The following is a 72,089-nucleotide window of genomic DNA, read 5'->3' as shown; positions in this document are numbered from 1 at the left end:
TTGTATAGTATGTTGTCTATTGTCACCATACTGTACTTGTGAAACAGATTTTTTTTTTTAGCAAAAGTATAATTAGGGGGCAGCTAGGTGTCGCAGTGGATAAAGCACCAGCCCTGGATTTAGGAGTACCTGAGTTCAAATCCGGCCTCAGACACTTGAAACTTACTAGCTCTGTGACCCTGGGCAAGTCACTTAACCCCATTGCCCTGCCCCCCCAAAAAAGTATAATTAGACATACCTGTATTAAATTCCATCTTACTAGATGCAGCCTAGATTTCTAAACTATTGAGGACTTTTGAGAGCCTTGACTCTGTCATTCAGTATGTTAACTATCCTCAGCTAGGAGATACAGTGAATAGAGCACTGGCCCTGAAGTTGGGAGGACCTGAGTTCAAATCTCACCTCAGACACTCACTAACTGTGTGACCCTGGGCAAGTCACTTAGCCCTAATTGCCTTAAAAAAAAATCTGGGGTCACCTCCAGTTGTCCCAATGTACATCTTGCTACTGGACCCAGATGACTGTGGAAGAAAGAGTGAGGTTGGTGACCTTTGCACAGTCCTCCCTCATTTAAATCCAATTCAGTGCAAGTCATGACATCACCCTGATGTCATTCATGGTCCTCTTAGGAAATGAAGGACAAACAACAACAACAACATCGTCAGTGACAGCGGATTACAGATCTCATGCAGATTTGACAAATGTGTTTAGTTAAATAGCCCAGGACCAAAGAGAGATTCATTGGGCACTCCACTGGAGAGCTTCTTATACGATGATGTCAAACCATTAGTTAATAATCTTTGGATCTGCTCATTCAACCAGTTCTAAGTCCATCTAAGATTTTCCTTATCTAATCCACCTCTCTCCACCTTCTCCACAAGAAGAATATGAGCTACTTTATCAAATACTTTGCAAAATCTAGGCAAACTCTATCTACTTTATTATTACTGTCAATAATGTAGATTAAAGTTAATCTGGCATCACCTATATTTTTAAAAAACTTTTTCCCCCCATTATGAACTTAACATCAATGAACACAAATATTTTCATTGTCAAAGAAGAACAGAAAATGAGTTGTATATGAAACCATGAATCTCTATTTTTAAAATATATATTAAATTTAGAGTGAAACACTGTCCACTTTGTCTGTGTCCCCCAGCGAAACTCCTGCTCTCTTCTTTGTATTTTCTGAACATTTTTGGGTTGCTTTTTCCTTCCTTCCTTCCTTCCTTCCTTCCTTCCTTCCTTCCTTCCTTCCTTCCTTCCTTCCTTCCTCCCTTCCTGCCTACCTTCCTCCTTCCTTCCTTCCTTCCTTCCTTCCTTCCTTCCTTCCCTCCCTCCCTCCCTCCCTTCTTCCTTCCTTCCTTCCTTCCTTCCTTCCTTCCTTCCTTCCTTCCTTCCTTCCTTCCTTCCTTCCTTCCTTCCTTCCTTCCCTTCCTTCCTTCCTTCCTTCCTTCCTTCCTTCCTTCCTTCCTTCCTTCCCTCCCTCCCTCCCTCCCTCCCTCCTTCCTTCCTTCCTTCCTTCCTTCCTTCCTTCCTTCCTTCCTTCCTTCCTCCCTTCCTTCCTTCCTTCCCTCCCTCCTTTCTTCCTTCCTTCCTTCCCTCCCTCCCTCCTTCATTCCTTTTTTCCCTCCCTCCTTCCTTCTTTCCTTTTTTCCCTCCCTCCCTCCTTCTTTCCTTCTTTCATTTTTTGCATCATTATCACTACGTACCAGTTCTTCCCCCTCCCAAAATAAAAGCTCTCTCTTGTATAGTCAGACAAAACAAATTCATACACTGGTCATGTGTGAAAATGTGTGTCTCAATCAGTACCTCTAGTCTATGACTTCTTAGCCAAGAGCTGGGAAACATGCACCATTATCAGTCATCTGGACCTGCAATTGGTCCTTATGCTGATTAAGAGTTTTTCAGTCTTTAAGAGTTGTTTTCCCTTGTGTTATTATAATTTTTGTTTTCCTGGTTCTACTCTTGCCCCTCTGCATCAGCTTGTTCAAGTCTTCCCAGGTTCCAGTGAAATCATCTCTTTTGTCATTTTTTAAGGCCCCATGATATTTCATTATATTCATATGCCATAATTTGTTCAGTCATTCCCGAATTGATGGGCACCCCTTAGTTTCCACATTTTTGTTACCAGAAAAAGAACGGCTATAAATATTTGCATACACGGGGCAGCTAGGTGGTGCAGTGGATAAGGTACCAGCTCTGGATTCAGGAGGACCTGAGTTCAAATCTGGCCTCAAACACTTGACACTTACTAGCTGTGTGACCCTGGGCAAGTCACAACCCTCATTGCCCTGCAAAAAACAAAGAAACAAACAAACAATAAATATTTGCATACATATAAGTCCTTTCCCTCTGTCCCTGACCTAATTGGAGCTATGTGCTTAGTAATATTAGTAATATTTGTAAATATTAGTAATATTTGTAAAAGTGCTTACCTGGCACCTTGTAGGCACATATATAAATGCTTATTCTCTCCCCTTTCCCCCAAGGGCATCATTGGATCAAAAGTATTTATACAGTTTAATGACTTGGCTGTATGAAGTTCTATATTGCTTTCAGGAATGGTGGGACTCCACAACTGAGCTTTGGGAAGTTTTTCCTTCTATCAAGCCTCAGTTTGTGTCTTCACAACATTCACCTATTGCTCCTAGTTCCACCCTCTGGGGCCAAACGGGAGGACACTGAGTTATCAGCCAAGGCCTCTTGAAAACTAGTCCACGCTGAACCAAAAGATCCTTATTTCTTCTGTTATATTTTGCTTTCTCTTTCCAACATCTCACTATAATTAACCCATTACATTCCCTGAAGACACAGCAAATCAGGAAAAAATAGTGATTATCTGCCATTCAAAGCCTCCACCTGTCTCCACCCCTGGCTAAATTTAACTTCTCTCTGGACTCCCTGCCAAGCCCTGAAGCCTCTTGCATACTTCTTGGCTCACCTCCTCTTGCCTAACTTGATTCTTCCCGATCAGGTAATTAACCTGCCATTCCTTAAAATTGGAACGCCCCTTTCTGCACCTCCCCTTGAGCCTTCCCATCCATCCAAAGGCTTCTGTCGTTGTCAGTTCATTTTCTTCACCACTTGCAAAATCTGCTTCTAAATTTTCCTTCTTCAGGAAGTTCTCCTGGATCGGTCCTACCTGACTCTCATTTTTCTTTATTCCATACCCTCTGGACGTCTAGGTCCTTGACTTGTTCTGTCAGAAACACTGAGGCTACTTTTCTCCAGTGATTTCCTCTTTCATTTCCCCAGGAGCAGGAACTGTGCTTTTTCATAAATTTGTAGACTGTCGAGAGTTGGGATGTGCCCTAGAGGTGAATTAGTCCAACCATGACCTATTTTTAAAAAGAGGAAACTGAGGTCCAGGGAGGGAAGTGATTTGATCCAAGTCACAAAGCTAGTGAAAGAGACAAGATTTAAAAAAAAATTTTTTTAAACATTTTTATTTATTTTGGACATTCCTTTATTTTTAAATTTTGAGTTCTAAATTCTCTCCCTCTTTCCCACCCCTCCCCCACCCACTGAGAAGGCAAGCAATATGATACATGTGAAATTATGCAAAACATTTCCATATTAGCCATATTTTTTTTTTTTTAGTGAGGCAATTGGGGTGAAGTTACTTGCCCAGGGTCACACAGCTAGTAAGTGTTAAGTGTCTGATGCCGGATTTGAACTCAGGTACTCCTGACTCCAGGGCTGGTGCTCTATCCACTGTGCCACCTAGCTGCCCATAGTCATATTTTTTGAAAAGCAAGAGAAACAAAGCGAGAAAATTAAAGATTCAATTTGCACCCAGAGTTCTCTCTCTGGAGGTAGCTAGCATTTTTTCATCATAAGTCCTTTGGAATTAAAGAGACAAGATTTAAACTCAGGTTTTTTCCCATTATATCAAACTGCCTTCAACCTCCTTTCCAGGTGCCTAGTACAGTGTTCTGTTAGTAGTAAACTCTGACTTGCTGATGAATGAATGAAACAGTAAAGGAATGAGTGAATGAGAATGGGAATGGATTCTTGTAGGAAAGAATAAATGAGGGAATGGGGCAGCTAGGTGGCACAGTGGATAGAGCACCGGCCCTGAAGTCAGGAGTACCTGAGTTCAAATCCAGCCTCAGACACTTAACACTTATTAGCTGTGTGCCCCTGGGCAAGTCACTTAACCCCAATTGCCTCACTAAAAAAAAGGGGGGGGGCAGCTAGATGGTGCAGTGGTAAAGCACCAGCCCTGGATTCAGGAGTACCTGAGTTCAAATCCGGCCTCAGACACTTGACACTTACTAGCTGTGTGACCCTGGGCAAGTCACTTAACCCTCATTGCCCTGCAAAAAAACCCAAACAAAAACAAACAAACAAAAAAGAATAAATGAGGGAGTTAATGAATAAATCAAGTTAACAAGCATTTAGTAAGCACTTACTAAGTCTAGGCACTGTACTAAGTGCTGGGGATGCAAAACAGAACAAGCATAAAAACAATCCCTGCCTTCAAGGAGCTCACAGTCTAATGGGGAGAGACTACTTGCAAACAGCTCTGGACAAACCAGCTAAAGAGGGATAAACTGGAGATAATCTCAGAGGGAAGACTCAGAGATTAAGGAAAGCTGAGATGGGCTTTTTGCAAAGGGTAGCACTTTAGCCTGGAGGTGACAGGAGACAGAGAAATGGAGAAAGAGAATTCCAGACATGGGGGACAGCCAGTGAAAATGCCCAGAGTGGAGAGATGGAATATGGGAGGAATGGCAAAGGAGGCCAGTGTCCCTGGCTTGCAGAACATGTTCAGGCCATAAGGTATAAGAAGATTGGAAAGGTAGGAAAGGGCTGGACTTTGCAACACCTCCAAAGCCCAAGAGAAGATTTGATATTTAATTATGATGGGAATGGACAGTTGGGGTTTGGGGGGGGGGAGCGGGATGACTGCTGTTTATTGAGTAGAGAGATCACATGGTCAGACCTGCTCTTTAGGAAAACCATTTGGACAGCTGAGTGGAAGATGGACTGGAGGAGGGAGACAATTGAGGCAGGGAATCCATCCGGCAGGATCTAAAGCAGCAGATGAACGAAAAGATAAATGAATGATTGAAAGAATGAATGAGTATGGGGCAGCTAGGTGGCACAGTGGATAAAGCACCAGCTCTGGATTCAGGAGGACCCCAGTTCAAAGCCAGCCTCAGACACTTGACATTTACTAGCTGTGTGACCCTGGGCAAGTCACTTAACCCTCATTGCCCCACAAAAAAAAAAAAAAAGAATGAATGAATGAGTAGATAGAAGGATAAATTAAATTTGGAATGGAGGGATAGATGGATGATATCCCTTTCTGGTAAATGAGGAAGTTCTTTGGGGATTGTTTGTACCACCAAGAGAAAAGATTGAGTTGGGCATCTGAGCTCCCCAGCCTCTCTGGGGCCATCAGACCCAGATAACCACCATAAGGATGCTTTTGCAGGTGCGGTGGAACTGTCCCGGCGGAGCCCTGTGGCCTCATGGATCTGTGCCATGCTCTATTGCTTTGGGAGCTACATCCTGGCTGATCTTCTGCTCGGGGAAGCACCGATCGATTATTTCAGCAATAACTCCAGTGTACTCTTGGCCTCAGCAGTCTGGTAAGCCTTCCTTGGGAAACAGACCCTGCCTTTTGTTTGTATAATGGGAAAGGCTGGTCATACAGGCCATGTGGCTCCTCCCAGGGCTATTACCCAGAAGGTCCTTGAAAGTTAACTAACAAAGGATGGCAGAGATAGGAGAGGCCTCACACCATACATGATAAGCAGAGAGTGGTAAGGTACAGAGAGTCAAGAGGTGCTCCTTGGAAGAGGAGATGTTTGATCTGGGCCCTGGAGGAAGGCTTTGTTGTAGTTGTTCAGTCATTTTTCAGTTGTGTCTGATTCTTTGTGACCCCATTTGGGGTTTTCTTGGCAAAGACATTGAAGTGGTTTGCCATTTCCTTCTTCAGCTCATTTTAGAGATGAGGAAACTGAGGCAAACAGAGGTAAGTAAATTGCCCAGGGTCTCCTAGCTAATAAGCATCTGAATCCAGATTTGAATTTATGAAGATGAGTTTTCAGGTCAGGCACTCTACCCACTGCATCACCTAGCTAAAGAAGGGCTAGGTTTTGGATAAGTGAGGAAACCGATAGGAGGCATTACAGTTGGAAGAAGCAGAATGAGCAAAGGTATGGAAGTAGGAAAACACGAGGGGCATCTATGCAAGTTGACCAGTTCACCCAGAGAAGGGTTCGTGTTGAATAATAATGAGAGAAAAGGTTAGAAATGATGACAGGGGCAGCTAGGTGGCACAGTGGATAAAGCACCAGCCCTGGATTCAGGAGGACCTGAGTTCAAATCTGGCCTTAGACACTTGTCACTTATTAACTGTGTGATCCTGGGCAAGTCACTTAACCCACATTGCCCTGCAAAAAAATAATAGTAAAAGAAGAAAGAAAGAAAAGAAAGGATGACAAAGGGCTATGCTTGGATGGTGGGGAATTGTCCAGTCTGGTCAGAGTGGAAGGTGAGTTGTAGGGAAGAAGAGAAGACAGCTGAACAAGGACATCGGGACTAGATTGGACCTTGACTGTTAGGCTAAAAAAACTGGACATGATAGAAGGCATTGAACACCTATTGTAAGCTCTTGCACAAAGGAGTAGCTTTATCAGGAAGATGAATTTGTTTGTGGGGAGCGTGCAAGGTGGGTTGAAGGGAAAGATGTTGGAAACAAGAGGATGTCTTCTCTTTCTCTTTTAGCTCTCATATTACTTTAATAAACTGACCTAGTCAGACTTAAAGCTAATCATATTCTTTACTGTTCAGGCCACCACTGGAGTGAGGGGCTGGGGGATGAGGGGGGATGGCTTGGTTTCTCCTAAATGTTGGATATTGGCTTCCTTGCAGGTACATGATTTTCTTCTGTCCCATGAACCTCTTTTATAAGTGTGTCAGTTTCCTGCCCGTGAAGCTCATTTTTGTGGCAATGAAGGAGGTAGTGAGAGTTCGAAAGATTGCCGTTGGGATCCATCATGCCCATCACCACTACCACCATGGGTGGTTCATCATGATTGCCACAGGCTGGGTCAAAGGTAAGTCATGCCATGGAGCTCCTGCCTACCAGACTTAAAACTATAAGTGGGGAACTGCAAGGAGGACCATCACACTCAGAACAGCCAATCATTCCATAGAATGATAAAAGGATGCTCTTACCTTTTAAAAAATGAAGTAGATGCTTTATTGATACTTTTAAAAAAATGGGGGCAGCTAGGTGGTGCAGTGGATAGAGCACCGTCCCTGGAGTCAGGAGTACCTGAGTTCAAATCCGGCCTCAGACACTTAACACTTACTAGCTGTGTGACCCTGGGCAAGTCACTTAACCCCAATTGCCTCACTAAAAAAAAAAAAATGGTAGCCAAGTCACTTTCTGGTGATTCTCCCTATCATAGAACCCTCTCTTATGACAAACAAGTACAACTAGGCAAATAGGCAAAACAAATTGGCACCTCAGTGGCCATATCTGATTGTGTGTGCCTCATTCAGTGCCTATAGTTCACCACCTCTCTGCTGAGAGAAAGAAGGTATGCTTCTCCATTAGTCTTCTGAAGTCCTGATTGATCACTAACTGCATCAGTCAGAATTCTCATGTCTTTCAGTGTTGTTTTTCTTTTACATTATTATAGTTATTGTATAAATAATATTCTTCAAAAAGATGCATGATTCTGTTGGTGTGTTTTCTTTCCACTAATGTAGAGGGCAAACCCTTCCACACTGGAAAGTTTTATGAGTTCCTTAAAAAAACTGCCTCATCAAAAAACCAAAACCAAAACCAAACAAAAAAACCAAACAAAAAAAACCCTGCCTCACTTTGTAGCCAACGTTCTGGTGATTCATTCATTCACCAACCACTTAAGCACCTACTGTGTACCAGGTGTTATGCTAGGTACTGGGGATACAATGATAGAAATTAAACAATCCCTGTCTTCAAGGAGCTTATATTCTGCTGGGACAAAGCAAACTACATACAAAATATATACAATGTGACAAGCTTCTTTGTACTGATTTAGGTTGGGTGACAGACATATTGTTCATGGCTATATATGAAACCTCTCCCATCATGGAGGTCTTTCCACAGCTTTGGTTTCATCAATATAGTCTTTTTAAAAATTTGTGTTTTTTTTCAATTAACAAAAATAAATTATCTACCTTCAATCTATTCCAATTCCTCCCTACCGTACATATACATTAGGAAAAAAAAAAAGAAAAGCAAAACTCTTGTCACAAATATGCATAGTTGAGCAAAATATGTCTTATTCTGCACCCTGAGTCCATCACCTCTCTTTCAGGAGGTTGGTAGCATGATTCATCATCAGTCCTTTGGAATTGTGGCTGGTCCTTGCTTTTATCAAAGTTTTAAAGTCTTTCAAAGTGGTCATCTGTCTTGACAGTTATTGTTATCATCTAAATTGTTTCCCTGATTCTTCTCTCTTTATTCTGCATCAGTTCATATAAGTCTTCCCAAGTTTCTCGGAAATTATCCCTTTCCTTATCTCCCTGGAATAATATTGAAGAACTTTGGGTAACCCCCAGGAAATGATGAAGCATTGAAGAAGAGCCTTGATAAAGGAACAATATCCAAATGCCTCACGTTTGTATTGTGGTGGCTAGGGAGAGGAGGGGATTTTGGTTTGGGAAGTCCCCAAGATGGTGACTGGAACAATAGAACGGTTGATTATTCATCTATTTCCCCCAAAATGCACGAATTGAGATGCTCAGATTTAGAGACATCTCTCCATTCCAAATGCTCCTGTGGACTAATTGTGCCTGTTCTATAGAGCCTTCCAAGCTCATATTGGTCTGATCATTCACAGTTGAACGCACTGTACATTGACAGTACATTGACAGGATGTGGTCTCACTGTCTTACTGGTACACAGGTTCAGGGGTGGCACTGATGTCCAACTTCGAGCAGCTGCTCCGTGGAGTCTGGAAGCCTGAGACAAATGAGATTCTCCACATGTCCTTGTAAGTCATTGTTATTGTTTGGAAAGGAACTTCCTCTTTCACAGTCAGAGTGTTAGGAAATCAAAATTATTAACATTTTGATGAATGAAGAAACCAAATTCAAATAAATCAGCCACTTGGCCTGAGGCCATCCTCAGAGTCTTGGGGTCTCCGAGTCTTTAAGCCACAGTCAGGGTCTCTCTCTGCCTAAATTAGACATCTGTGTATGGAAATGGAGAGAGATTCTGAAATGAAGTAGGGACCAGTTCTTAGCACAGTTACTGACACATCTTAGGCACTTACTAAATGCTTATTGAATTGAATTGGGGGAAAGGGCTGGCCCAGGTACAGCCCTGTATACTATTTATTTATTTATTTATTTATTTACTTATTTACTCACTTATTGATTGATTGATTTATTCATTCATTCATTTATCCATTTATTTATTCATTCATTCATTCATTCATTCATTCATTCATTTATTGATTGATTGAGTGAGGCAATTGGGGTTAAGTGACTTGCCCAGGGTCTCAGAGCTAGTAAGTGTTAAGTGTCTGAGGCCGGATTTGAACTCAGGTCCTCCTGACTCCAGGGCCGGTGCTCTATCCACTGCACCACCTAGCTGCCCCCAGCCCTGTATACTGACACACTGACCTCAGGACCATAGGTAGCTGGCTGGCACTGTGCATAGAGTTCTGGATTTGGAGTCAGAAAGACCTGAATTTGAATCCTGCCTCTGACACTAGCTGTATGACCCCAGGTGCAAGTCACTTAACCTTCTGTGTCTCAGTTTTTCTCCCTGTAAAATGGGGGTGATAATAATAGTACCTACCTCCCAGGGTCTTTGTAAGGGTCAACTGAGATAACATCTATGAAGCTTTGCAAACTTTTAAGTGCTGCATAAATACTAGTTAGCCATTAGAATTGGAGGCTGTCCCAGGTGAAAGAAATCCGAGAATTCTAGTATCTTCATTTTAGAGAGTGATGAAATGACTTGTTTATGTTGGTGATAAAGCCTAGACCAGAGAGTGTCATCTGGTTACACAGAAAGTGCCAAAGGGAATGTGATTTGACTAAGTGTAATTCTATCAGCTTACTATCCAGGGCCCAACTCCAAGTACATAAGATGAAATGCAGTCATTTCCAATTGCATCCCAGCTGAAGGAGGACACAGGGGGCACTCATCTATCTCCAAGGCTGGAAAGGAACTTAGAAAATAGAACACAGAATGTCAGAGCTGAGAGGGACCTTAGGGGAAATATGCCTACTATTTGCCAGGCATTGTGCCAAGGGCTTTACAGAGATCTCATTCGATCTCCACAACAACTCTAGGAGGTAGGTACTATTATTATCCCTATTTTGCAGTTGAGGAAACTGAGGCAGACAGAAGTTAAGTGGCTTCTCCAGGGTCACAGAACTAGAAAGTGTTTGAGGCTGGATTTTAAATCGGGTTTTGCTGACTCTAGGCCCAGCATTCTATTTACTGTGCTACCTAGCTGTCTAGAGCACAGTGTATCAGAGCTAGGGAGGGCCCTTAGCACATGGAATATCAGAGCTTGGCAGGTTCTTAGGACACAGGATATATAGAGGGTTCTTAGAACAGAATATTAGAGCTAGGATAGACCCTGGGGAACATCTGGTACAGCCCTTTCATTTTACCAATGTAGCACTGATATTCTATGTTCTAAGTTACCTTCTACTTCCAACTTTCAATGCTCTATGTCTTCTGTGTTCTAGCTCCAACGTTCTTTTTGTCTTACCTTGAAGTGGTCTAGATGGCTGGGGGCAAAGGTCATGATGGGCAGGCAGGGGAAGGGGTGCATCAGCACACTGGGACCTTCCTGAATGACACTGTGGGTGTTGGGATGCTATCCTGTCCTCACTACAGCTGGACTCTCATTTCCTTTCCAGTCCAACCAAAGCCAGTTTATATGGAGCCATTCTCTTTACACTTCAGCAGACCCGCTGGCTTCCCATTTCTAAAGCCAACCTCATCTTCTTCTGTACCCTGTTCATGGTGTCTTGTAAGGTAAGAGGCTGGTGGGGATGCTAGAAGGTGACTGTGATGGGACTACACAAATCCTTCCCCACCATTAGCAAGAGTCCTAATCTGAACAGCAAATAGGAATTCTGGAGGAGATTCAATCTCCTTCAGAGCACTGAGCACTGAGAACCAGAGGCAGGACCTTTTGTCCTATTGGGAAGGCAGCTTAGCAGACAGAATACTGGGGCTGAGGGGCAGCTTAGGTGGCGCAGTGGATAAAGCACTGTCCCTGGATTCAGGAGGACCTGAGTTCAAATGCGGCCTCAGACACTTAACAATTACTAGCTGTGTGACCCTGGGCAAGTCACTTAACCCCAATTGCCTCACTAAAAATTAAAAAATAAATTTAAAAATATGTGTTTGGGGCAGCTAGATGGTGCAGTGGATAGATCACCAGCCCTGGATTCAGGAGTTCAAATCCAGCCTCAGACACTTGACACTTACTAGCTGTGTGACCCTGGGCAAGTCACTTAACCCCAATTGCCTCACAAAAAAAAAAAAAAAAAGAATACCGGGTCCGGAATCAAGAAGACCTGAGTTCAAAGCTGCCTCATGCACTTAATAGCTGTGTGACTTTGGGCAAGTGACATAACCTCTGCTGGCCCCAGTTTCCTCATCTATAAAATGAGGATAATCATAGCACCTACCTCCAAGGGTTGTTGGGAGGATAAAATGAGATAAAACTTGCTTTGTAAATCTTAAGGCACTATATAATTCACACAAGCTGTTATTATTATTGTTGTTGTCATTGTCATCGTCATCATCAGACATGTCTTTGCCTTCAAGGAACCAATATTTTAGCAGATGACACAACACACATGTGAAATTGATTCTACAAATAGGGATATATTACATAAGTGTTTAGAAATGCTTTTCGATTGGTAAACTATGGCAGGAAGCCAAAAAGAGGGAGCAATCACTCAGTAACTTATTTAGTATTATTTTAGTATTAATTAGTCAATTAATATTAATATTATTTAAAGTGAATGCATATGGGGGCGGCTAGGTGGCACAGTGGATAAAGCACTGGCCCTGGATTCAGGAGTTCCTGAGTTCAAATCTGGCCTCAGACACTTGACACTTACTAGCTGTGTGACCCTGGGCAAGTCACTTAACCCCCATTGCCCCACAAAAAAACAAAAACAAACAAAAATAAAGTGAATGCATAAACCATTGAAACAATTTTTTAGCCCTTCCTATCCGGATCAAGATTCTTTGTTCTTCAGGGGGCAGCTAGGTGGCACAGTGAATAAAGCACCATCCCTGGATTCAGGAGTACTTGAGTTCAAATCCGGCCTCAGACACTTGACACTTACTAGCTGTGTGACCCTGGGCAAGTCACTTAACCCCCACTGCCCCGCAAAAAACCCAAAAAACCCCACTCCCCCCAAAACAAACAAACAAACAAAAGATTGTTCTTCATTTTCATTCACATTTCCTTTTATGTAGTCAGTCAGAGTGTGCCAGGCACTGTTATAGGCATGGCATGGGGACTACAAAGACAAAAATGAAATAGTCTCTGCCCTCAAGGAACAGAAATGATGATGACGACGACAGAAGTTAAACAATAAGCATTTAGATCCACCAATCCCTTAACTAAGCTTGATAGTTCGGTATGGATGACTGCTCTGCTCAGAGGAAGGTGTTTTTGTTTTAAATCTTCAAAGCATACAGCAAAAAGAGGCTCCATTTCTTTCATTGTAACCCTTCTATTCCTTTCCTTGTTTGCAAATCACAAAAAAGGATACAATTTTGCCCCTTTCTTTTTTTCCCCTGTGTTTCGTATTATTCCTCTGTCGTAGATTCAGACATCTTAACCTCTGAGTTACCATGACCAAGTTCATGCTGATCAATTCCTTCAAATTTCTGTTCTAATGTAATTAGACGTCTCTTCTTTTGGGGGCTGTCAGTGTTTCCATCTGAAGTATTTTTCCTTTTGCCCATTTTGTTAAGGGCTCATCAAGAAAATGAACAGAATTGTAGGTATTATGATATATAACAGTTTATCACATCCACACTTGATGTGGCAAGGTAATATCATGTTAAAGTTCTCATATGTTGCGTTATTTGAATTTAGAGGCACATCTAACGTCCCCTGGTATTATTTTATAATTTACACTAAATTGAATTTTGCGTTATTCAAACCTGCATTTATTGTAATCTGGTTTTATTTATTTACATATATTCATATTATATATTTATATGTCTATGTATATGTGTGATAAATGTTGGGGGTTGGCAGCTTTAGCTTGGGGAACGTGTTGGGGATTAGGATAAACTTCATCTACAAGGTGGTACCAGAACAGATCTTTGAAGGAATTGAGGAACCTTGTGAAGGGCAGGGATGAGGAAGAGCTTTGAAGGCATGGAGGACAGCCAGGCATGGAGACAGTGTCATGTGTGAAGAACAGTGATAAGGCCAGTTTGGATGAATCATAGGGTTAGTCAGTGTGTTCTTCAATCTTCTCTTTCTGCTTTTTCTTCTTCTTCATACAGCTCTTCTCAGATTTCTTTTTCTACTTCACATCCATAAGTCTTTTTTTTTTCTTTTTTTTTTTTTGAGGGGGGAAGGGGGGAGGCAATGAGGGTTAAGTGACTTGCCCAGGATCACACAGCTAGTAAGTGTCAGGTCCTCCTGACTCCAGGGCTGGTGCTCTATCCACTGCGCAACCTAGCTGCCCCCACATCCATAAGTCTTAATTGCTTTACAGCATTTCATGACATCAGGGATTCTGAACCTTTTGGGGAGGGTCCTAGACCTCTTCTGGCAGTCAGTCTTTTGAAGCCTATGGCTTTCTTCTAAGAACTGTATCTTTAAATACATACAGTAAGGTACAGAGGATCACAAAGGAAACCCATAATGTTGAAATACAGTTATGAAAATATATATTTTTAAAACTTCTTGGGCTCCAGGTTAAGAATCCCTACATTACATTAATGGACCACAATTTATTTTATTTTATTCTATTGTTGGATATTTAGAATATTTCTTTTTTTTTGCAGTTGCCTATAATGCTGATATGAAAATCTTTGTGTGGACAGAAAACTTTTTTTTTGCGGGGGTGATGAGGGTTAAGTGACTTGCCGAGGGCCACACAACTACTAAGTGTCAAGTGTCTGAGGTCACATTTGATTTTTTTTGTTGGTTTTTTGGTTTTTTTGCAGGGCAATGAGGGTTAACTGACTTGCCTAGGGTCACATAGCTAGTAAGTGTCAAGTGTCTGAGGCTGGATTTGAACTCAGGTCCTCTTGAATCCAGGGCCAGTGCTTTATCCACTGCACCATCTAGCTGCCCCTAAGAAAACTTTTTTTTTTTTTTAAATAAAGGGGAAGGGAGTATGTGTCAGGGGAAGGGGTTATGAGGAGAAGAGGGTTCTTGTGGATCCCATTCAATAGAGGATTCTGGGGCAGGGAATGTGATATTAACTAGGGGCAGGGCTCTGAATTCTAAACAGTAAGAGAAAAGCATGGAAGGATGTCCCATGTGATTGGCTGCCTAGAGATTTCCTGTTATGGCTTATTCCACAGTTGCTGTAACCTAGAATGACCTCCAAATCATATTCCCCTCTCTCTTTGTCTCTCCTTCTCTTCCTCCTCCTCCTCCTCCTCCTCCTCCTCCTCTTCCCTTTCCTATCACAGGTTTTCTTGACAGCTACCCACTCCCATGCGTCTCCATTTGACACTATCGAGGGCTTCATCTGTCCTGTGCTCTTTGGTTCCGCCTCAGGGGGCCATGGGGACCATCACCATGATGACCACGGATCTTCCCACCATGATGGCCACGGGGGGCCATCTTCTCTTCATGCCCCGCAGCATCCAGTCAAATCGAAGGAGGAGCTGAATGAAGGCTCAAGAAAGAGAAAGGCCAAGAAGGCAGAGTAAATGAAAAATCTGACCCAGTAACTGGTGGCCAAAGAGAGAGTCACTTCTGAGCTGCATGAGAACTATACCCACGTCACCCGAGCCCTCACAGGCTCCACCCTAAGACTTGTACAAGGGGGAGGGAATCTAGGCGACTGCCCAGTGTGCCTCTATTATTTCCATCAGGGACCCCTATTTTCAGGGGCTTACAGTTGAGGTATGGAAATCCCTAAAGGCCCAAAGGGCGAGTTCTAGCCCAAAGCCTGGCATCTTGGTGGTAGGTTTTCTCCTTTTGTTTTTTTTCTCCCTTTAAACAAAAGCTATTTTGGGAAACAGTTTTAAGTTGCTGTGGGAGTCCAGGAACATTGGTTCTGCCTGTCTCTTTAGGATTCCTACTATCTGAAAACTACTTTGTATTTTAGACTAGTTTATTTTGAATCCAAGAATGAAAGTGCAAGTGGGGAAGGAACCCCTCCCCAAAATAATTGGGCTCTTAATAGTGTCTTTTTGAATTGGCTTATGAGAAAGAAAAATAACTTGAATTTTGAGAAGGGACCTCAATGGCTTAAGTAACCCACCCAAGCTGGGGGGATGGATACCTGTGGCCTGTTACCTCTGAGCCAGACCTGGAGCTGCCCATTCACTTCAGACCCTGGTCAGTTTTCAGAGAATTCATCTTTTTGGAATATCTGGGGGACTCTGAGTTTTCCCAGAGGGCCATTGGTAATGCTAGTGACTTTTGATGACTTCCCTGAATCCTTAGGATCAGAATGGAAATTGAACCAATGTTTAATTGAAATTTTAAATTGAGCTTTTTGATTAACCAAGAAGCTTGGCATCCACTCAGCTCAAAGATACTCAATGTCTCTTGGGTCACTAGCATAGGTGAGAGGAAAGGCACAACCAGGGAGGTGGGATCTTAGCACATCATGTCTCTCTGGTCCCCCTCACTAACCTTTGGCTAGCTTGGCTAGATCTGCACTTAAGTTCTGATATTGGCTTTGACGACCTAGGGGGGCTTTTTCAAGTTGGGATCTAAAGCTGTGTGGATAATGTTAAAATCCAAACTCCCTGAGCCACCTGAAACTGAGAACCAAAGGGATAATAGGCAAGCAGAGGCTGCGGGGGCCTTTGGCTGCTCACCTGGAACTGGAACCTGGAACTGAGGGGGATACACTATGCCTTCCTCTGCCATTTAAACTGAAGGTTTTCGGGCTCAACACCATGGATGTTATTACAAGACCCAACATTGGGAGAAATCCTAGGATTTATCCCACCAAGGAAGTGGGTCAGTTGCACTGAGTTTGGGAAGTGCCTTATCCCAGGTGAATTGCCTCCCCCTATTCCCCACCACAAAATCAGGCAGCAGGGTCTGATGTTGCCTCTTTTAATAGCATCTTGTTTTGACAAACCTGTTCCTGGATGACTATAAAGGGCTCCATGTAAGGGGGTGATGTTTTATAGATGAGCCACAGAATAAAAGCATTGTGAGGTGAATTTAGAGGCCTCCCCCCCTTCTTCCCAGCTCTTTTCACATTTCAGATCCAAGGAAGTCAGAAGACAAGAAGATGACATCACCTTGGGCTTATTTTTATTTCTTTTCTCGGGGGTGTGTGTGTGTGTGTGTGTGTGTGTGTGTATAACAAACCTTACAGATTTCCCACTAACTTCCATCACCACTGAACCTGGGAACTATCTGACCATTCAAGAGGAATCTGAAGAGTCTTTGACATCCCCTATTAAGGCTCTCACTGTGTCTTATCTGTCTAAAGCCCCCCACCCTGCCCCCCCAAGAACAAAGCATGCACTCTCAGTTTCATTTGTTTAAAAAAAAAATTTGAGGGGGTTGGACTGTATGACCTCCACAGTCTCTTGCGGAACTCTCTGTAAATCTGCAGATCTTGTGATCCCAGCGTTTGCCCACCCCTGCAAATACTGATGTGCCAGGGTAGTTTTTTTTCTATAGTCATGGACTCTTAGAATTAAAAATTACCTTAGAGGGGGCAGCTAGGTGGCGCAGTGAATAGAGCACCGGCCCTGGATTTAGGAGGACCGGAATTCAAATTTGGCCTCAGACACTTAAACACTTACTAGCTGTGTGACCCTGGGTAAGTCACTTAACCCTAATTGCCTCACCAAAAAAAAAAAAAAATTACCTTAGGAAGCTCCCAAGAGCAATCCCCTTATCCTGGTTGCATGAGTCCCTTAAGTAAAGGACCAGAGAAAAATGTCAACACTGGAATCCCATCAAATCCAATCCAGTGAGCAGTTATTAAGTGCCTACTAGGTTCCAGGCCTTCTGTTAGGTGCTGGGCAGAGACAAAAAGAGAAAAAGGCCTTGCCCACAGACCTTACATTCCTCAGGGAGCATTAATGAGCCAGTACTATCTATCAAGCTTTTATTACCTTCTTACTATATGCAAGGTCCTGGAGATGTAAATGAAAAACAGTCCCTGACCTCCAAGAGCTTACATTCTATAATCAATTCAGACATTTTCAATTTAGCTAGCTTTCCTTAAGTACCTACTATGCTCCAGGCACAGTGCTGGGCTCTTGGATGAAAGAAACTTTGGCTGCCCCTAAGGATCAAGAATTTACACTTTACCATAAATTCTATTGGGAGGCCTGGGCCAACCTGTAATCAGATTTTGATAAGGACGGAATGCTGACAACACCCACTGCGGGTGGAGCTGAGGGAGGTATATATTCCTGGCCTAGGAGATAAAGGGTATATAGCCCTGGAGACCAAGGATCAGATATCTTTTTTGTTTTCCTTTTTTTAGTGAGGCAATTGGGGTTAAGTGACTTGCCCAAGGTCACACAGCTAGTAAGTGTTAAGTGTCTGAGGCCGGATTTGAACTCAGGTACTCCTGACTCCAGGGCTGGTGCTCTATCCACTGCGCCACCTAGCTGCCCCTGGATCAGATATCTTTTTGAGGGGAACTGCAAAGTCCTGGTTGGTCTGGCCTCTTCCCACCTTTCCAGTCTTCTGCTCCAATACCCTCCCACATACTCTTCAATTCAGTGACATTGGCCCCCTTGTCATTCCTAGAACTAGACCCTTCCCTCCCAACTCCAGGCATTTTCTGTTATCTTGCCAACTTGAAACATTCTTCCTCTTCATCTTGGCCTCCCAACTTCCTTCAAGTCTTAGCTAAAGTCCTACCTTTTGTAAGAAGCCTTTCCAGGTTCCCCTTAGTGTTAATTCCTTTCCTCTGTTTATTGTCTTCAACTTATCCTCTGTGTGTGTGTGTATGTATTTGTATGTTGCCTCCCTTTTCCTGAGAACTTGTTCACTCATTTTAGTCCTATCCAACTCTTCATGACCCTACTTGGGGTTTTCTTGGCAAAGATACTGGAGTGGTTTGTCACTTCCTTCTCCAGCTCATTTGACAGACGAGGAAACGGAGGCAAACAGAGCAAAGTGACTTGCCCAGGGTCACACAGCTAGCAAGTGTGTGAGGCTGGATTTGAACCAGTCTTCCTGACTCCAAGCCCAGCTCTCTATCCACTGCACCACCAAGCTTTCCGGTTCTTGGTTGGCAGAAACCGTCTTTTGCCTTTCTTTGCATCCCTAATAGTTAGCACAGTAACTGGCACTGTGGAGAGAAATGTACAGAGACCCTAAAAAGGTGGGCTGGAGCATAGTAGGTGCCTAATAAAGGCCTGTCTGGAGAGTTTTTAAATGCCAAAATGGTTCGATAGTTTATCATAAAAAAACCAGAATCTAAAGAAGGCACCTTAGAGATTGAGTTCAGCTTCTCCATTTTGCAGACGAGGAAACCAAGGCCTGGCTAGGGAAGGGAAGTGATCTGCTCAAGGTTATGGAGAGCGGAATCATTACTCAACATGGGCTCAAACACTGACTCGGGATTTTGTATAGTTTCAACTAGTTTCCGGCCCCTCTTGGACCTTGGAAGGTGGAACTGGTCTAATGATTGATGCTGACATTTACTTGGGGCTTTTTGCAGGAGCATAGAATGTTGAGAGAAGCCTGGTATAGTGGATATAGGGCCAGCTTTGGAGGCTTGGGCCCTCCCTCTGGCTTGGTTCCATTCTAGCTGTGTGACTATAGGTCATTTACTTAACCTCTCCTTACCTTACATGACTTTAAAACTCCTAATTTCAAGGGGCAGCACCGGCCCTGGAGTCAGGAGAACCTGAGTTCAAATGCGGCCTCAGACACTCAACACTTACTAGCTGTGTGACCCTGGGCAAGTCACTCAACCCCAATTGCCTCACTAAAAACAAACAAACAAAAAACCAAACAAAACCTCCTAATTTCAAGTTGCTGTGGAATCTGGGGAGGGCGTCTCCACACTAGGATTCCCCGCACTGAGTTCCGGACTCCTTTTCCTCCCCACAAAAATCTAAACTGAAACAGTCTAGAATGGACATTGGAGTTTATCTCCATTTGACAGTTGAGACAGATTCAGGGAAAGAAAAGGACTTGGCCAAGATTGTCTTCTTTTAATTGGTCCTATATTTACCTTAAGTTTTCAGGGACCGGGCTGGTTATGATAATTTAAATGTACAAGAAACAGACAAATGAGTGTTGAAATCTGACCCCTGGCTCAAACAGAATTAGAAGCCCATGAGATCAGACTGTAGAGAGTACTCAGAGCCCACAAAGTCTAACCCCCTCGTTTTGCAGATGAACCAACCCAGGCGAATCCATGCCTTTAACATGGTCTGAAAAGCCTTCCTTGCTGCGGGTGTTGTTGTTTAAAATGAGCACTCAGTCCCAGAATAGTTTCCTAGTGTGCTCTGGGGTCAGTCACCTTGTGCAACCTAGCTGACATACATGCCTGCCGTGTTCTGGGTCTTGCTGTACTGAGAATGTTCCCAGTCTTCAGCCACGGAGGATGAGGAGAGGACAGGGAGGGGGAGGAGAAGCCAGCACAGCTTTGAGATCCCCTGCTTATGTGTGAGAAATCTGAAGGCAGTTCTGGGTCTAATTTTAGCCCAAGGCTTAATCTCCAGGGGGCCCCTCAGGGCTCCTGGAATCAAGGAATGTGACTATGGCAGAGAGATAGTCAGCCTAATTCTTAGTGGCTGCTACTATATGGGAAAGAGCTGGGCAGGAGATCTGGGTTCGAATTCTGGGCCTGGGTACTGACCTTAGGCAAGTTTGTTTTCTTTATTATCATCTCTTCGAGTTCCAATTAAATCCCACCTTCTACAGGAATCCTTTCCCAACTCCTCTTAATTATGTTGACTTCCTTCTGTTAATTATTTCCTATTTATCCTGTATATAACTTGCTTTTTACAAATATATGAGTGTATATATGTATGTGTGCATTTTGTGAGTTAACATTCATATGAAACCATATTTCTTGAGCCCCCACTAATGTGTTTACTTTTATTAGGTCAGTGGTTTGTTTGTTTGTTTTTGAGGCAATTGGGGTTAAGTGACTTACCCAGGGTCACACAGCTAGTAAGTGTGTAAAGTGTCTGAGGTCAGATTTGAACTCAGGTCCTCCCGAATCCAGGGCCAGTGCTCTATCCACTGTGTCACCTAGCTGCCCCCTAGGTCAGTGGTTTTAAAGCAAAAGATATTTAATCAAATAATTAAGCAAAATGTGACAAGATTTCTCCCATACACAATATGGGTATACTTTCCCGCAGGTTATCACTCTACCAATGTGTATGTGACATATGAAGGGAATACACTTCACTAGAAACATGTGGAAGGCACATTTGGCCACACATATATGTAGAGAACATTATGACTAGGGCAATTCCTGCTTCTAAATGCTGCTGATATACTTTGAGATGTCATTGTGATGGTCATCTGCTGTGGTGTGGCTGCTTTCTATTGCCATCTACTGGTCTTCTTTGGAGTTGTATCTTTCCATTAGGGCAGGGGTTCTCAAATCTTTTTGTATTGTGAACCCATTCAGCACTCTGATGAAGTCTTTTTCAGAGAATGTTTTTAAATTCAGAAAATAGAATACATGGAATTTCAGAGGGAATCAATTCTTTTGGCACGCAGTTATCAAAACATTTTTAAAAAGTTAATAAGGGCGACACAGCTAGGTGGCACAATGGATAAAGCACTGGCCTTGGATTCAGGAAGACCTGAGTTCAGATCCAGCCTCAGACACTTAACACTAGCTGTGTGACCCTAGGCAAGTCACTTAACCCTCATTGTCCCATGCAAAAAAAAAGAAATAAAGTTAATAAGGGGCTTACTACTTGTATGACCCTGGGCAAGTCACTTAACCCTCATTGCCCTGCCAAAAAAAAAACCAAGTTAATGAACCCCAGGTTAAGAACCCTTGCCTTCAGGCACCAGGTAGGCCACAAGCTCTCACTGTGTGCCAGGCATTGTGCCAAGAGTTGGGAATACAAAAAAAAGCAAAAAGAAAGAGAATCTGCCCTCAGAGAACTTACATTCTATTGGGGGAAGACAATACATAAAAAGGGATGGTGTGCGAGAAAGGAAGATACTGGTTTGGGGGCCCTGGCTGTAAAGTCAGAAGAGTCAGAGGAACAGTCTAGAGGGGAATGAAGCATGTCTGGCCTGGGCCCAACCCGAAAATGGAGGCTCTGGAAGGAACTCACCAATGAGAGAAAGGAGCCATCATGATGAAAAGATGTTGGGGTGAGAGTGGGGAAAGGCCTGAAAATTTGATAGCAATCAATATAGGAGAAAGAAATAAGGCCTTTAATTGGGGCAGAGGAACCATAACTAGTGGTATCACAAACCTCAGAAGCTAGGAATACCCAAAGATGGGAACGGAGGACAGGGTTTTTATGGGGTAACAGAACAGAAAGGAACCAAAAGATTGCTCCAGAGTCACATACAACTACACAGTGAATCTTTAACAAAAGAAACAATAGAACTCCTCCTGAGTTAAGCATAGACACAACTAACTCTAAATAGAAACTACTTAATGTAGGTGGACCCTTTTTACATAATAACATAAAGTCCAGGGATGCTAAGTTCTCTTACCCACAGAAATCAGTACCCATAATGGGAACAGAGGGAGCTAGGCTATGAAGACCTTAAATAAAATGACAGGCTATAGAAATTCAGACTAGAAATAAATGATAAATGAAGATGTTTTGAAAGTAAGCATGGAACCAGAGACATGTGCAGAAAAGGCCAAATTTGTCCCCAGATTCACCTTAAATAAAATGACAGGCTATAGAAATTCAGACTAGAAATAAATGATAAATGAAGATGTTTTGAAAGTAAGCATGGAACCAGAGACATGTGCAGAAAAGGCCAAATTTGTCCCCAGATTCACCTTATGACCTGTAAACCCCCAAAATACACCTCCACAGAAAAAGGTACCTGCCTCAGGGGTTGGCTTAGGACCCCAGGAACCCCAAATTAGGATAGGCCCTCCCCCATACCTCCCTTACATTGAGATTATTATAATGAGACTGATAATCAATTTATCCATACTATAAATATAACTATCTTTTCTTTCCCTATTCGAGAGACACCTTCCACTATCCTGGTTCTCTCCCTGTGGTCATAGTATTGCAATAAAACTTGGGAAACTGAGTCACTGAGTCTTGTAATTCTTTTGGGACGACTCATGATCAATTTGACCCCTAATTCCATCCCACATCAGATGGATCCAGACAGCTAGGTGGAAGAGTGGATAGAGCTCCTAGCAACCTAGAGTCAGGAAGACCTGAGCTCAAATCTGGCCTCAGACACATACTAGCTGTGTGACCCTGGGCAAGTCACTTCACCCTTTTTGCCTTGGTTTCCTCATTTGTCAAATGAGCTAGAGAAAGAAATGGCATCTTTGCCAAGAAAATGCCAATGAAGAGTCAGACACAACTGAACAACAACAGGTCCTTTGCCCAGAACGTTTAATTATAAACTATCTTACATCTTTCTCCAATTGTTTTAATCAGCCAGTCAATATGCATATATCAGGTATTAGAGCTGTATCAATATGACCTCATTTCATCCTTACAACAACCTTATGAGATAGGTGCTGTTGTTATCCCCATTTTACAGATGAGGAAACTGAGATGACAGAGGTTAAATGACTTGCCCACGGTCACACAGCTAGTAAGTATCACATGTATGAGGTCAAATTTGAACTCAGGTACTCCTGAATCTAGGGCTGGTGCTTTATCCACTGCGCCACCTAGCTGCCCCTGAGGTTGGATTTTAACTCAAGTTAACTCTAGGACCAACGTATCCACCCAAACCACCAGCTGCCTGGTTTGGAGAGAGATAACAAGCAAACAAATATGGGACTTGAAGGAAGTTAGGAAATCATGAAGCAGAGATGAGATGGTTGAGAATTCCAGGCATTAATCAATCAATCAACAAGCATTTCTTTTTTAAAAAATTATTATTTTAATGGTATTTTGTTTTTCCCCCAATTACATGTCAAGACAATTTTTAGCATTCATTTTTACTCCTTTTTTTTTTTTAGGGAAATGGGGGTTAAGTGACTTGCCCATAGTCACACAGGTAGTAAGTGTCAAGTGTCTGAGGTTGGATTTGAACTCAGGTACTCCTGAATCCAGGGCCAGTGCTCTATCTACTATACCACCTAGCTGCCCCGCCAGCATTCATTTTTAATAGATTTTGAGCTGCCCCAGCATTCATTTTTTTTTTTTTTGGTGAGGCAGTTGGAGTTAAGTGACTTGCCCAGGGTCACACAGCTGGTAACTAACTGTTAAGTGTCTGAGGCTGGATTTGAACTGCGCCACCTAGCTGCCCCCAGCATTCTTTTTTTTTTTTTTTTTTTTAGTGAGGCAATTGGGGTTAAGTGACTTGCCCAGGGTCACACAGCTGGTAACTAACTGTTAAGTGTCTGAGGCTGGATTTGAACTGCGCCACCTAGCTGCCCCCAGCATTCTTTTTTTTTTTTTTTTTAGTGAGGCAATTGGGGTTAAGTGACTTGCCCAGGGTCACACAGCTAGTAAGTGTTAAGTGTCTGAGGCTGGATTTGAACTCAGGTACTCCTGACTCCAGGGCCGGTGCTCTATCCACTGCGCCACCTAGCTGCCCCAGCATTCATTTTTAATAGATTTTGAGTTCCAAATTTTTCTTCCTCCCTCCCTCCCTCCCCTTCCCTTTTCCTAAGATGGTAGGCAATTTGATATTGGTTATATATACATGTGCTATATTGTTGATGGAGTTGTGAACTGATCTAACCATTCTGGAGAGCAGTTTGAAACTATGCCCTAAGGACTATAAAGCTGTGCATACCCTTTGACCCAGCAATACCACTATTAGGTCTTTTTCCCAAAGAGATCATAAAAAAGGGAAAAAGACCCACATGTACAAATATATTTAAAGCTGCTCTTTTTGTGGTGGCAAGTAATTGGAAATGGAGGAGTTGCCTACCAACTGGGGAATGACTGAACAAGTTGTGGTGTATGAATGTAATGGAATACTATTGTGTTGTAAGAAACGATGAGCAGGCAGATGTCAGAGAAACCTGGAAGGACTGGCTGAGAGGAGCAGAACCAGGAGAACATTGTACACAGTATCAACAACATTATGTGTTGATTAACTGTGATAGACTTAATTTTTCTCAGCAATACAATGGTCCAAGATAGTTCAAGATAGTTTCAAAGGACTCATGATGGAAAATGCTCTCCAAATCCAGGAAAAAAATAAGAACTGTGGAATCTAGATGCAGATCGAACCATACTGATGTAGGAGGCAAAAAGGGGTTAATAGAAAAATATAAGATCCAAGTTTTAATTTGGTTATGAGCTCTAAAAGGGAGTTAGACCCCAGTTAATGGATAACTTATTCTAGGTTCTTATACCCACAGAAATCAGTACCCATAACAGGAACAGAGGGAGAGAGGCCATGATGACCTCAGACTAAATGACAAAGGTATAGAAATTCTAATGAAAAATGGAGATATTTTGAAACTAGTCATGGGAACCAGAAAGAGACATGTGCAGAAAAGGCCAAATTTGTCCCCAGATTCACCTTATGACATGTAAACCCCCAAAACACACCTCCACTGAAAAAGGTACCCACCTTGGGGGTTGGCTTAGGACCCTAGGAACTCCAAATTAGGATAAGCCCTCCCCTGAAATACCCCTATGTGGAGAATATTATAATGAGGACAGGCCCTCTCCTGTACCTCCCCAAGGTGGAGATTATTATAATGAGACTGATAATCAATTTATCCAGACTATAAATATAACTGTTTTTCCTTTCACTATTTGAGAGATACCTTTCCACTATTCTGGTTCTCTCCCTGTGGTCACCCACAGTATTGAAGTAAAACTTGGGAAACTGAGTCACTGAGTCTTGTAATTCTTTTGGGATGACTGACAATCAATTTGACCCTAAATTCCATCCCGCATCAATACTATTTCTATTGTTTTTATTATTGTTTTTCTTTTTTGAGGTTTTTCCTTTTTGCTTTGATTCTTCTTTCATAACATGACTAATGCAGAAATATGTTTAATGTGATTGCACATATATAACCTATATCAGATTACTTGCTGTCTTGGGGAAGGGGGAGGGAAGGGAGAGAGAGAGAAAAATCTGGAACTAAAAATCTTATGAAAACAAATGTTGAAAACTATCTCTAAATGTAACTGGAAAACAATAAAATTTTTATATGGAAAAAAATAAAAAATATATACATGTGCTATAATATAAAACTCATTTCCATATTAGTCACAATTATGAAAGAAGGGACAGATCAAAAGGAAAAAAATACTACAAAAAATAGTAAAGTAGGGGCGGCTAGGTGGCACAGTGGATAAAGCACTGGCCCTGGAGTCAGGAGTACCTGAGTTCAAATCTGGCCTCAGACACTTAACACTTACTAGCTGTGTGACCCTGGGCAAGTCACTTAACCCTCATTGCTCTGCCAAAAAAAAAAAAAAGAAGTGATATAGGAGGCAAAAAGGGGGTTAACACTGACCCCAGTTAATGGATAACTTAAGACTTGAGTCTTCATTAACACAAGTCAGGACCTAGGTTCTTGTTACCCACATTAATCAGCACTCATAACAAGAACATAAAGAGGCAGGTCTTAGAGACCTTAACTGTAACAATGATACACAGGGGGCAGCTAGGTGGCGCAGTGGATAAAGCACAGGCCCTGGATTCAGGAGGACCTGAGTTCAAATCCAGCCTCAGACACTTAACACTTACTAGCTGTGTGACCCTGGGCAAGTCACTTAACCCCAACTACCTTACCAAAAAACAAAAACAAACAAAAAAACAAAAACAATGATACACAGACAGGGTATAGAAATTCTAACTGATAAATGAAAATATTTTGAAACTAGGCATGGGAATGAAAAGGTGACATGTGCAGAAAAGGCCAAATTTGTCTCCAGATTCACCTTATGACATGTAAACCCTAAAAACACACCTCCATGGAAAAAGGTACCTGCCTCAGAGGTTGGCTTAGGACCCCAGGAACTCCAAATTGGGATAAGTCCTTCCCTGTGCCTCCCTAAGGAGGAGATTATTATAATGAGACTGATTATCAATTTATCCATACTATACATATAACTGTCTTTCCTTTCCCTATTCAAGAGATACCTTTCCACTTTTTGGGTTCTCTCCTTGTGTTCACTCACAGTATTGCAATAAAACTTGGGAAACTGAGTCACCAGGTCTGGTGATTCTTTTGGGACAACTCACAATCAATTTAACACTAATTCTATCCCACATCAGAAGCAGAGAAGGTAGGTGAGAATTTATCTGGGGTTTTATTGAGAGGGGATGGTGGGGGAAAGGGACAGATGAGAGAGGGGAGAGGATTGTATAGGGTTGAGTTAATTGTAGGTTAGATATAGGGAAGAGAGGAAGGTGAGGCTGAGCTTGGGTGGGGCTGGGAGAGAAGGAAGGGGTGGAGGGATAAAAGATTTCAGTCTTGGGAGTCCTGTCTCTACAAGAAGATCTTCCCCACTGTGAGTACTGAGCACAGACCAAGGCACACAAAAGTAGCTCTGGGGATTTGGGATTGCATGTACAAGGCTTGGAGTTTGCCTACACTTCCTGATTTGTGCCCTGGGACACACAGCTGGGGAATGTTTGGGAGCCCACTCTCCAAGGAGCTTTCTGAATTTTTACCGAAACACAAGGAGCTTTTTCAGGCAGATGGTGGGAGGGGTGGGGCGAGGGGTATGAACTGGAGATTCTATCCACTTCAGCCACCTTAGGCTCACCCACAGGAAGCCTTGGCAGTGGCCCAGGGAGAACCAGTGTTTAAACTTGCTCCCTTAAGGTCATTTGATGAGTGCAACTTAAAAGGTCCTTCCCCTAGGCAGCAGATTTATACTGTACTGCATTTATTCGCATAATTCCCCTTTGTCCATTTTTTTCCCAAGGTATTTTGCCTACCATACCTCTTGAGGATGGTGAGAGAAAAGGCCTTTGTAAACCATGAAGCGTGCCAGAAATGTCAGTCTGACAGTTACAGACCACTGCTGGGTCCAACAATTAGAAACCACTGAAGAACTTCTTTTGCTCTGGACCCACACATAGGGTTACTGACTGAATTTAATTCTGGATTAAATTCTAGGATCTCCCCAGAAGTGGGAGTCAAAAGGCATACAACATAAATCAGGTATGGGATGGGTATTTATTTCCTACACACAAAAGAAATACTAAATACAAAACACAAGTATGCCTTGGTAGAACTTAAAACAGGATTTGATTCAATAACTTGTAAGTACTGTTATCATTTCCCTAGAGGCTGAAATCTAAACCTCATCAGAACATAAAGCAATCTGTGGAACCACTGAGTAGACATTGTTCTATTTCACCATTGCTCTTCACTGGTCCCTTCATGTTAGAAGTCTTTCAGCAAACCAGGCCAGGGACTGGGCTCATCCTCCTACTGGTGGTCATTTTCTCCAAGAGCTCTGAAGTAGTTTCCATTTTCAATGTGCAGCGGGCATCATTTGAAGACCCAGGACCTTTTGAGATCAACTCCAAGCCTGGGCACATCCATCTTGAGATCCATATTCAGTCATGTAAGATCAGAGAAGCCAGACAGGGAAAGGCTCAGGCTCAAACTTCCCTTGCTGGTTTCCCCATCCATCCCTAATATGGGAACAGTCAATTTCCTATTCACAAGATGTCTCAGAATAACATGGTGCCTCCTGGAATAATGAAGGGAGGTGGAAGCAGGGATGGAGACTCTTCTCTTTTCAAAGGCTCACCGAATCATCGACTTCCTGCTCAGTGGCTGATGGATTGCTTCATTATGCCCAAAGCACCTGCATGCTGAACTGGTACATGGGGTTGGCTGGAAGCAGATATGGAAGTTCTGCTTGTTTTTCTTATTATCATCCTCACTGTTATTGTTGTTGTCAAAAGGAAGGCAATGGGATATAAGGTAGAAACAGCTCCCTGTCAAGGTTTGGGGTCCCAACCCTAACTCGTTGTGTGATTTTGAGGATGTCAATTCCCCTCTTAGCCTCAGTTTCTACAACTGTAATAATCAAAACACTCTTCTATAATGTTGTAAGGTTTATAAAGCACTTGACTCACAACAATATTATAATAGGGAGTGTTATTAGTCCCATTTCAAAGAAAGGATGAATGATTTCGTCCTGGTCACACAGCTAAGGAGGTAAGTAGGGTGTAAACTTAGCTGATCTGCCTCCACTTTCAGTATACTTACCAGAGCCCTTAGGTTCTGTGTCCTGAGATCCTGTCTAGTTCAGTCTCTGTCCCTCTATGGTTATGCTATTATTTTTAGCTTTAATGCTTACTCTGAAGTAGTTCTTTAAGGAAAGACCCCTGACTTCTGCTTTCCTTTCTGTCTGTCTTGGATGTAATCCTAAGCAGAAACAGTATTGGATCTTGGAATTATAAGACTTGAATTTGAATCCTAGCTCCATCACTAATTCGCTATGTGACTTTAGATAAATCACAGAACCTCTCTGGGCCTCTCTCATGTGTATAATGACGGAGGGAACTGGACTAGATGACCAGCTCTAAAACTGTGTCTATGTCTCTGGTGTCTAATCAATGTCTACCTCTAAAAGGGAGTCAGACCTCAGTTAATGGATAACTTACAAGTCAGGATGCTAGGTTCTCTTACCCACAGAAACCAGTACCCATAACGGGAACATAAAAGGGGCAGGTCATATAACAATGATAAAATTGACAGGCTATAGATATTTAGACTAGAAATAAATGATAAATGAAGATGTTTTGAAACTAAGCATGGGAACCAGAAAGAGACATGCAAAGAAAAGGCCAAATTTGTCCCCAGATTCACCTTATGACCTGTAAACCCCCAAAACACACCTCCACTGAAAAAGGTACCACTTCAGGGGTTGGCCTAGGACACCAGGAACTCCAAATTAGGATAAGCCCAAAGGTTGAGATGATTATATTGAGACTGATAATCAATTTATCTATACTAAAAATATAACTGTCTTTTCTTTCCCTATTCGAGAGATACCTTTCCACTTTTCTGGTTCTCTCCCTGTGGTCACTCATGGTACTGCAGTAAAACTTGGGAAACTGAGTCACTGAGTCTTGTAATTCTTTTGGGACGACTCCCGATTGATTTGACCCTTAATTCCATCCCACATCAAGTCTACTTCTAAATACTGAGATCTCCGTTCCCTGCTGTGAGAAAATGGGTAGTTGTCTCCTCTCAATGTGGATATAACAGTCAGTCATACTCCTCCTGACCTGTTTGCAGGACAAAGATCTCAGATCCCCTTCTCCCCCTCAGGTTAGCAAGGTCACATGGTTCAAGGAGCCCTGGTCTCAATAAGGTTCCCTCCAGAGTTGTGTCCACATAAGGAAGTATAAGGTCCACTCCTGAGTTATGCCCATACAAGGAAGAAGGGTGGGAATACTGCGTTCAGTTAGCTAGTTTTTGCTCGTAGATTGTAACCCTTGAGTAATCGGACCAGTGATGAAAAAGGGGAGGGTCCATTCGCATTAGGGACTAGGGTATAAAACAGGACCTGCGATCCCCCTTTCGGGGCACCCACTAGCTGCACACTAGGGTGCTTCCTTCTCATGAGAAGAAAATAAAGAGCCTTTGTCATTTCCTGCTGAGTTCCTGAGAATTATTGAGAAGAGGATGAATTTTTCCCTCACACCCCCCTTCCTTCATATGCAGCAGACTTTCTGTTCACAGAGTTTTAGTGAGGCAATTGGGGTTAAGTGACTTGCCCAGGGTCACACAGCTAGTAAGTGTTAAGTGTCTGAGGTTAGATTTGAACTCAGGTACTCCTGACTCCAGAGCCAGTGCTCTATCCACTGCGCCACCTAGCTGCCCCTCCAGTGTTTTTTAACCTGTCTCAGATAGAGGTGGGTCACTCCACCTTGATCCAAGATAATTGGCTGGTAACATTCAAGTCCATTGATTGACATGACTTGAAGGTGGTCTTAAATTAGTTAACTTCCTTTAGTTAGTTAGGAAGGTTGATCTGCATTTCCTTTGAAATTCTCCTGACTCTTGGCTGGCCCTGCAAAACCAGCCGGAGTTCCTGTGTGTGTGTATGTGTGTGTGTGTGTGTGTGTGTGTGTGTGTGTGTGTGTGTGTGTGGTGGGGGGAGGTCTCTGAGTCCCCAAAACCCCATTATTTTCTCATAACATATTTGTTTGCTTGTTGTCTTCTCCATTAGATTGTAAACTCCTTGAGGGCATGGTGCCTGGCATACATACAGTAAGAGTTTAAGAAAAGCTTATTGGCTGACCGATCTAGTCTAACCCATAGCTGAAGCATGGACACCCTCTACCACATTGCTGACAAGTTTCTGCTTGATAACCTTTAGTGAAGGGGAACTCATCACTTAGTGGCTTCCCTCTAAGATTATCTCCTTCTCCTCTTCATATGTCTTGTATGTATATATGCATAGTTGTTTGCATGTTGCCTCCCCCATTAGACTGTAAGCTCCTTGAAAGCACAGACTGTTTTTGCCTTTCTTGGCATCCCCAGAATTTAGCATTGTGCCTGGCACATAGTGGGCACTGAAATTCTTGTTGATGTATTCTCCATGGAGGCTCATCAGATTCCTGGATAGCTCTGGTCCCTCCTTGTTATTGCACTACATTTTCCTCCAAGTAACATCATCTCCTTCCTATCTTCTATTTTGCTCTTCAAGGTTAATCTGAACAAGTCCAATCACTCACAGGCAGTAGAAATTCTTTCATGCAGGTTAAGAACCCCTTTCAAATCCATGTCTTGAGTAGACCTGTTTAAAGTAACTAGACTGAAGGCAAGGGTGGGGCAAGCCTTGAATACCAGGCCATGGGGAGGATGGGACCATGCATGTTCAAATCTGCTCCTGTGCCTGAAGAGAAGGCGGGCTAGGTGTGATGCAGAGAGATAACCCAGAAGCCCAGGGTGTAGACGTGGCCAGAGCAATGCGAACCAACCAACTTGTGAAATATATCTTGTTTATTTCTTGTTACCTCTTCTGGGTAAGTGGGGCTTGGGGGTCCAGGGGATGAGACTCTTTGGGAAAGGGCTTTTAGGACAGGGCTGGATCATCTGTGAGAGGAAGCATCGAAGAAACCGGTGATGTTGGGACAGACTTTCAGCGGATCCCCAACACTCCCCCTCCCCCATGAGATGAGTGGTGTGCAATACAGGAAATCCACAGCCCCTCCCATTGGCTCATGCTTTCTCCCTTCTCAAATTCCCTCGAATTTACTTATTTTCCTCTGGGAAAATGTAAATTAATTGAGGGAAGGATAGTTTGTTTTTGTCTCTGTTCCAGTGCCTAACACCAAGCCTGACAAAGAGTAGGTCCTTAATAAATGCTTTTTGGATTGAATTGAATTGAAACCTTCCAGCCTTGAAGTCAGTATCACTCACTAGCCAGTAAGTAATACCTGTCAATGGCTTATTGCAACCACTTCTTGGAAAGTGAAAGCTAGATGTAGCCTTAGGTCATAGGACAAAGAGAGTTGTAGGTGGAAGGGACTTTAGAGTCAGAGCCCAAAGGGACCCTTAGACTAGAGAATGTCAGAACTGGGAGGGCCCTCAGGATGTGGAATATCAGAGCACAATGTTTGGTACATTGGTCTCTTTGATTGACTGGGAGTGACTTTTTTTTTTTTAATTAATTAATTTTTTTTTTAGTGAGGCAATTGGGGTTAAGTGACTTGCCCAGGGTCACACAGCTAGTAAGTGTTAAGTGTCTGAGGCCAGATTTGAACTCAGGAACTCTTGACTCCAGGGCCAGTGCTCTATCCACTGTGCCACCTAGCTGCCCCTTCTGGGAGTGACTTTAAAAAAGAGGATGCTATGACTACACATGTATAACTTATGTTGAATTGCTTTCATTCTTAAGGGGGCGGTGGGGAGGGAAGGAGGGAGGAAGAGAATTTGGAACACAAAGTTTTAAAAATGTATGTTGAAATTGTTCTTACATGTAGTTGGGGGAAAATAAAATTCTAAATTAAAAAAAGAGGATGCTAGGTCTGGGAGGGATCTTAGGACATAGCTGGGAGGAACTTTAGAAATCATGGAGTTCATTCACTTTGTTTTATTTTTTCAAGAAAATTTCATTTTGGGGCAGCTAGGTGGCTCAGTGGATAAAGCACTGGCCTCGGATTTAGGAGGCCCTGAGTTCAAATTCAGCCTCAGATACTTGTTGCTAGCTGTGTGACCATGGGCAAGTCACTTAACCCTCATTGCCCTGCAAAAAAAGAAAGAAAGAAAATTTCATTTCATAAACTCAATAGCAAACAAAAAAAATCAGTAAACAAAATGAGAAATAAAACCCAAAGGCTCAAATTTCAAACTATTTACATATAAATAAAACTAAAAAAAATAACAATTGGTTTTGTGTGTCCTTCTGATAAACTTTCTGATGTACTCATACAATTTTTTTAAATCGTAAAAGTATTTTGATATTTTCTAGTTACATATAGAAATTGTTTTCAACATTTATTTTTATAAGATTTCTAGTTCCAAATTTTTCTCCCTCCTTCTCCTCCCTCCTCCCCAAGACAGCAAGTAAACTGATATAGGTCATATATGTAAAATCATATTAAACATATTTCTGCATTAGTCATATTGTGAGTCAGAACAAAAGGGAAAACCTCCAAAAAAAAAAAAAAAGGAAAAAAAACAGTCCCAAAGTAGAAACAGTATGGTTCAAACTGCATCTAGATTCCACAGTTCTTTTTTCTGGATGTGGAGAACATTTTCATCATGAGTCCTTTGGAATTGTCTTGGACCATTGTATTGCTGAGAAGAGTTAAGTCTATCACAGTTGATCATCATACAATGTTGTTGATACTGTGTACAATGTTCTCCTGGTTCTGCTCATCTCATTCACCATCAGTTCATGTAAGTCCTTCCAGGTTTCTCTGAAATCCACCTGCTCATCATTTCTTACAGCACAGTAGTAGTCCATTACATTCCTATACCACAACTTGTTCAGCCATTCCCCAATTGATGGGCATTCCCTCAATTTCTAATTCTTTGCTATACTTATACAATTTTAGCAGCTGTTTTTTAATATGATTGTAGTCTGTGGAATACTTTCCTCCAATGGCACTTTTTATGCCCTTCTTTTTTGTTATTGTTCATATTTTTGTAATTCCAGGCTATCATATTCTATTATATTAATATGCCACAATTTATTCAGCCATTCACTAACCATTGCACGTAGAATATATACTTTTGTTTTTGTTTTTTTTTCAGTGAGGCAATTGGGGTTAAGTGACTTGCCCAGGGTCACACAGCTAGTAAGAGTTAAGTGTCTGAGGCTGGATTTGAACTCAGGTACTCCTGACTCCAGGGCTGGTGCTCTAACCACTGCGCCACCTAGCCGCCCCTAGAATATATACTTTTTAAAAAGATAAGATCTTTTTTCTTCTTTTTAGCAACAACTTGAGGATATAGTCATAGCAGTAGGACTGCTGGATCAGACAAAGGGTTCATGACTCTTATTGTATGTTGCTAAATTACTCTCAAATTGTTAACTGCACTAATCCAAAACTCAACCAACAATTTAGCAGGAGGCCTGTTTTTCCACAGCCCTGCCAACAATGAATTTTAACATTTTAACTATGTTTGCTGATTCAAAGGGTCATTTCCACTAATGTCCTAATCTGATGCCTCTGGAGGTGACTCTGGCTTTCAGAAGACTATGCTATAAAATCTGTCAGGTCTGACCTGGAAAAGCTTTGAGGAGTTGGCCTTATTCTGTTTGTAATCTAAGGATCAATCTACTTAAATTCTCACCAGATTGGCTGTAGGGTGGTGAAGTTTTTGACTACCACTCTTGTCAATGATCCACTAAGTTGTAGAGAGGTTGGAATCTACATTCAGGGTCCCCCACACATGGAACCAGCATTTATTAAATGCCTATTATGTGCTATTATTATGTGCTAAAGCACTTAACAAATACTATCTTATTTGAGACTCAGAACCACCTTCGGGAGGTGGGTGTTATTATTATGCCCCCCCTTTTATTTGCGGGGCAATGGGGGCTAAGTGACTTGCCCAGGGTCACACAGCTAGTAAGTGTCAAGTGTCTGAGACTGGATTTGAACTCAGGTCCTCCTGAATCCAGGGCTGATGCTTTATCCACTGTGCCACCTAGCTGCCCCTATTATGCCCTTTTTACAGATGAAGAAACTGAGGCAGGCAGTGATTAAGTGACTTGCCCAGGGTCATACAGTTGCTAAGTGACTAAGGTTGAATTTGAATTTGGGTCAGGTCAGAGTGTTCCTTCCACAGTTCAGATTGTGACACCTCCCCCTCCTTGTAACTTAGTTCTTCAAGAATTCATAGGACAAAGCTGGGGCTTTGACTCATTGGCTGTTGACATCTGGGAGGGTCATACGTCCTTGAGGGGTACTTTCCCCCCTTGTTGGTATGGAGAATGCTCCGTCTGTTCCTAATTGTCCTCCACTAGCTCTGTCCCCATAGGGCTTGGAGGGAAAGGGGGAAAGAGAGTATGGTGGCAGTGCTTTGCTAGTAGATAGTCTCAGCCAATTCCCTGGAATTGGGCTGGGGGAGCTGTCAAAGTGCCTTGTCTCTTCATATAACCCTCCTGGTTGGAGAAACAGTTCTTGCTCTCTGGAGGAAGAGTCTGACCCCTAAATCCAAAGACCTGAGATCTCCCTTTCCTAGGGAACAATGTACCCAGAAATGCATTCCATCCCTAGAGCAGTTCAACCTCTGTTACCAGAATTTGAACCAATTGTCAGCTGTAGGCAGCTGCTGGTCTATGGAAGCCATTTAGCCTCCCAGGGTCAGTCTGGTACCATGAAGTTCCCTCCCCCCCCCCCCCATCTTCTCCTCACTAAGACAAGGGGTGGGGCTCAACTGTTTGCCTTCAGTGAACAAATTCCTTCTTAAGACTTTTTAAACCTGCAGGTTTATGCTTCCACTGACCTAGCCCAAACTATACCCACCTGTGTTTATCCATCATATTTGACACTGGAATAAGTCTAGGAGGAAGCCCAGAAGTCAGCTCTTCTAGGAGAGTTTTTTGCTTTATCAGATGGGACTCCTCCATGTTTCTCTTTCATTGCCAGGTGGCCAGTGGTCTCATGATAGCTGTGGGTCTATATGCAAAGCTCTCCAAAGAATCAGGTAAGTGTGACTGCCTCAGTAGGAGAGCTTCTGGAACCAGACCTGGGGCACATGGGGGAGTGGGGCACCCTCCCCCTACTCCCTTCTTATAAACACAATCAGAAAGGCAGGTGGCTGGAGCCCAGGATGCTGCAGAGCTGGGAGAGGAGGAAAGAAACAGCTGCATCCTGTAAGGGGAACCATCTAGGTCAGGGGTTCTTAACCCTGTTTGTGTCATGGACCCCTTTGGCAGTCATTTTGGGGAAGCCTATAGATCTCTCCCCGGAATAACATTTTTTTTTTTTTTTTTGGTGAGGCAATTGGGGTTAAGTGACTTGCCCAGGTCACACAACTAGTAAGTGTTAAGTGTCTGAGGTCAGATTTGAACTCAGGTCCTCCTGAATCCAGGGCCAGTGCTCTATCCACTGTGCCACCTAGCTTCCCCCCTGGAATAACATTTTAAATACATAAATAAAATATGTACAATTACGAAGGAAACCAGTGAATGTTAAACTGTCACCAAAATAATATTTCTTTTTTTTAAAATAGTATTTAATTTTTTCCAATTACATGTAAAAACATTTTGTGACATTAATTTTTAAAATAACCAATTTTAAGTTCCAAATATTCTCCCTCAATCCCTTCCCTCCCCGCTCCCTAAGACAAAAATATTTTTCTTTTTTATTTAATGTATAAGGTATTTTATTTTTTCTGTTACATGTAAAGATAGTTCTCAACTTTTGTTTATACAAGCTTTACAATTTCAGATTTTTCTCCCTCCCTCCCCACCCACCCCCCCTCCCCTAGACAGCAGGTAATCATGATATAGGTTATATCTCTATATCTCTATACATATACATATAGATATAGTATATACACACACATATATATATACACATAATAACATTAATCCTATTTCTGCATTAATCCTGTTACAAGAGAAAGAATCAGAGCAGTGAATGCAAAACCTCAAAATAGAAAAAAAAAAACAGCACCCACAACAAAAGAAATAATATGGTTCATCAGCATCTATACTCCAAGTTCTTTCTTTCTCAAAAATATTTTTCAAAAACAAATTGTGACCCCAGGTTGAGAAGCCTGGATCCAGTTCAACCCATTGCCCCACAAAGGATCCTCCCTATGGGACACACCTGACAAGTACTCAGCCAGAATCTGCTTGAAGACAAAGAAGGGGGAAGCCACCCCCCTCTGGAGGCAGCCCCTTCTACTTTGGGACCTCTCTTCTCAAAGCCTTTCCCTCTAGGGGCTAATTCCCTTTCCATGTAACAGTCTTCAAACAACTTGACGACAGCCTAAGTGTATGTAGCCTAAAGTCTTCATCAGGCTAAACATCCCCTGTTGGTTTACCTCCTATTCACTGAGCACGGGACCTGCAGGCCTTTCACCATCTGTGGCTGACTTCCTCTGGGACACTCCATCTAGAGTCCAGCCCTAGAACTGAAGACAATATTCCAGACAAATTCTGATGAATGCAGAGTACAACGAGGACTATCAACTACTTACTCCTTGAAGCTCCAACTCTCTTTTTTGTTTTTTTTGGGGGGCAGGGCAATGGGGGTTAAGTGACTTGCCCAGGGTCACACAGCTAGTAAGTGTCTGAGGCTGGGTTTGAACTCAGGTCCTCCTGAATCCAAGGCTGGTGCCTTATCCACTGCGCCACCTAGCTGCCCCTGAAGCTCCATCTCTCTTAATTTAGTCCAGGACTGCATGGCCTTTTTGGCTAATACGTTGATTCAGTTTGATTGACTGAGCTTGTAGCATACTATAACCTTCTGATCTTTTCAGATGACCCATTGACTTACTCTGCTGTGACTATCTTGGATGTGTGACATTGATTTTTAAAAATTTTATTTTATTTTTTTCAATCAGCAAAGAGCTGCTTTTTTTCCCCCTCTCCCCACTCCCATTGAGAATGAAGGAAAAACAAAATCTTTGTTACAAACATGTTGTCAAGCAAAACAAATTTGCTCACTGGCCATGTCCAGAAACAATTTATGTTTCTTTGTGAGCTCTGGGTCCTGGCCTCTCTATCAGGAGGTGGGCAGCATGTCTTTGTATCCCTACCACTTAGCACAGTGTTTAGCACATAGTTAATGCTTAATAAATATTTATTGACCAACGGTATACAAACAACTTGTCAAAGAAGTTCTGAGAATGAAGAGGACTTACCTGTTTGAGGGAATTACTGCTGGCTTCATGGAGGAGGTGGCATTTGAGTTGGGCCTTGAAGACTGGTCAGGGAGTGGGGACAGTGGGAAAGGTTGGGGGAGGAAGATATGTTAGACATGGAAAGCAACAAGACAGGGACTGTCTTTTATTTATTTTTTGGTTTTTTGGTGAGCACAGTGCCTGGAACAGAAGAGGGGCTTACTACATGTTTATTGACTGGCTACACAGATAACTGCATAAAGAAACTATACCTATGTTAGCAAGCCAGTATTTCCCATCTGCCTTTTAAGAAAGATTCAAATTCAGGGATAGAGAGGGGAAAATCATGTCTTCTGGGAATAGCAAGTCTTGTGCCTAGGGGTACATGAAGAGGAATACTAGGAGATAAGTGTAGACAGGTATGTTGGAGTCGATTGGAGAAGGGCCTGAATTGGGCTTTTATTTGGGCAATAGAAGGCCACTGTGGGGCAGCTTGGTGGCCTAGTAGATATAGCACTGACCCTGAAGTTAGGCAAATCTCACCTCAGATACTTACTAGCTGTGTGACCCTGGGCAAGTCACTTAACCCCCATTGCCTTAACATCTGGGGCCATCTCTGGTTGGATCGATGAATATCTTGCCACTGGACCTAGATGGCTTTGGAGGAGAGAGTGAGATTGGTGACCTTGCACAGCTCTACCTCACTTAAATCCAATTCAGTGCAAGTCATGACATCACCGTGATGTCACCGTCCTGTTTGAGAACAAAGGACAAAGAACAAAACAACAGAAGGCCACTGAAAGCATGGAAATAGGAGAGACCGGTTTAGAACAACAGCCTGACTGCTCATAAAGGAGCAACCCGAGGCAGGGAGATTGGCTAGGAAGTCATTGTGGTCCAAGACAGAGATGATAAGGACTTCCTACTGGCAGCTTGGGGTGCCATTGCCTCAAACTTTGGACTCACTTTCCCTTCTATCTATTCTTTTTTTTTTTTTTTTTAGTGAGGCAATTGAGGTTAAGTGACTTGCCCAGGGTCACACAGCTAGTAAGTGTTAAGTGTCTGAGGCCGGATTTGAACTGGGGTCCTCCTGACTCCAGGGCTGGTGCTCTATCCACTTCACCACCTAGATGCCCTTCTTCTATCTATTCTATCAAAATTGTTCTGTATCCTCTTCCCTGAAGATTTTGCTCTGGGATGTCCAAGGAAATTGATACAGAATAATGTTGCCCAGGACAATGGTATTAGGCAAGAAGGTCACTAAAACAATATAGCCAAATGCAGTCATTAATATCTGGAAATTTGATATAATGAAGTTTCAACAACAGCCTATTTCTAGCATTGTTGTCATGGACTTGAGAGCTCTGTGGGATGGCAGAACTGCCCACTCAATTCACACACCTCTTGGGTTTTATTTAGTCTCGGTGTCTCAGACAACTATCTCTTTTCTAAAATTTTATTTTATTTTATTTTTATTTTTGTGGGGCAATGAGGGTTAAGTGACTTGCTCAAGGTCACATAGCTAGTAGGTGTCAAGTGTCTGAGGTCAGGATTTGAACTCAGGTCCTCCTGACATCCAGGGCTTTATCTACTACTCCCACCTAGCTGCTTCCCCATATTTTTCTCCAATTATATGTAAAGACAATTTTATAGCATTTATTTTTTCACTTAATAGTATTTCATTCCCCCCAATTACATGTAAAGATAGTTTTCCATTTGAATAGCAGTTAATTTTTTCCAATTACATGTAAAGATAGTCTTTGATATTATTATTTTTTTTAAGTGAGGTGACTTGGGGTTAAGTGACTTGTCCAGGGTCACACAGCTAGTAAGTGTTTAAATGTCTGAGGCTAGATTATTTGAACTCAGGGTACTCCTGATTCAGGGCTGGTGCTCTCCTCCACTGCTCCACCTAGCTGCCCTGATAATCATTTTTATGAGATTTTGAGTTCTGAATTTTTCCTCCTTCCCTCTCTCCCACCCCTTCTCTCTCCCCCTCCCCAAGACAGCAAGCAATATGATGTTATATATGGGCAATCATGTTAAACGTATTTCCACATTAGTCATGTTTTAAAGAAGAATTAGAACAAAGGGGAAGAAAAACTACAAGAAAGAAAAAAACAAACAAAAACAAAAGAATTAGTGAAAATAGTATGCATTCAGACTCCACACGTCTTTCTCTGGGTGTGGAGAGCATTTTCCATCATGAGTGTTTTGGAATTGTCTTGGATCATTGTTTATTCAGCATAGTTTTTTTTTTTTTTTAAAGAGGCACTTTATTTTTTGCAGGGCAAGGAGGGTTAAGTGACTTGCCCAGGGTCACCCCAGCTAGTAAGTGTCAAGTTTCTGAAGCAGGATTTGAACTCAGGTACTCCAGAATCCAGGCCGGTGCTTTACCACCTGTGCCATCTAGCTGCCCCTAGCATTAATTTTTCTTTTTTTTTAGTGAGGCAATTGGGGTTAAGTGACTTGCCCATGGTCACACAGCTAGTAAGTGTTAAGTGTCTGAGCTGGATTTGAGCTCAGGTACTCCTGACTCCAGGGCCGGTGCTCTATCCACTGTGCCACTAGCTGCCCCGCCCTAGCATTAAATTTTTGTTAAAATTTGAGTTCCAAATTTTTTTCTCTTCTTCCCTCCCCTTCCCCCTTTCTTAAAATGGTAAGCAATTTGATATGGGTTATTTATGTGCAATCATGTAAAACATATTTTCATATTAGTCACAGTTATGAGAGAAGAAACAAGACCAAAAGGAAAAAAAAAACATGAAAAAAATAAAGTGAAAATAGTATGCTTCAATCTGCATTGAGTCCATCAGTTTTGTTCCTCTGGATGTGGAGAGCATTTTCATCATGAATCCTTTGTAATTTTCCTTGGATCACTCATATTGCTGAGAAGAGTTAAGTCTTCATGGCTGATCATGACACAGTGTTGCTGTTACTGTGTACAATGCTTTTCTGGTTTTGTTCATTTCACTCTGCATCAGTTCATACAAGTAGATAACTCTTTAAGAGTATAGATTGTAGGCGAGTTGCTAATCTGACTCAGGGGAGTGACTTCCACCACTGGGAGATGCCTATGCTTATAAATTGCATTTCTGAGCCAACACATATTCATTCCCTTTATCTACTGGCCAGGTAGAAAAATTCTCTCTGCCGATCCAGGTGTACATGCTCTGAAGCTTAAAGGGTTTTGCTTTTTGTTTGTTTGTTTTTTTTTTAATTCAGCCAGCATTTATTAAATGTAAGCTACTCTGCTAGGTGCAGAGTACAAGGGTAGAAATAATGAGGTCTGTCTTCACTGAGTTTACAATCTAATGTGGAGATAAGTACACAAAAAACTGATATAAAATAGAATTCAAGAGCAGAAAAGAAGTGCAAAGGATAAAGACAAATTAGAGAAGGAAGAAAACACTTTCAGGTACTAACAACAACATTTATATAGTTCTTACTATTGTGCTAAGCACTGTGCTACGTGTTCTACAATCATTATCTCATTTGGTACTCATAAACACACCTAGGAGGTGGGTGCTATCATTATCCTCCAGTTTACAGTTCTCAGGGTCATATGGCTAGAAGGGTCCAAGGATAGATTTGAACACAGGTCCTGCCCAATACTCCATCCACAACTGTTCCATCTAAGCTGGCCTTTATCCCCCAGATTGAGGGAAAGAGGAAACATGCTAGAAGAAGTGGCTACCTGACGTAGGCTTTCAAGAAAGAGAAGGTTTTCAGTAGGTATGGATTGGAGGTGGAAGAGAAAGGTCATTAAAAGCATGGCATGAGCAAAGGTATGACGACAAAGGGAGAGCAAATGTGATCGATTAAAGAGTCTAATTTGTCTGAAAGAGAGAGCATGGAGGGGAATAATATTGTGAAATAAGGCTGGAAGGTAGGCTGTGGAGGACCTTGGATGCCAGATTAAGGATTTTTATACTTTTAATCCATAGGAAATTTGAGCATTATGGTGTGATGTGGACACAGTGGCAAAGTAAAAAAAAAATTATATAAGTTGTAATGTAAAAAAGTAGACTGGAGTTCTAATTTAAAACGATAGCCAACCACAATCTCAGAGGATGCTGCATACCTCCTTACGAGATAGATGAAGCTTAAAGTTCCTTAGAGAATTGCTTAGGGTTGTTGTTATTTGTCCTTTGTTCTTCTTTTTTTTTTTTGGTTGAGGCAATTGGGGTTTAAGTGACTTGCCCCGGGTCACCACAGCTAGTAAGTGTCAAGTGTCTGACGTCTGGATTGAACTCAGGTCCTCCTGACTCCAGGGCCGGTGCTTTATCCACCTGCGCCACCTAGCTGACCCATTTGTCCTCTTGTTCTTGAAGAGGACCATGGCAACAGAGTGATGTCATGACTTGCAGTGAATTAGATTTAAGTAAGACAGGGTTGTTCAAAGGTCACCAAGATCACTCATATCAGGATTACTGTAGATGGCCCCAGATGTTCAAAGCAATTGGGATTAAGTGACTTGCCCAGGGTCATACAGGTAGTAAATGTCTGAGGTGAGATTTGAACTCAGATTCTCCTAACTTCAGGGCCAAGTACTCTATCTATTGCACTACCTAACTGCCCCCTGCTTAGAAAATATAAGCACAAAGTACAATCATTCCAATACTTCAGGGTTATACTCTCTCCTGGAAGCTAGGTTGTATACCAGGTCTAGAGTCATCAAGACTCATCTTTCTGAGTTCAAATCTGGACTCAGACTCTTTCTAGTTGTGTGAACCTGGGCAAAATAACTTCACCCTGTTTGCCTCAGTTCTCCTCATCTGTAAAATGAGCTGGAGAAGGCAAAGGGCAAACCACTCCAGTATCTTTGCCAAGAAATTACCAAATGGGCTCATGAAGAGTTGTACATGTCTGAATTGATTGAACCACCACCACCCACAATAACATCATTCTCCCCTACACCCATAGTCTCTAAGGAGAGTAATCACTCCAAGCTCAGTTATATATAACATGGATGAGTCCTTGACTTGGCTTACCAATTAGACTGGGTCTCAGAGGTTACTTGCGGAAGGTCACTCCTTGCCACTTCTGGGCATTGATTCTAGACAAACTGTCATAACAACCTGGATTGGGGAAATCCCATCTCCTATCCCTTCTGAAAGGGAAAAGAAAAACTAAGAGGCCAAGGACGAAGGTTCATTTTTCATGGGCCATATGGCTTACAGAGGTGAGAAGACCCAAGGTCTTCCCATTATAGCACTGTCTCCCACTGGACACTACCAGTGAAGGAGTCCAGTCACCAGCAGCTAAAGGAGGAGGTGGTAGAAAGATGGGTGAAGCTCACTAGGCCCTTTTTGAATGCTTCTTCAGCCTTTCAAAGAGCTTTTCATTACCACATCTTTAGCCAAAAAGAACCCGTCATAGAATGTCTACAAATGTTCCCATAGTCTCTGCAACACTCTTCCATTGCATGTCATCAGGGACTCTCCTTGGAAGAAGGCTCCCTAACCTTCCCACTTGGGGAGATGCCATCAGAGGTTGTTCTGTATATATGCAGACCCCCACTGTATATGCAAAGGATTTAATCTCTACTGGAGAAATGTTAGGCATCAGTTCAGCACTGGTGGATGTTTGTAGGGAACACACAAGTCAGAACTTCACTTCACCCTAACTGATCAGCCCTATACTTTGTGCACAAGGCAGGAACCGATAATAGGAAAGCAGAAATCGTCAACATTTGTATCAGTCCTTCCCACTGTGCTCCTCTTAGCCTAATTATCTTTCTTCTGGATTATTGCAATAACCTCCTTACCTGGCTTCCCTGATGCATCTCTTTCCTCCCAATCCACCATATATAGGCTGGACAGTCACCTTCTTAAACCCAGCTTTGATTGGGGATCCAGTGTGGTATAATGGAAAGAACACTTGATCTTGAGTCAGTAGACCTGAATTCTAATTCTGACAACAATATTTACTTGCTATGTGATTCTAGGCAAGTCCCTCACACTCACACTTTACTGGAGGCTCAGATACCTCTTCTATTAAAATGTGGAAAATAATATTTACACTCTCAACTTCATGCAGTTATAAGAAAATCTTCTGAATAAACTAATAATAAGTATTATAAATTGATCGCATCAATGATTAGCAGTCCTTAATATTGTTACTAAGTTACAATGCTAATCACTTACTGATGGTGCATTTTATGCCTCACAGGTGTTGTGGATTCTCTTCTGGCAGAGCCCTCTCTCATCGTCATCATCGTTGGGGTCTTCACATTCACTATTACCCTTTGTCGGTTGCATGGAGCCCTCAGGGCATACTCCCCTGCTGCTGGAAAATGGTAAGACATTGCATATTTACAGATTACAGGGAGCCAGAGATACCTAAGGAAACCCCTCCCCCTGGTACACTATGACCAAAGGCTTTACCATTCTCCCTACATGTAGGTCTCACCTGGATCACTTTCTCTCCCTCTAAGACAATCAGAAGAACAGATCAGTCTAATAAATCCCAGCTGAGAGGTTCAGGCTCTCCCTGCTTTTATCTACCGCTTATAGGCAGGCTCAGAGTTGGGGAGAAGATGGTACCTTCCTTGGGGGGCACCTGCCTCCCCTGCAGTCCAGCTGCTGGGCCTCCTTCACTATTGCAAAATGTTGGGAAACCACCATTTAAATGCTGTTGAACATACTGACTTCAGTTTGAGATGTAAAAAGCTGAATTGCTAAGTTTACTTGTGCTTGCACTTTCAACTTAATAATAGACTTGTTTTTTTTTTTCCTCCTCAGAAAGGTGTAAGAAGAATTTCCATCTATTTATTTAGAATCTAGTTGGTGTTACTGTGCAGTACCAATTATTAGCCATAAGAGGGAGACCTCCCTTACTTCACGGTCAGGCTTTATACTGAGAAGCCACTAATTTGCTTGGAAATGGTTTTTAGCCACAGCCTTGGCAATCGCTCGTGTTCCTCCCCCCCCCCCCCCTCCTTTTTTTTTTTGCAGGGCAATGAGGGTTAAGCGACTTGCCCAGGGTCACACAGATAGTGTCAAGTGTCTGAGGCCGGATTTGAATTCAGGTCCTCCTGAATCCAGGGCCAGTGCTTTATCCACTGTGCCACCTAGCTGCCCCCTATCCCTCTTGTTTTGTAAGGGGCTTCATAGGTTTCAGAGCATTTTCATGTCCTGTGAGTGCAGATGCTCACAAACAGCTCCTCCTCCCTGAGGAAGGCAGGGGAAGAATTATGATCCTATTTTACAGATGGGAAAACTGAGGCTCAGGAAGACATAAAGTGAGTGACTTCTCTCTGGCCACATGTCAATCCAGTTAACGGTGAACCTAGATTTGAAACTTGGATTTCCTGAGTTGGGGATTATTACTATTTCAGCCCTGCCTTACGTCAGGCACGAGCCCCTGGCTGAGAGCAGGCTGTTTCCCAAGGTGCTGCTTTCTTCCTTTAGTTTGCTGTGATGTTGCTGCTGATCTTCGTGCTCCAGATCGTGGCTGTGGGAGTGGCCTTTCTCTTCTCTGTCTGGTAACAAGAACCAAGCGGGTTCTGGATTCTGATGGGCACTGGAACACCCTTAAGGCTTACCCTCATGTCAAGCCTTTTTCATTGGACGTGAACTTAATCACAGACCTCTCCAGGAGGAAAGAAATAGGGGAGAATCTGAATCTGTTTTTTCCTCCAGTTGTGCCTGGTTCATTCAAATAACTGACTTGGAGGTGACCTCAAAACCTAGAACTTCAGAGCTGAAAGGGACTTTAGAACAAAGAATATCAGACTGGGAAGAGAATGTAGAACATTAGAACTAGAAGGGAATTTAGAACAGAGAATGTCAGAGCTGGGAAGACCCTTAGAACAGAGAATGTCTTTGCTGAGAGAGTACTTAGAACAGAGAATGTCAGAGCTGGGAGGGCCCTTAGAAACACAGGATGTCAGGGCTAGGGTCTTAGGATATATTGGGAAGGCTAATTCTCTTCCTTCCACCCCCACCTCCCTTCCCACCAATTTTACAGATGAGTAACTAGAGAGTGGAAGTGGATTATTGATCCAGGTTACCCAGCCAGTTAGTGGCAGAGTTTTGTCTAGTCGTTTCACAGTAATGTCATTAAGGCAGCTTTTGACTCTCTGTCCAGAGCTTTTTCTATCCTACTGTGAAACTTTCCTTGTTAGGTGTAGAATTATTGGAAGGAGTAGTCAGGAGTTCAAATGCTGCCTTAGGCACGTAGCTATACGACACTAGGCAAACCACCCAACCCTTCTGCCTCAGTTTCCTCATCTGTAAAAAGGGAATAATAAATAGCCCCCTATTCCAAAGAGCCATTTTGAGGATCAAATGAGATAATCTATGTAAAGCACTTTGTCAATCATGAAGCACTCTTATGGTAAGGGGATAGGAAGGATATCCTTGAGAGTTTTTGGATTAAGTTCCATTTTCTGACCAAGCGGAATAGAATCTGGATAGAGGAATCCTCAACAGGGAGGTGGGGTAATGACAGTCTGGAGAGCTGAGTCCATCAACTACGTTCTCTTGGTTTTGAGCTGCAGGTGATGGATAAGGCTGCATTCTTCATGGGAAAAGCCGTAGCCAGCTACCGGGATGATCTGGATTTACAAAATCTCATTGACTACATACAGAAGAAGGTAAGAAACAGGTGGGGTATTGTAGTGGCAAGAAGCCCTGGGCTGGGAGTCAGGAGACCAGTCGTTGCCTGGTTGGGCAACCTGAGATCCAGTTTCCTCATCTGTAGAATTAGGAATTGGGAAGAAGTAATTTCTAAGGTTCTCCCAGTTCTACTTCAAGGGAATTCTCCCATATTTTGGGGGACTAAGGATCAATAAGTCACAGAATCTCTGGGGTGGAAGGGGAGACCATAGGGCATTGAGTGTAACCCAAGCCTGAAAAAGAATCCCTGGTATTCATGTGTTCATTCAACCTTTGCTTGAAGTCTGCCAACCATGGGGAACCCACTACCTTCTGAAAGAGCCTAATCCAGCTTGAGATAGCTCTAATTGCTGAGTCTAATAATTGGTAGTATTTCTATATCATTTACTATGTGCCAGGCACTATGCTAAATGCTTTCTAAATATCATCTTATTTGATCCTCCTAGGAGTCAGGTGCTGTCATTATTCCCATTTTCCATTGAGAAATCTGAGGCAGGCAGGGGTTAAGTGATTTGTCCAGGGTCATACAGTAAGGTTTACAAGACAGTTTTGGGTAAGATCCTGTAGGCCATAGAAGTAGGTACATTTTAGCAAAAGGGAAAGGATGCTTAAACTGTTGCTAGAGCCTTTGGCATAGCCTCTTACATCCATCCAAACAAAAGAGCTCCTTCTCAGTTAATTAGCGTTTGTTTAGTTCCTTGTGATTGTTCAGTCCTTTCTAGTCACTTCCAACTCTTTGTGACACCATTTGGGGTTTTCTTAGCAGAGATACCAGAGTGGTTTGCCATTTCCTCCTTCCAGGTCATTTTACAGATGAGGAAACTGAGGCAAACAGGGTTAAGTGACTTGCCCAGAGTCATACAGCTAAGTAAGTGTCTGAGGCCAGATTTGAACTCAGGAAGAGGAGTCTTCTTGACTCTGGGCCAGGCACTCTATCCACTGAGCCACCTCACTCCCCTGTTAAACTTCTACTATGTGCCTTATTAGATAAGAATAAAGAGATGTGGGTAAGTTCCTGGAACTCTTGGATGTCTGTGAGTTTTCTTTTCTAACTGTAAAGTGACTGAGAGAAAGGGGGTTGCAGAAGGAGACAGCTGTATGTTCAGTGTCACCCAGAAAAATTAAAAATGAAATGAAACAGCAAAGAGCACGAGATGAAGTCAGTTATGTCCTCTCAAAAATCCACTTTCAACACGCAGCCTCCTACCATCCTGGCTGGACACTGGCTTATCAGAATACTTCCTGTCTGTAGTTCCCAGAAGTGAGCATGATCTTCTGCATGTTAATATATACAGCAGAGTATGGTGCGCTAGACTCTATTTAGGTTTCATATGAACCAGACAGGAGGGGAGAAGTGGGGTTTATGACCAGCCCAGTAATTTGATACACAAATAAATGCCTGACCCTCATACCTTTCTGAGGATAACTAGGTACATTTACATTTGACTTGGCAGGTGAGACATTCAGGGGTTTAGGCCAGGTTTTGGATAAAGAGATCAGGCTTTGGTGCCAGATATTTGAGCCCTACGTCCCCCACTTTGCTAAGGAATGTACCTTAGAAAAACTCGGCATTTAAAGCCTCCACAATTGAACTCCCTCTCACCTTGCCAATCGTCACTGCCTATTACTTCCTTTCATGCACTTTCCGTTCCACAACAATTGGGCAGTTAACTGTCTCCTACACTCGACATCCCAATCTCCTGCCTCTGTGCCTTTGCACAGATGGTCCTGTGTCTGCAATGCCCTCTCTCCTCATCTACCTCTGGTAGAATCCTGGCTTCTTAAGGGTTTTTTTGTTTTGTTTTGTTGTTTTTTGGTGGGGCAATGGGGGTTAAGTGACTTGCCAAGGGTCACACAGCTAGTGTCAAGTGTCTGAGGCCAGATTTGAACTCAGGTCCTCCTGAATGCAGGGCCAGTGCTTTATCCACTGTACCACCTAGCTGCCCCCTTATCCTGGCTTCTTTAAACTACAACTTGGGTGCCACCTACTACACAAGCCTTTCCTGATCCCTCCCCCAGTTATTAGAACTTTCTCCCTCTTGAAATCACTTTGTATATTCTTTGGACTCAATTATTAGTGCGTGTGTATCGTATCTCCCAATAGGACGATTTTATTAATGTCTTTGTATATCGAATGCTTAGTGTCAAGCCTGGCAATTGCAGGCACTTAAGAAACGCTTGTGGAGTCAGCCAAGGTTTTTAAAGTAGCTACCCATGTCAAAACAGTCCTTTCCTTCAAGGAGGCCACATTCTCATGTGAATCTGTCAGAGCTCATGACCTTAACCACAGCTTTTGAGAGGCTGGGGCCACCTGTAGTGCAGGAATCAAAACACACTATTGATTAAGGCTGCATAATTAAGTCTCTGCTCTTCTTCTGGGTGATAGAAAACTCCCTTCTGGGACCTCGCCTCCAGCTGGGCTAATTCAGCATCAGATCTATGGTACCAAAGGTCAGCCAGACATTCTGTTCTAATGCTGCCTTTTCTCTCCAGTTTGAGTGCTGTGGAGTGCGTTCCTACACAGACTGGGCCCAGAATGAATATTTTGACTGTAGCATCTCCAATCCAAGCCTGGAACGTTGTGCCGTCCCTTTCTCCTGCTGCGTCCCAGAGAAGGAACAGGTGAGCCCTTGCTACGGGCAGGGTCCTTTTTCTGTTCCTTTTCTCCACTGCATGATTTAAAAGGCAGTGATGGGAAAAGCAACTTTAATATTGCTAATATAAAATACAATATTCCCTTCTCTGTCAAAAGTCTGTCCTGACCATAGCTTGAAGAGAAGCCCCTCCCTCTAGAGAATTCTAGCAATGTCGCAGCATTTCTGCTCTTAAGGCACTTACTTCACTCATTTGATTTCTGCAAGAGGGTCATGACATTGGGGTGATGTCATGACTTGCATTTAATTTGAATTGGATTTAAGTGAGGGAGGGTTGTATAAGGTTGTCAACATCACTCTGTCCTCCAGAGTCATCTAGATCCAGTGGCAAGATATACATCAGGATGATTGGAGATGGCTTTGGATGTTTGAGGCAGTTGTGCCCAGGGTCACACAGCTAGTAAGTGTCTGAGGTGAGATTTGAACACAGGGCCTCCTGACTGCAGGGCTAGTGCTCTATCCACTGTGCCACCTAGATGGATTAGTTGGACTGTACTCCACCCTGGGAATCTAAATTCTGTTTATCTAATAAACAGAGACTAAGTAGGGCTAGCCACAGTTCCAAAAAGTGACTCAAGTGTCCTTGCCCCCTCATTAAGGTTTGGGGCAAGTTGGATCATGAAGAGTAAAAACAACTAGAATGAAGTAGGTTCTCTGGAACCTCATGACCAAGCCTCTCTCCTCAGGGGACCCTCCCCTTTTTCCTCCTGAATGTACAAAAACCTTTCTGTAAGTTTTCTTGGTGAATACCCATGTCCTCAGATGTATGGATGTGCCAGGCTTGAAACCTTCTTTGTCTCAATTAAAGAAGCCTTTTCCTCTGCTTGATTCAGTGGATAGAATGTCGGGTCTGGAATCAGGAAGACCTGAGTTCAAATTTGAGCTCAGACACTAGCTATGTAACATTGGGCAAGTCACTTAATCCTCTTTGCCTCGGTTTCTTCATTTGTAAAATGAGCTAGAGAAGGAAATGGCAAACCGCTCCAGTATATATTTGCCAAGAAAACCCCAAATGGGGTCATGAAGAATCACACAGGATTGAACAAAAACAAGAAGAAAGTTTTACACTGTCTCTCCTAGCTCCCAGTACAGACATTTCTCTGCTTATAGGAAGTACTTAACTTTTTTCTTGAATTGAATTTTTTGAATAGTTATTTCTAGGGGGCTTTATAAGCTATTATGTGGAAGGCATTTGTTCACTTAAGCAGGAAATTATTAAGCACCTTCTTTGTGCGAGGCACTCATTAAATTCTAGGAAAAATAGTCCCTGCTCTCACGGATTTTATATTCTTGGGGTTGGGGGTGGTAGAGATGAGGAAAATAAAATTTACACAGATAAAAATGTAAAATAATTTGAAGAAGGGCAATAGAAATGGGGAATTAACAAAGGAGGTGGTATCTGCCTTAAGCCTTGAAGGAAGTTAAGGATCCTAGGAGGCAGAGATAAGGAGGTGGAGTGTTCTAGTCACCCAAGGCCAGACAGTGCAAAGACAGAGGATGGAGATGGAGGGGCATGTATATAGCAGAGTGGGAAGATCACTTTGGCTGGAGTCATGTATAAGGAGGTAGGAAAAGGTTGAGGTCACATTGTAAAGGGCTTTACAAGCCACATGGAGGATGATCCTAGATGTAATAGGGAGCCACTGGAGTTTATTAGATAGTGATTTCTTTCAGACCTTTGTCTAAGGAAAATTTCTTTGGCTGCTGTGTATAGGATGGGCTGGAGATGGGAAAGACTTGGGGCAAGGACACCAATTAGGAAACCATTGAAAGAGTATAGGTGAGAGGGATGAGGGCCTGGAATGAAGGATGGTTATGGCAGTAGAGGTAGAAATGGAAAAATTGCTTAACCGACTGGATATTTAGGGTAGAGGAGAAGGAAGTCAAGGATAATGCCAAATTTATGAACCTGGAAGACTGGAAGGATGGTGCTGTTTTAAAGTTTGCATAGCATCTTACAAATATTATCTTACTTGATACTCACAACAACTCTGGAAGGTAGGTGCTGTTATTATTCTCTTATATAGATGAGAAAAATGAGGCAGACAGAGGGTAAGTGACTTGCCCAGGGTAATGTCTTCATATATAATGAATGTATTTTTGGGAAAAAGTAAATTAGGCTCTTAGGAGAATGTATTAACTATCTTCACCATGTTATCTGAGTAGTAATAGCCCAACATGTCAATTTGAGCAGAAGTTGGGAAATGTGGCTGCTTCTTCTTCTTCTTCTTCTTCTTCTTCTTCTTCTTCTTCTTCTTCTTCTTCTTCTTCTTCTTCTTCTTCTCCTCCTCCTCCTCCTTCTTCTTCTCCTTCTCCTTCTTCTTCTTCTTCTCCTCCTTCTCCTCCTTCTTCTCCTTCTTCTTCTCCTTCTCCTCTTCCTCCTCCTCCTCTTCCTCCTCCTCCTCCTCCTCTTCCTCCTCCTCCTCCTCCTCTTCCTCCTCCTCCTCCTCTTCCTCCTCCTCCTCCTCTTCCTCCTCCTCCTCCTCCTCCTCCTCTTCCTCTTCTTCCTTCTCCTCTTCCTTCTCTTCCTCTTCTTTTTCCTCCTCCTTTTCCTCCTTCTCCTCTTCCTCCTTCCAAAAAGCTTGGACAATTTACTTTTTGTCCTGCACAGTTTTAATTTATTTTTTGATGTAATTGGTCTTCTTTGAGAACAAAGGATGAACAACAATAACAAATGCATCAACAAAGGAATAAATGAAAAAGCTTATATTAAGTGCTTACTATGTGCCATAGGCACTGAGGATACAAATATCAAAGGGAGACAGGTCTTGTCCTCAGAGAGCTTATATTTTATTTCATTTTTTAAGTATTTTATTATTTCCAGTTACATATAAGGATAGTTTTCAACATTTGTTTTCATAGGATTTTTAGTTCTGATTTTTTCTCCCTCCCTCCTCCCCAAGATGGAAAGTAGTCTGATATAGGTTATATATGTACAATCACATTAAACATATTTCTTCATTAGTCATGTTGTGAAAGAAGAATCAGAACACAAGCGAAAAACCTCAAAAAAGAAGGAAAAAAACAGTCCAAAAGTAGAAACAGTATGGGTCAATCTGAATTCATAATCCATAGTTCTTTTTTCTGGGTGTTGAGAACATTTTCTATCATGAGTTCTTTGAAACTGTTTTGGATCATTGCACTGCTAAGAAGAGCCAAGTCTATCACCATTGTTCATCACACAATGTTGTTACTGTGTACAATGTTCTCCTGGTTCTGCTACTCTCAGTCAGCATCAGTTCATATAAGTCCTTCCAGGTTTCTCTGAACTCCTCCTGGTCATCATTTCTTACAGCACAATAGTATTCCATTACATTCATACGCCACAACTTGTTTAGCCATTCCCCTAGAGAGCTTATATTTTATTTGTTTTGTTTTTTTTTGTTGTTTTTTTTTGCAGGGCAACGAGGGTTAAGTGACTTGCCCAGGGTCACACAGCTAGTAAGTGTCAAGTGTCTGAGGCCAGATTTGAACTCAGGTACTCCTGAATCCAGGGCCGGTGCTTTACCACTGCGCTATCTAGCTGCCCCCGAGAGCTTATATTTTAAATAGGGGAAGAAAACATGTTGTATAAGAGTGGTGTCTAGGAAAGGGAATATTGGCCAGGATTGTTGACAAGAATGGTTATTGGAGGTATAGGGCCCCAGAAACAGATTGATTATGGTTCACAGACGGAATGTTAGGGGTGGAGGAATATAGGACAAATACAGTCACAGGGCAAGTGGCAAGATGCCTGTGTTGGAGCCCAGGATGGGATGTGAAGCCTGCTTTGGGGACAACTCGATAGAGTAGCTAGACAGAGATAGTTTCTTTTAGGCTCCAGGGCTGAAAATCTTCATCCTCTGGAGGCCAAGGCTCTCAGGATGATCCCTTTGAACTTTGACCACATTGTTCCTTGGATGACAAGCACACGTACAGCCAAGCCTGGACTCAAAGCCTTCCCAGCCTGGATGAAGCCGTCAGAAAGATACAGCATTTGTGCCCTGCTGCCATAACATTCAAGAACCCAGGATCAGGGGTGGCTAGGTGGCACAGTGGATAAAGCACTGGCCCTGGATTCAGGAGTACCTGAGTTCAAATCTGGCCTCAGACACTTGAAACTTACTAGCTGTGTGACCCTGGGCAAGTTACTTAACCCCCATTGCCCCGCAAAAAAAAAAAAAATAAAGAACCCAGGATCAGCTCTGAGAAGCATCAGAGTAGAATTTCTGGGCAGGCCTAATTATAATACTAAGGCTACCCAAGTATAGCTAATTATATTCACTCCAATTCTACTGAAGAGCTATGACTGATTTCACTGGTGTGGGGGCTCCCTCTGCTGGTATACATCATAATTCCTTCATCCTCCAGGAGTCCATCTTCCTGAATTGTTGAGATCCAAGTAATTTCATCCCGTTGTGTCCAGTCTTCTGTCAATAGGCTTCCCTGCATTTATCTAGACTGGCCCTCAGGTGGAAGGTACACACCCTTCACTAGATCTGAAGTCATACCTTTTCTAGTTTGGTCATAGACTAATTATAAAAAATAGCTCTTTTCTCTCACAAGTTTATCAACCATTTAAAAAAATCAACCATTCTGATACATCTTTCAGAGAACTATGGACTAGCATGATGTAGACATTTTTAGAGAGAAATCTACAATAAAATCATAGATATGAGAAACAGTGGGGTATGATATAGAGAGAGCTGGTCTTGGAGCTAGGAAGACCTGGGTTCAAGTCTCACCTTTGACACTTCTTAGCTGTGTGACCCTGGAAAAATCACTTGATCTCTCAGTGGCCTCTAAGGCAATTTTCTATGACTATAAGCTGCAGTGAAGGTGCTGACCTACATTAGTAGAGAGATTTTCCACATTTGGAGGTGCCCTATTAGAGATCTATTGAAGCTTTGACATTTCTACCTAATGCTACTGGTTCTATCTTCTGGATCCAAATAGAAATCCCTGTCCTTTAGCTCTGAATCTATGAGAGACCTTAGGGGATCATCTATTCTTTTTTCTTTTAAAAATTTTTTAATTTTTCATTTTTCTCAACTACATGTAAAGACATTTTTTTGAATTCTAAATTTTCTCCCACCCTCCCTTCTCTCCCCCCTCCTGAGACCATCAAGCAAGTTGATATAAGTTATACATTACTATCATGTTAAACATATTTCCACATTAATAATAACAAAAGGAAAAAATGCAAGAAAGAACAAACAAGAACAATAACAATAACAAAAAAGCAACAGTGAAAATAGTAAGGGATCATCTGTTGAGGAAACTGAGACCCAAAGAAGTTAAGATTTGTCCCCAAGTCCTTTAACTCCAGCATCCTTTTCACTAGACTACATGGCCTCACTGTATTTTTCTGGCATTTCAAGGAAGAGAAATGTAATCCCATTTGTTTAGTCTAATTCTGGGGTTTATTAATAGAAATAATATAAATCACCAGGGGCAGACTCACAAACATAAAAGGAAAAAGAGACATATACTTTGCTCTATTACTACCCCAGGTCTCTATCTTGTTCTTGTTCAGAGAAATGAAGCTGTCCAAATAATGCCAACTGGAAGAACCAAACAGAGAAAGGAAATTATAGACCAATTTCCCGATCAATAATGAAAAATTTTGGGGGCAGCTAGGTGGCGCAGTGGATAAAGCACCGGCCCTGGATTCAGGAGGACCTGAGTTCAAATCCGGACCTCAGACACTTGACACTTACTAGCTGTGTGACCCTGGGCAAGTCACTTAACCCCCATTGCCCCGCCAAAAAGAAAAAAAAAAGAAAAATTTTAGATAAAATACTAGCAAAAAAGATTACAGCAATACAGCACAAGGATCATACACTATGACCAGATGGGATTTATACCAGGAATGCAGGTCTGGTTCAATATTAGGGAAACTATCAGCATAACTGACCATATCAATAACAAAACCATGTAATGCCAACACTACCAAGAAATTCAGGCTGATTCTGAGGATCCAGGGGGTGTAGAGCTACTTGAAGTTCCAAGTTTCTAAGAAAACTTGATGTTTCCTACCTCCAAATGCTTATACAGGCTGTGTCCCATGTCTGGATTGCATTTCCTCCTCAGAATTCCTATTTTTATTCAAGGCTTACAGTCTGCCTCCTCCAGTGAATCTTTTCCTGTTGTCAATATGCTCTCCTTTCTCAAATTATCTTTTATTTTGTTTTTGTTCAGTCGTTTTTCAGTCATATCTGATTCTTTGTGACACCATTTGGGGTTTTTTTCTTTGGCAAGATACTGGAGTTGTTGCCATTTCCTTCTCTAGCTCATTTGACAGATGAGGAAAATGAGGCAAACAGGGTTAAGTAAATGTAAAGTATATGAACAGGCTGTTTTCAGATAAAGTAATCAAAGCTATTTTTAGTCATATGAAAAAATTCTCTAAATCACTATTGGTTAGAGAAATGCAAATTAAAACAACTCTGAGGTACCACTCCACACCTATCAAATTGGCAGAAAAGGAAAATGACAAATTTTGGAGGGGATGAAGGAAAATCGAGATACTTATTCAACGTTTGTAGAATTGTGAATTTATCCAACCATTTTGGAGAGCATTTTGGATCTATGCCTAAAGTGATATAAAACTATGCATGCCCTTTGACCCAGCAATACCAATACTAGTTGTGTATCCCAAAGAGACAAAAAACAAAAAGGAAAAGGACCTATAGGTACAAAAAAATTTATAGCAGCTCTTTTTGTGGTGGCAAAGAATTAGAGATGGAGGGGATGCCCATCAACTGGAGAATGGCTGAACAAGTTGTGGTATATGAGTGTGATGGAATACTATTATATTATAAGAAATGACAAATAGGATGCTCTCAGAAAAACCTGGAAAGACTTATATGAACTGATGCAAAGTGAAATGGGCAGAACCAGGAGAATATTGTACACAGTAACAGCAATATTGTATGATGATCAACTGTGAATGACTTAGCTATTCTCAGCAATACAATGATCTAAGACAATTTTAAAGGATTTATGATTAAAGGTGCTGTCCATCTCTAGAGAAAGAACTAATGGTATCTGAATACAGACTGATCTCTTTCTTTCACAATATGATTAATATAGAAATATGTTTTGTATGACCATTCATGTATAACCTATATAAAATTGCTTGCCTTCTCAAAGAGAGGAGAGGGGAGAGAGAGAAGGAAAAAAATTGGAACTTGCAATTAAAAAAATCCAAGTGTTAAAAATGGTTTTTACATGTAATTGGGAAAAATAAGATATTAAAATTAATGGGAACATAGAGTATACAAAGTGAAGTAATGGTGAAATGATCCTGGAGAGATATTGACCCAGGAGAAGAGATAAGGAAAAATACCACCTTCTTTTTGTGGGATACAGGATAAGTTGATGGGGGTCACTATTTTGGTAGCATTTACCTACCTGTTTTTCTTGGTCTTGAAGGAAGACTCTCTGGGCATGGGAAAAGGAATAAATCTGTTAATGACTATGTTGTTAGGATAAAAGCCATTAATGAGACTTAAAAGAAAAACAAAGAATATACCAAGACAGCCTCCAAAGCCTTACTCTGGATGCTGAGAGTTCTGAAGAACAAAAGGTAAGGTTTTTGGACCATGTGTCCCAACTACTTTGACTGGTTCCCAGTGCTGGGCTTTGTACACAGTAGGTACTAAATAAATGTATGTAAAATTGTATCAAACCTAATGTACACTGATTTATTATTTTTTGGGGGGGGGGCGGGGCTTTGGTTCCTTTTCTCCTGTAGAATGTTCTTAACACCATGTGTGGCTATGGAGTCCAGAATCTGAAAGCCTGGAAGGCAGAAAGCTTGATCCACACAGAAGGCTGTTTGGAGAAGATAGTCTCTTGGGGACGGAATAACCTATATCTGATTGCTGGATTGGCCCTGGGCCTTTTGGCAATGGAGGTAAAGAGAATGATCATTATAAAATAACAACAACACATTTAAGTAGGATTTTGAAGTTTGCAAAATGCCTTTCATTTATTTTCTTTTTTTCCCCCAAATTACATGTAAAAACATATTTTAATGTTGATTTTTAAAACTTTGTGTTCCAAATTCTCTTTCTCTCTTCCTTCCCCCCCCTTAAGAACTCAAGTAATTCAATATAAGTTATGCATCTATTTTCTCATTTGAACCTCACGACCACCCTGTGGAGGAGAGTGGCTATTATCGCCATTTTACAGATGTAGAAACTGATGGTGACATAGGTTAAGGAGCTGGTCTGGAATTACACAGCCAGAAGTGTCTGGAGGCAGGATTTGTGATCAGGTCTTTCTGGCCAAGCCTGGCACTTTACCCGCTGTGGAGGGATGATGAAAAGAGGCTGGAGAAATAGGAATGTCTCAGTATGTGTGCAAAACCCCTTTGCTAATTTCCTCATGTGATTCTCATAACAGCCCTGTATAGTAGAAAAAATATTGGATTCAGGAAGACCTGGATTCCAATCCTGCTTCTGACATTTGCCAGTTGGGTGACCCTGAATGTAGCCTAGTATTTTCTCCTCTATGCAGCTTCTGTAATGCTATGTGTTAAAAAATAATAATAAAGATACTATGTTGTGATCATTCGTCAGCCCTCCACAGTAGATAACCTCTCCGGGCCTAAAGCAAGTTCTTAGGTCTTATGTAGTAAGCCATAGATGAGCTGAGATCAAAATCCACACGGGCAGTTTTGCCACACAGACAAAATATCAAATCCTTTCCATTTTCTCACATGACATTCACACACATATGTATGTATACATATACATGTACTTGTACATATGCCACTAATGTTTATAAAGGGCTTTCCTGCCTACCACCCTAGGCAGCCAGGAGTACAAATACCATTTCCCCCATTTTACAGAAGAGCAAACAGACCAGAGTTAGGTGACTTGCCCAAGGTCACAAAGTGAGCTGGGGTTCCTGACTCCAGGCATCCTTTGCACTCCTCTCCACTGCCTTGGGATTTGTAGTGGGTGTAGTGGGAAAAGTCTTGGATTTGGAGACCAGGCTTCAAATTCTGCCTCTGCAAGGTATAAAGTAATTTAGCATTTCTCACTCACAAAATGCTGTCATTATTATTTACAGATGGGGAAGACAAGGCTCAGAGAGGTGAGGCGACATGCCTGTGTCAGGCACTGAACAAGTAGCTGAGTTGACCTTGAACCCAGCTCACTGCTTCTTTGTGTCTGTGTCCTATCCCTCCTGCAGGAATCACTGCCCATTTCCTTACACCAGTTCCCTGTACTCCCTCCCAGGGCTTCCAGGCCTGCAACGGTTTCTGGTTTTCTGGCTCTTTCCAATTTATAAGGCAATATCCTCACCCCAACCTGGTGTGATAGATAGTGTGACTTTTTTTTTTTTTAAATCTCCAAAGGGCTTTGAATGTGGAATCTGGAGAGTCAGCAGATTGTAATCTTACCTCTGGCACTTACTAGCTCTGTGACTTTAGGGGTACTGTGACTTCAGCTGTCTGAACCTCAGTTTCCTCTTCAGTAAAATTCAGTTAATGCCACCTACCTCTCAGAGTTATTATGTGGAGAATGCTTTATAAATCTTAAAGCACCATAGAAACATGAATTGTTTCCATGGTTGATGGGTGCTATATCTCATTCATTGGTCTCCCCTGAGCTGTGGGTCCTAGCATAGGGTCAGGGACACACTGTTGCTGTTTTGGTTGTTCAGCAATTTTTCAGTTGTGTTCTACTCTTTATGACCTCATTTACGGTTTCCTTGGCAGAAGTAACGGAGTGGTTTTGTTATTTCTTTCTCCAGCTCATTCTACAGATGAGGAAACTGAGGCAAACAGGGTTAAGTGACTTGCCCAGAGTCATACAGCTAGTAAGTGTCTGAGGCCAGGTTTGAACTCAGGAAGATAAGTCTTCTTGACTTCAGGTCTGGCACTCTATGCACTATGGCGCCACCTAGCTGCCCAGACACACAGGAGGTGCCCAGCAAACACTTCTGAATGAATGAATGAGTAAGTGAGTGAATATCTCTTCTTTCCCTCCAGGTTGTTGTCTTCTCTTTGGCTGTGACACTGATTTACCAGATCAGTTTTATAATTCAGAAGAGAACCAACACGAAGAGAGAATTGGGCCAGAAAGAGGAGAACTCAGGGCTCGATTCAGGCCTGGTTAGGGAGGACTGTAGATGAAGAACAGGAGAGGCAGCTGATCAAACAGAAACTCCTTGGGAAATCTGAGGAGCCACACTGAACTAGGACCATCACCCAGGAATGACTCACGGACATCTGGAATGCAACAGATGTTCCTCCCAGTCAGTCCTCGTGCATCTTGAGGAGAAAGAATTAAGAATGAGAAAACCTGGGTTTGAGTCTGGGGTCAGCCACTAACTTATAAATCACATCCCCTCTTTGGGCCTCAGGTTTTCTTTCTAAAATTCAATTTGATTTCATTTTTCCATCCCCTGTTCTCTCCCCTACTTTCCAGCCCCCCACTTGGAGGAAGCAAGGCAAAAAAAAAAACTCATGACAAACATACATAGTCATACAAAACAAATTGCTGTGTTACAGGCTTTGGTTTGTGTTGGACATGGGTCTCTCCAAGGTCTTTTTTAGCTCTAACAGTCAGTGTTCTGTTTCTGTAGGTGTCTTAGCTTTCACATTTGGTCTAAAGGCCCTTTCTGTGCTAACATTCTGTGTTTTATGCTTAAGTCCCTCCCAGCTCTGACTTTCCTCCTGGCACTGACACTACGGGAGTCTTTAAATTTGGGGTTGGTCCTGGGCCTGTGATTTCCCTGGCATAGGAAACTCCTCCACTCATATTGATTGGTACTTCCCCTTCAACTTAAAGCCTTAGAGAGAGGGAGGAAGTTGCCTGAAGTTTAGGGATTTTTGCCCTGGGTTCCACAGTCAGTATGTGTCAGGGGTGGGGCTACAACACAGGTTTTCCTGTTTCCAAGGCTGGTTGGCTATCTACTACACTGTAATGCTTTACATGACTCTATATTCCAATGAAAAGAAATGCTTTCCTTGTGAGCTTTCTGATGTTTTTGTTGGTCACACTCAGAGTAGTTTCCATGGAGATCATTTATCACAGAGGATCTGGGTCCAGGAGGCAGTCAAGAAGGCCTTGAAGATGCAACTCTGCAGGCCTAGAGGTTCTGTTTCTGTCCCCCATTTAAAGGTTTAGGATCCATGAATAAAATTCAAAGTGACAAAAATAATGAACTCCTGCAATAAAAATGAATATTGTTTGTGTGTTTTTTAAAGGAATGTAAAATACCAGGGGGGTTGGGAGGTGGGGAAAGAACTGAAATCTATAACCCAAGAGCCAAGCAGCTCCTGAGTAAATTGTTCCAGGTTAAGTGTGACATACAAATTGTCGAGCTAAGAACCAATGACTCAAGCATTTATTATAAACCACAGGCAAGAACTTGGCCAAGCCTTGATGTAAGTCTAATTTACAGTGGCCTCACAGGTTTTTTTCAAGCTTTCAAATTTATTTCTCTAAAGAATGTTGTTAGTCAATAAGTCAGTTAATAAATTATATGGGCAGCACCATCTGACAGCTGTAGAGACAGAATAACGGGTCATGTAGTTAGGAAACCTTAAATTCAAATGCTGCCTCAGAAATAGTTGCGTGATTCTGCCACCTTCTATATGAAGCATCCCCAGTGAGTGGTACACTCCCATCCCAAACCACTTTCTAGTAATTCTGTGCCTCTCATGTATGTACTTATGTAATGGGGGACTGACCAGTTGAAAGCCAAGTCCTGAGACCATATCTGGGGGACCCACATAGATGTTCTGGTGAGTCTGATTCTGAGCATGTGTGATGGAGGGTTCTCCTCTTGAGAGCCTGTGGTCTACTTACTGTGTGTCTTTTTGACTGGCCCATGAACTAGAACTGGGCCTCTACACAAATGATCCTGCATAGGCAACTCAGTATCTTTCCTATTTGGCTGCTGGGGACTTCTGGGTCAGGGAGTGATATGGCCCATTTTTCATCTGGACCATAGCCTGTGAACATGACTGTGCTGTTGCTTCTTTCTTTTAAAATCTTTCCTTTTATTTATTTTTTTATGAAAAAGTATTTATTTTCTCTCCCTCCCACTCCACTTCCCAATTTAAAAGGAAAAAAAAAAAAACCAAACTTTTTTTTTTTGTGAGGCAATCAGGGTTAAGTGACTTGCCCAGGGTCACACAGCTAGTAAGTGTCAAGTGTCTGAGGCTGTATTTGAACTCAGGTCCTCCTGACTCCAAGCCAGTACTCTATCCACTGTGCCACCTAGCTGCCCCCCCAAACTTCTTATAACAAATATGCATTATCAAAAAAACCCAAATTCACAGATTGTCCATGTCCAAAAAATGCACCTCCCATCTTGTATCCTGAATCTATCACTTGCCTGTCAGGAGGTAAGGTAGTATAGTTCATCATCATTTTTTTGTTTGTTTGTTTGTTTGTTTTTTGCGGGGCAATGAGGGTTAAGTGACTTCCCCAGGGTCACACAGTACGTGTCTGAGACTGGATTTGAACTCAGGTCCTCCTGAATCCAGGGCCAGAGCTTTATCCACCATGCCACCTAGCTGCTCCTATCATCAATTTTTTTGGAATCATAGTTTCTCATTGCATTGGTAAGATTTGGTAGATCTTTAAAAATTGTTTCAACAGTATTGTTCTTGTATAAATTGTTCTCCTAGTTCCCCCATTAGATTGTAAGTTCCTTGAGGGCAGGGACTTTTCCTCTTTTTGTGTTCCCACACTTGGCACAGTCCCTGAAATGTAGCAGATGTTTAATTTATTCATTGATTCACTTAGCATCAGTTTATGCCATAGAGTAGGTGGCAATGCCTTAATCATATATGTGTTGTAAAGGCCACTAGGACCTCTTCCATCCTTCTCCTTTCATACAACACTTAGCATCAGTTTATACAAGTCTTCACGGGTTTCTCTGAAACTCCTTTTTATAATTTCTTTTAAGGAGTTCTTTTCCTCAGTGAGGTTTTATATCTTTTTAAAAAAAATTTAATTTATTTTATTTATTTTGGTGGGGCAATGAGGGTTAAATGACTTGCCCAGGGTCACACAGCTAGTAAGTGTCAAGTGTCTGAGGTCAGATTTGAACTCAGGTCCTCCTGAATCCCAGGCCAGTGCTTTATCCACTGCACCACCTAGATGCCCCCTATACCTTTTTTTTTTTTTGCGGGGCAATGGGGGTTAAGTGACTTGCCCAGGATCACACAGCTAGTAAGTGTTAAGTGTCTGAGGCCGGATTTGAACTCAGGTCCTCCTGAATCCAGGGCCAGTGCTCTATCCACTGCGCCACCTAGTTGCCCCTAAATTACATTTTTTAAAAAACTCTATTGCCTTTGTGAAATTCCCAGCTTCTTTAATGACTTCTACCTAAAACAAAGATCCAGCAAAACTATCCATGTTCCCCCAACATTTGTGATGGCAGGTCCTAGAGCACGCCAGTTTCTGAGGAGTTAAACATAAATGATGGCTCAAAGAGCATCAAACCTGGAAAGGCCCATGGTGGGTGTGAGCACAAAGAAGAATCAGAGTAAAGAATATCATTAAAGAAATGCAGGATTGAAAAGAGAAGAGGAGCTGATCATGTGATGAGAGCAAAGACCCCTGGGGCCTGCCGTCCTGATTGGGGAGTTGTTGGCTGTCGTTGCCATTTCTTGAGTCGTCCAGCTGTGCTTGATTTACCCTCAGATCTACTCCCTCTCCAGACTGCTCTGCCTCCTCACCAGCAGGGATGGGGCTCCCCCACTTCCCCTCCCCCTTACCAGCTTCCCTTTCTAGTTTGTCTTACCCATTAGAATGTAAGCTCCTTGAGGGGAGGGACCTTCTTGTGTTCTTTCTCTTTACATCCCTAGTGCTCAGGGCAGTACTTGGCACATAAGTAAATGCTCTATCTTTATCTTCTTACTTTCTATTTGTGTATTTATGTATCTATCTGTGTATCTATGTATGTATCTGTCTGTCTATCTATCTATCTATTTATCATCATCATCTTCTTCTTTTTTAGTCATTTCAGTGGTGTCTGACTCTCCATGACACCATTTGGTGTTTTCTTGGCAAAGATACTGGAGTGGTTTGCCATTCCTTCTGCAGCTCATTTTACAGATGAGGAAACTGAGTCAAACAGGGTTAAATGACTTGCCCAGGGTCATACAGCTAGTAAATAACTGAGGCTAGATTTGAACTCAGAAAGAGAAGTCTTCCTGACTCCAGATCTAGCACTCTATCTACAGCATCACTGATCTAATCTACCGACCTACCTACCCACTCCACCCATCCATCCATCCATCCATCCATCCATCCATCCATCCATCCATCCATCCATCCATCCATCCATCCATCCATCCATCCATCCATCCATCTATCCATCCATCCATCTCTACCTTTTCTACCACCTATCTTATCATCTCTTTCTCTATTACTTCTGCTTCTATCTCATCTATCTATCTCTATCATATCTATCTCTTTCCATTACCTATCTTGGTCTGCTTCCATCTCTGTCTCTTACTCATGTACAGCCTGTCTGCTTCACTGGTGTCTTCTAGATGCTCTAAATCAGTAAGGATCTTCTCTATCCTGTTAGGTAGAGCCAATGAGTGAACTTATGAATCAGAGTTGATCAGGACGTCCAGGCATAGAAGGCTTGTAAACAGCATCACTGGAGAGTACCAGACTCGGCAGATCCATCTGAGTATTTGAGTTTATAACAGCTCGGTGAGTTGGGTAGTGCAAACTTTATTATCCTTGCTTTACAGATGGGGAAAGCCAGAGAAGTGCCTTAGACAACATCACACAACTAGTGAGGGGTCTCCTCACACCGAGTTCAGGGCTGTTTTCCCTGTATTAGCCTGCCCTTGGATCTCAAAAGCACAAGCATTCACTGTTTGATTAGAAAACAGAAAAGACCGGGGTGTCTTCAGTGCCATAAGAAGAAACACCTGGGAGTTCAGCTTAAATGATAAACACTGGTTGCCATAGTGATCCCTGCTCTCCTTAGAGATTTGGGAGTTGTGGGAAGGTACCATTCCAGCCATCTCTGCTTAGACACAATTTTTAGCTTTCCTATTTACTGTTGCTTTCTTGGCAGAAGAGGGGATAACTTTTGTTTGAAAATGTTAGGAGAACATATTGGTTCTCAGGTACCTACTGGTGGGCTGAGGGAGGATGCTGAGCACTCTAGGAGCAGCTAGTGGTGTGCCAGGCTTCAGGGCAGGAAGTGCTGTGCCTTCACCAATGTGCTTGGGCTGCTTTTAAGTATAACCAAATTGTGGGAAGGAGCCTCAAAGTTTCCCTCAATTCACTCATGGGCATTAGGGAACTGATTTTCCAGGAGAAATCTCAAAGAACACAGTCAGTGTGGGCAACAGCATGAGTCTTAGCCCCAGGACCCGGCAGAAATTTCTCCAGGGGAGGATGGGATTACTCCCTGCCCAGCCATCCAGAGTGGTTAGAATTTTTATCAGCTCAACTTTCTCAGGTGAGTGACCTAGAATCTGAAGTAACAGTTCTTAGGGATAGAATGTGTATAATAGACTCACAAATGACAATCCCAGAATTGACAGAGTAGAGAAAGCATTGTCCCAGGACTCCAGAGATATGGGCTTTGGGCCCACCTCTCTCTTTCTTTACCAGTTGTAGGAAATCTCTTCCCCTCTCTGACACCAGTTTTCTCAAATGTAATGTGAGAAGGCTGGACTCTCATGTTCTGTGTTCTATGTTCAGAAGTCTCTCTCGACTTTGGCATTCTTTGTTTTAATGTCTCTTCAAGTTGACATGTTCTGTTTTTATACTGTAAGGAACATTCTGGCTCTGACTCCCCCTCCCATGTTCTGAGGTCCTTTGAAGATTAGACAGTCTGTGTTCTATGTCATAAGGTCCCTCCCAGCTCTGATAGTCTATGTTCCCAGACATTTTATGTTCTATGTTCTAATGATCTTACCAGCTCTGAGTTCCTGTCTAAGGTCCATAAGCTAAGGTCCCTTCAAACCCTGATATGGTTTCTAAGGTCGCTCTCAGCTTTGACATTCTGTAGTTTAAGACTCCTCAGCATTGACATTTTCCTTTCCAAGGGCCTTCCCAGATTAGGCTATATGTGTTTCAAGTGCTTTTGGTGGCTGTGGATGTGATAGTTTTTTCTGGGTTCTTAAAACTCTTAAATGTAAACTATTGCTTGGTTTTGGTCAGTTCTAGGTATAACTAGTTTACTTTGAGACAGACATAAAATTTGGTTAAAGACTAAGATGAATGGGGGGCAGCTAGGTGGCATAGTGGATAAAGGACCTGAGTTCAAATCCAGCCTCAGACATTTGACACTTACCAGCTGCGTGACCCCGGGCAAATCACTTAACCCTCATTGCCTAGCCCTCCCCCCTCCCCCCAAAAATAAGATTAATGAATGAGTAAATGGATGAAATCCATTTATGAAACACATTATACGTCAAGCACTGTGCTAAATCTGAGGATACACATATAAGAGCATGACGGTCCCTGCCCACAAAGAGTTTACCTTCTTATAGGAGGAGATAGCACCTATACATTCCCAGGAAGTCCACTTGAAAACTAGAATTTGCCTAGAAAGAGCCAATATGAAAAGGAAATAGGTTTTACAAATACAACCATGCTGTTGGTTTAGTAATGACCTTTCAGAACTTCACTTTCCTCATCTGTAAAATGAGATAATCATAGTTATAAAATTGTAGCATTGGAAGGGACCCTGTCATGTCTGAAATTCTATGGTTTTATGACTTGCAAGTGCTATCAGTGCCCTGGGAATTTTGGCATCCTTGGGTAAAGCACTGTTTGCCATGCCGTGGTTACAACTCTGCTGGTCCCAGAGGGCAGACTTAGAAGCTATGGTTGGAAATTGCATAGAGGCAGATTTAGGTTCAGTGTAGTAGATGAGTCATGAAGAATTAAAGCTGCCTCAGTAACTAGTGAGCACCCTATCACTTGTCACCAGATATCTTCCAGTCAGACTCAGTGGCCTCTTGTGGGTATTTTGTAGATGGAATTCTTGATCAGCACAAGTTGAATGACTATATGGCTTCTTCAGTGGCTTTTCAGCTCCAAATTTCTGCCAGGTCCAAGATTCTATTTGTGCCCTTCTTTCTTGCTTGGGGGAAATAACTTTGCATTGCTCACCTTTTCCATGGCTTGCTGAGGCTACATAAAATCATAGCTACATTTGGGGTCAGAAATTAAGCAAAGTGTTTCAGCTCCTCCCAAAATCATCAATCACAGATTGTCAGAGCTGGGAAGAACCTTAGGACATATAAGGTCATTGTAGGAAGAGCCCTTGGAACAGAGGATAACATATTTATTCCTGGGAGGGACTTAAAAGCCTAGTCTAGCCCTATACAGATTAAGAAACAGAGGCCTAGAGGAGTTAAGTGACTTACCCAGGTCACACAAGTAGTAAACATTGGAAGTGGGATTTGAACCCAGGTCATCTGACCCAAGAGACAACATTCTTTTTACTGTGCCATATTACCTCATGTCAGAGGTGGCAGGGTTCTTAGAACATAAGTATAGGATATCAGATTTGGGAGGGGCTTCATAACAGAGGATTGTATCCAGAAGAGGTTTTACAACATAAAAGTGTTAGCAATGAAAGAAACCTTAGAATCCAACTTCATTTTTTTTTTTTAATTTTTGGTTGTGCAATGAGGGTTAAGTGACTTGCCCAAGGTCACACAGCTAGTAAGTATCAAGCGTCTGAGACCAGGTTTGAACTCAGGTCCTCCTGACTCCAGGGCCGGTGCTCTAGCCACTGCACCACATAACAGCCCCCCCCCCCCCCCACTTCATTTTATAGAGGGAAAATCTGGGGCTTACACGTGAAAATTATTTGTGCAAGACTACATAGTAAATTAATGGGACAACCAGGCCTGGAGACCAAGTCTACTGACTTTTGGTCTAATGGGACCAGCATCATTCAATACTGTCACATTCCATTCAGGCCCCTGACCCTGATCCTAACCTTTCCTTTTTTTGCTCCTGCACCTCCTGGCCAGTGTCACGTCCTTATTTTGCCTACATGATTTGTGATGGTTAGTTCAGCTAAAGTGTGGTGCTGGTGAGGCCCCAAACAGAATGTGATAATGATACTACCTCCAGGTTCTGTATCCTTGCAGTGGGAGCTGGTGGGGTATGTGAGTGCTTTAGGTTTCTCTGTTCATGGGTTTTATGAGCCTTTCATTTCTTAAGCATTTTCTATGGGGTGAAATAAGGTTTTTTTCATACAGAAGACTACATCTACAATGAGTGCTTATTTAGGATTTGGTCGGTCAACAAGCATTTATGAAGTACCTACTATACGCCAGAGAGACCTTGTTATTCACTTTTAGGAAAGCATAAACAAAAGATAAAAAGCTTTATTTTGGAGATTTTCATAGATTAACTCCAGGTGACAGCAAAAAGCCAAAAAGAGAAAATATTCTTTGGGTTTAGCCCCCAAGATTCTAGCTGGACTGGGTGAACCCAGAGTCCTTTGAGAGTTACATTTCTTTGTCAGTTCTTCACTTGGAGTTTTCAAAGCATTTATTTCTACCTTCATTTTTTTCATTAAGTCTTTTCCATTCGTCTGTGAGGTAGGCTTGCAAGCAGGAATGTGCTGGTAAAAAATGTATAACAGACATGCTCTTAAGTTTAATCTCAGTTATTAACATTTTCTTCATTGCTTTTTTTGGTCTATAAATGAACAAAACAGTAACTCAAGCCCTGATTTGTAGCATTTGTTGATTTCCAAGGTATAAACAGTCACTTTGAACATTTAACCATTGACTCTCATGAGCAAGTATGAGCTGGTTCCAGCACATCCCTTCTTGCCAGGGAAGATGATTATGATTTTGTCAGGAATTACAGATGACAAAAAAGGAAGCTCAGAGAAGGTAAGCTTCTTGCCCAAGGCCATACAACAAGTCAATAGCTGAATCAGGAATCCAGTTTGACTCTACATTCAGTGCTCTCCCCACCTCACTAAGGACTCTCTACCATCAGCCCCACTTCAGCTATTTAAAAGCACCTCTTCCACAGATATTGGCTGCTCCTGTTAACCAGGGCAGGCCGGGCACTCTTGCTTGCCAGTGGTCACAGGGGAAGCCTGGTAGGAGAATGTGGGTGGTTAACACAAACCTAGGAGTTTAAACCCCAAACACACTCTTGCTGACAGGAAATGAATGGGATCATCTTTCAAACAGAGAGAACACCCTGTTTCACAATGCCCCAAGTAAGGACAGGAAGGGCAGCTGCTCCTGTTCCAAAGGATGAGTCCTGAAGTAGATTAATTTCCATATGGATTCTCTCTTATTTACTTCAGACTAAATGGACACTTCCCTGCTGATATCTTTCAGATATGGATGCAGAGAGAGAAGCTCTGCTGGGAGCTGCCTACCCTGAAGTACAGACTTTTTGTCAGAAGCATGGGTTAATGTTGGAGGTAACATCTGCTTTTCTGGTTCTGTCATTGGGACTAGTTCCTTGTGGGCAAACTGAATAATCATGGAGGTCATAGGGTCTTTGAAAATCATTGTCTATCTCCTACTTTAAGACAATAGAATGGCTTTGTGTTTCGGAGGCCTAAGTCAAAGGTAATAATTAAACAAGGTAATAATTGCTCAGTTTTGTATGGCCTTTACAGATTTCAAAGCATTCCTTTTATGAATGGGATCCCCTAAAGGAGGATGCTGGAATTATGCCCTGCTGCCTCCATTAAAAATTATCATTCCTAGAAATAGATTTTAGAGAATACTAGAAGGGACAAGAAATAAGAAATAGGTTAGAAGGAAAACAACATTTCTTAGAAAAAGAACATTACAAATTAATATAACATAAATTTTTTAAATGGATGAGGTAGGGGGGCAGCTAGGTAGTGCAGTGGATAAAGTACTGGCCCTGGATTCAGGAGGACCTGAGTTCAAATGTGGACTCAGACACTTGACACCTACTAGCTGTGAGACCCTGGGCAAATCACTTAACCCTTATTGCCCTGCAACAAAACAAAACAAAACAAAAATGGATGAGGTAGGAAGAAGAGGGTGAATTTGCACACTCTTATCTAAATTGGGAAATCAAATAAGTAAATACTAGGAATTGGGGATTGGCCAGCAATAGTCGGAGTGATAGGACCAAGTTTAGATTTGGAAAAGCAAAATAAATGGCAATGACTAAGTGCTGATTTAAAAGATAATTTATATCATACACACATATATACACACACATCAGTAGTCAGTGGAAGAAAACATAAACTTAACAATTATACACTTAAATGTGAATGGATTATATTTTCCAATAAAAAGAAAAAAAATAAAGGAATGGATAAGTAAGCAAAACTCAACAATTTGCCGCATACAAGAAATATTTAAAATATACAACCCCCTGCAGAATTAAAAACGAGGGCTGAAACAAAATTTCTTACTCTTTAAAAGACTCTAGAAAAAAAGCATTGTTATCTCAGACAAAACAATAAAACTTTACAAAGCCAAGAAAAACAAACAAGGAAATTGCGTTATGCTCAGAGGTAGAATATGAAAAATTAACTACTAAATTTATATGCATTAAGTATCATGGCCACTAAATTCTTTTTTTTGGTGAGGTGATTGGGGTTAAGTGACTTGCCCAGGGTCACACAGCTAGTAAGTGTTAAGTGTCTGAGGCTGGATTTGAACTCAGGTACTCCTGAATCCAGGGCCAGTGCTTTATCCACTGCACCACCTAGCTGCCCCTCACTAAATTCTTAAAAGAAAAGCTAAGTGATTTTAAAGAAGACATTGGCAATAATACCATTACAATAGGTTTTAATATTCCTTTTTCAGAACTGGATAAAGGTAACAAAAGATAGCGAAAATATAGACCCTGAGCAAACTGTTGGATAAGTTGAATTTGACTGACCTATGGAAACTTCTGAATGAGACCGTTAATATTTACAAAATATTTTTACAAAAGCTGATTGTGTGCTAGCGCAAAAAGATATCATAGAAAATGTAAAAAGGATGATTTTATAATGTAATTTATGGAACATAAAATAATACATTAATACATGAATGATATAGACCTGGGACAGCTAGGTGGTGCAGTGGATAAAACACTGGCCCTGGATTCAGGATCACCTGAGTTCAAATCCAGCCTCAGATACTTGACACTTACTAGCCGTGTGACCCTGGGCAAGTCGCTTAACCCCCATTGCCTGCCAAAAAAAAAAAATTATATAGACCTAAATAGAGACTAAGCAATGGCATCCTAAAAAATATTATTGGCCAAAAGAACAAATGAATATCAATACAAAATTTTTAGATAAACTCTTTGGGAAGAGGCTACAGAAATATATCCAAAAAAGAATTCACTGTGATCAAGTTAGATTCATCAAAGGGATTAAGGATGGTTCAATATTAGGAAAACAGTGATCATAATTAATCATAAAAACAAAAAAGATAACAAAAATCACGATTACTTCAATAGATACGGAAAAAACCTTTAACAAAAGCCAGCACTCCTTTATGTTAAAAACCCTAAAAAGCATAGGTGTGAAAGGACTTTCTTTAATATGATCAAAATCATATACTTAGAGCCAAGAGCCAGAATTGTTTACAACAGAGAAATACCAAAAATGTTCCCAGTATAAAGAGAGGCAAAAAAAAGATTGCCTCTCTCCTCATGATTATTTGACATGGTTCTAGAAAGTCTAGTAGCAGTAAGAAAAGAGAACAAAATCAAAGGATAAACATTGGCAACAAGGAGACAAAACCATTCCTACTTATAGATGACATAGTATTGTACTTAGAATTCTAAGGATCTAAGGATCATTGAAGAAACTAATTGAGACAATTAATAGCTGTAGCCGGATTGTAGGAAAAAAATAATTCCACAAAATAATCAGTATTTTTATAAGTACTAATGAGAAAAAGAGAACAAAAGTGAGAGCAAACTCAAGAGTGAGCCCAAGAGCAGTTCAGTCATTTAACTTAGACCTCTAGAAAATTCTCTGACTTTAAGTTTTAGAAAAGGTGCTAACTTGCACCTTTTCTCATCTGGCTGTTCCTTATAACAATAAATTCATAGGTTCAGTCCCTAGCCTTATCTCTACTAACATTAACAATAGCATAAACCCCCTCCAGATAAATATAGAAATGCCATTCAAAATAATGATGAAATGCATAAAATATCTGGGACTAAAACACATGTGGATTTGTATAAATGTTACTACAAATAAAGGGAGGCTTAAATAATTCCAGAGATAGCAACTGATGATAGTTTCTGCTAATCTAATAAAAATTGCAATATACCAATTTAGGTATATTTAATTAATTTAAATTAAAAATGTAATAGTAGACACATGAAACTACTGAGAGAATACGTCTTAGAACTAAACAAAAAAATAAAATTCATTTGGAAAAACAAAAGGTGTAGAATCTCAAGGAATACAATGAGGAAAAGCACAAATCAAGGGAGCACAGCATTACCAGATGTTATACAACAGTATACTACAGAGCAGTATTCATCAAATTATTTTATATTGATTAAAAAACTCCAGGAAAATAGGCAAAAATCCATAGTACCATATTTGGTAAATCCTAGACCAAAAATTACTAGGGGAAGAGTAGTTTTTTAAAAGGAGCTGCTGGGTAAACTGGAAAATAGTTTAGTAGAGACTAGGATCAGACCAACATTTTATACTATATACCACATTAATCAAAAAATGAGTTTATTACCTGAATATCAAAGTTCATATCATAAAAAAAAATCAGAAGAGAGTAAGATCAGGTACCTTTTGCAAATATGACTAAGGGGTGAATTAACCAAGAAGAAGATAATAGATTATAAAAGAAAATACATTATTTTGACTGCATAAAATTGAAAAAAGAATGGATAAAATTAATGAAGACAGAATTAAGGGAGAAATAGTAGAATGAAAAAAATTTGCAGTAAGCAGAAATCATAAAAGTCTAATGCTCCAAGTATGCAAGGAATTGACACAAATATATGACACCAAGAGTTATTTTCTAATAGATAAGTGGTTCAAGGATATAGAGTTTTAAAAAGAAAATTTGTAAATAATAAATAACAACATGAGAATGCTCCACAATATAATAGAGAAATGAGCATTAAAACAACTCTGAGGGTTTACCTCATTCCACACAAACTTGTAAAGGTGACAAAAGATGAGAATAATGAATTTTTGAGGGACTGTGGGAAAATAAGCCTTCTAATTTACTGTTGGTGGAGCTGTGAAATAGTGCTACTACTTTGCATTTTAATGTAAGAAAAATTGCTAAGATATCCATATTGTC

At 41.8% G+C, this 72,089-nt stretch overlaps 2 protein-coding genes and 1 pseudogene across 2 annotated transcripts in view; 2 read left to right on the top strand and 1 right to left on the bottom strand.

The window, feature by feature from the left end:
- The window catches only part of TMEM38A (transmembrane protein 38A), a 25,024-nt gene extending 8,634 nt beyond the window's left edge, over positions 1-16,390 (top strand). The window contains exons 2-6 of the mRNA XM_043969209.1: positions 5,447-5,603; positions 6,892-7,076; positions 8,921-9,008; positions 10,900-11,017; positions 14,672-16,390. Of these exons, the coding sequence (XP_043825144.1) occupies positions 5,447-5,603; positions 6,892-7,076; positions 8,921-9,008; positions 10,900-11,017; positions 14,672-14,914 (791 nt within the window). The 3' untranslated portion in view covers positions 14,915-16,390. The remainder of the gene's footprint in view (positions 1-5,446; positions 5,604-6,891; positions 7,077-8,920; positions 9,009-10,899; positions 11,018-14,671) is intronic.
- A 14,698-nt stretch (positions 16,391-31,088) lies between these two features.
- Positions 31,089-59,376, top strand: LOC122745049 (tetraspanin-33-like; the record flags this gene model as incomplete). The annotated part of the gene is given in 9 exon segments (XM_043990399.1): positions 31,089-31,271; positions 35,352-35,409; positions 43,732-43,858; positions 44,076-44,163; positions 44,973-45,041; positions 46,058-46,159; positions 48,675-48,803; positions 56,574-56,735; positions 58,824-59,376. Coding segments are annotated over 9 exon segments (1,062 nt in total), but the record flags the coding sequence as incomplete, so codon positions are not given.
- Positions 59,377-61,587: 2,211 nt separating this feature from the next.
- Positions 61,588-61,691, bottom strand: LOC122737845 (annotated as a pseudogene).
- Between the last annotated feature and the right edge of the window lie 10,398 nt (positions 61,692-72,089).

The sequence above is a fragment of the Dromiciops gliroides genome, chromosome 1, assembly GCF_019393635.1.
Source record: "Dromiciops gliroides isolate mDroGli1 chromosome 1, mDroGli1.pri, whole genome shotgun sequence".
Taxonomy (NCBI): domain Eukaryota; kingdom Metazoa; phylum Chordata; class Mammalia; order Microbiotheria; family Microbiotheriidae; genus Dromiciops; species Dromiciops gliroides.
This window is presented reverse-complemented; position numbering and strand designations above follow the sequence as displayed.